The sequence below is a fragment of the Polypterus senegalus genome, chromosome 11 (genome assembly GCF_016835505.1).
Source record: "Polypterus senegalus isolate Bchr_013 chromosome 11, ASM1683550v1, whole genome shotgun sequence".
Taxonomy (NCBI): Eukaryota; Metazoa; Chordata; class Cladistia; order Polypteriformes; family Polypteridae; genus Polypterus; species Polypterus senegalus.
Window position 1 is genome coordinate 54,922,917 of NC_053164.1, and position 72,089 is coordinate 54,995,005.

General features: G+C 40.0%; 1 protein-coding gene across 1 annotated transcript; it reads right to left on the reverse strand.

Moving 5' to 3' along the window:
- Positions 1–280: 280 nt before the first annotated feature.
- LOC120538551 (antigen WC1.1-like) lies at positions 281–41,304 on the reverse strand. Its single transcript, XM_039767945.1, has 13 exons — positions 41,152–41,304; positions 40,556–40,860; positions 35,775–35,834; positions 25,162–25,221; positions 23,975–24,043; positions 23,582–23,890; positions 9,766–9,792; positions 9,531–9,662; positions 9,082–9,180; positions 8,310–8,381; positions 8,144–8,221; positions 1,088–1,160; positions 281–490 (listed from the first exon to the last, which is right to left on the reverse strand). Exons 4-13 carry the CDS (start codon positions 25,211–25,213, stop codon positions 484–486), a joined length of 918 nt encoding a protein of 305 aa, XP_039623879.1. The 5' UTR covers positions 25,214–25,221; positions 35,775–35,834; positions 40,556–40,860; positions 41,152–41,304; the 3' UTR covers positions 281–483.
- Between the last annotated feature and the right edge of the window lie 30,785 nt (positions 41,305–72,089).

The window sequence follows — 72,089 nt, forward strand, 5'->3', positions numbered from 1 at the left end:
AGGTAGAAGGACTGCAAAATGTTAACTAAATGAAGAAACTTCAGGAGATGAGCAGACGTTGGGAAGATTCCTTTATAATGACAAGACACTCATTTTAAGTTTATGTATTCTGATAATGAGAGACTTTACTTTTTCAATTCCTGTACCAAGAATGCACATGCGCAAAGGCTTTTTTTTAACAGAATTTATTGTAAAAAAAGGTAAAAATAGTTATTCTCTTTTGATTGTGATAAATGAATAAGTATTTTATTAAAACCTAGGTCTAAATCTCATGGCCTTATGAGGGAGAAAATACTGTATTCCTAATATCAAAAATATATAGAAAGCCGGGTGACACTTAATTGGAAATAATTATAATAATGATTTAGACATGTTCAGCACACTGTAGAATGTGTTATCACCACAGTCCAGAGCTATTGTTCTCCAAGATGCTCAGCTTCAACATCGTCATAATCAGGAGTCATGGGAAACTTCAGAGAAACATCAGAATCTGTGGAGGTGAAATTCAGAGTTACTCAGCAATATGGAATACATTTGTAAAACATAATGACACATGAAAACACACAGATGAACACATGCACTTGTGTATGTAGGCCTATTCTTTTCGATTTAATATGTCTTTAAACTTTTCCCAATATAAGTGGTTGAGTGTGGTAGGATAATAACCATAGTAGGTGGTACACTGCTGCCGTGGAGTAAGAAGACCAGGGTTCACGTCCCGGGTCCTCCCTGCGTGGAGTTTGCTTCTCCTAACCATGTCTTCTTCACAATTCTTTCCTTTATGAAATACTTTTTCTATTACTGTCAAAACATCACCTAATGTTTAAGTGCCTTTTGAACATCCACAACTTCACACATCACCATGAGATTTTTAAAGCTGTCGTTCATCTCCACTTTTACTGTCCCTATGAAACTTTGGTTACCTTAACTGTCCTTGTGTTGAGGAGTTACTGATCAGTCATCTAGTTATGGCACATTTTGCATGTTACCTAATATTATTAATAATAAAAGACAGATAACTTTCAACAATCTTAAGTACCTTAGTGCTCTGTATATATCTTAATTTGTGTAAATCGCTTTTGCTTACCTATTAGGGAGTCTTCCAAAGGGTTCCTCAACATCATCATAGTTGTAGGGTAGCTCATCAGTGGGGATGTTTTCTGTAGATAGATTATTTTATGAAATCACTATTGTTAACTTGTAAGCTGTTAATGCACAAAATTACTTCTATAAAATATAAAGAGATATCTATCTATACACTGTGATTGAAATGCTCTATAGTGCCCGACCCAACACAGACTCACACTGAGGCACGTGTAAACACACTCAGAACTTTTATTTTTCTTCACCTGTGGGGCATGTCTTCCCCGTGAACCCCACAGGCAATACACAGTCCCAAAAGCACTTAAGCCAACACAAAAACACTTTTTAGGCACCACCACTCCTCTAGCTTCGTCCTCCACCTCCTGACTCTGGCCTCTGAGTGGTGGTTGCTGCCTGCTTTTATAGTTCACCCGGAAGTATTCCAGCTGCTTGATCACCAAGTCCTGGCTGCACGTCCAGGTGTGATGAACATGCTGCCCACACAGGCTCAGGAGTCCCAAACACAGCACCCCCTGGCGATGCCTGCAGGACCCAACAGGGCTGCACCCAACTCCAATTCCCAGGGAGCCCTGTGGGAAACTGAGGCACTGCTCCACCCCAGGGAGACGGCCATCTAGCGCCCATTGGTAGGTATTGCAGTGTCCAGGGCTGCTCCCCTGAATATAGTGTGCAGGGGCATCCCGGCTGGGCATGTACGCCAGCCACTTGCCACAACACATTTTGAAATAGAGATCTAGATGCATTTTTTTCAACTTAAAACTCCTATGAATAACTTACTTGACAGGTGCATTATTCACCATTAGGGAATCCATTCCCGGGAATTCGGGAATCCTGCATGTCATTCCCGGGTATCCCTTTGATAGTCCTAAGTCCTTTGAGTATCTCGCTGTTGTTATCCACGGAGATTCTCAAGTTCTAGTATTATCCGTGTATAGACCTCCAAAATTTAACGCGTCTTTTTTTGAGGAATTCTCTGACTTAATGTCAATTTTTATTACTAACTATGACACACTTTTAATAGTTGGCGACTTTAATTTTCATAGATAATCAGTGTGATCTAAAAGTAAAAGAATTTATGAACCTCCTGGATTCTTTTGATTTAAGGCAGCTCGTAAATCAGCCTACACATAAAGCAGGTCATACATTAGACTTAGTGATTACTAAAGGACTGAAAGTTGATATAAAGCAGATCACTGATATTGGTGTATCAGACCATTTTCTTCTACTTTTTTTTTTTTTTTTTTTTTATTAATTTTATTACAATCAATACATAGCAATCAAGTTTGTACAAAAAAAAAAAAATTATGCTAAGAACAAATCGATCCCCACCCTTGAGAGAGAGAGAGCAAGCCAAACGGTGTAAAATTTAAGGCTTGTAAAAATACCTAAATCAACAAATTCTCTGTGCTTTATAAAATCATTTCAAAATATTACTGATTAGATCCTGCCATGTTTTGAAAAAAGTCTGCACAGATCCTCTAACTGAGTATTTGATTTTTTCCAATTTTAAATAATATAACACATCAGTTTCCCACTGACTTAAAAGAGGAGAGTTTGGGTTCTTCCAGTTTATCAGAATAAGTCTGCGTGCCAACAGTGTAGTGAATGCAATCACAATTTGTTTGTCTTTCTCCACTTTAAGACCCTCTGGAAGAACCCCATCATTTTCTTCTACTTTTTAATATAGAAATAATGATAAAAAACATCCATGAGAAGCATATTGTTAAAAAACACTTCTTTGACTCAGCAGCAGTTTTAAAACTTACAAACATTCTAAGCAATCAGTCCGTTTTTAGTGCCAACTATAATAGCGAGGATAATGTAAATAGTAAGGTGGAAAAATTTAATACTAAAGTGAGAGCTGCTATTGACATAGTTGCACCTGAAAAAATCTTCTAGCATTGTTATACCATGGAAGACCCAAAGAGTGTCGGATTTAAAGAGAACATGCTGCAGAGCTGAGCGTAAATGGAGGAAGACTAAAATAACAGAATACAATAACACTGTCTGTCTTGAGAGGCGCTGCTATTTCTCCAAGATTATAAATAACAATGCTAGTAATCCCAGAGTCTTATTTTCTACAATTGATCGCCTGCTAAACCCAGGTAACTCAAAGGAATGCCTCCTAAGTACTTCCAGTAAAACCTGTGAGGCTATCGCTGTATCAAAAAAATTAATGATATTAGAAATAACATAGTATATCCCTCCAACACTAAGGATCCTCCTAAACCCCAGCATCCTGTTATAAACAAATTAAACTCTTTCACTAGGATAGATTTACCTGATTTACAAAAAATAATATCTCAATTAAAATCCTCCACCTGCGTCCTTGACCCAATACCAACAAGGTTTTTCAAAGAAGTATTTCGTAATTGATAATGTTCTGGACATAGTAAATTCGTCATTAGATACGGGGGTCTTCCCAGACTGTCTTAAGACTGCTGTAGTTAAACCCCTTCTTAAGAAACATAATCTTGACCCTCGCTCTTGAAAATTTTAGACCCATCTCTAACCTGCCTTTCTTAAGTAAAGTTCTGGAGAAGGCAGTCATTATGCAGTTAAATGACCACCTCAATAAACATGCTATTCTTGATAAATTTCAGTCGGGTTTTAGAACAAATCACAGCACAGAAACTGCACTTGTTAAAGTAGTAAATGATTTGCGAGTGAATGCAGACAGAGGCCATTTATCTGTTCTCATCCTCTTAGATCTGAGTGCTGCATTTGACACCATTGATCATAATATTCTTAGAAATCGCCTTAGTCAATGGGTGGGCCTCTCTGGCAGTGTCTTAAATTGGTTTGAATCCTACCTGACAGGGAGAAAATATTTTGTTAGTTGTGGTAATTACAACTCGAAGACACATGATATCCGATATGGTGTTCCACAAGGCTCTATCCTGGGTCCGCTGCTCTTCTCAATCTACATGCTTCCATTAGGTCAGATTATCTCAGGGCACAACGTGAGCTACCACAGCTATGCTGATGACACACAGCTGTACTTATCAATAGCACCTGATGACCCGATTCTCTTGATTCACTAACACAATGTCTGACTGTATCTCAGAATGGATGAATAGTAACTTTCTCAAGTTAAATAAAGAGAAAACTGAAATCTTAGTGATTAGCAATAATGGATACAATGAGGCTATTAGAAATAAACTGGATACATTAGGATTAAAAGTCAAGAGGAGGTAAAAAGTTTAGGGTAATTGTTGACTGTAATCTGAATTTTAAATCGCATATTAATCAGATCACTAGGACAGCATTTTTTCACTTAAGAAACATAGCTAAAGTTAGACCTCTTATATCACTGAAAGATGCTGAGAAATTAGTTCACGTTTGTTTTCAGTCGACTAGATTACTGTAACGCACTCCTCTCAGGAGTACCCAAAAAAAGACATAAATTGTTTGCAACTAGAATGCAGCTGCTAGAATCCTAACTAGGAAAAGAAAATCTGAACACATTTTTCCAGTTTTGATGTCACTACACTGGTTACCTGTGTCATTCAGGATTGACTTTAAAATTCTGCTTATGGTTTATAAAGCCTTAAATAATCTCCCCCCATTTTATATATCGGAATGTCTGACACCTTATATTCCAAATCGTAACCTCAGATCCTCAAATGAGTGTCTCCTTAGAATTCCAAGAACAAAACTTAAAAGAAGTGGCCTTCTGCTGCTATGCACCTAAAATCTGGAATAGCCTGCCAATAGGAATTCCCCAGGCTGATACAGTGGAGCAGTTTAAAACACTGCTGAAAACACATTACTTTAACATGGCCTTTTATAACTTCAATTTAACTTAATTTAACTTAATCCTGATACTCTGTATGTTCAATTTCCTCATAATAACTACTCATGGTGGCTCTAAAATCCGTACTGACCCCTACTCTCTTTTCTGTTTCTTTTCCAGTTTCTTTGTGGTGGTGGCCTGCGCCACCTCCACCTACTCAAAGCTTCATGATGCTCCAACAATGATGGATGGATTAAAAGGCAGAAGTCTACATGACCATCATCATCAAGCCCTTCTGTGAGAACCCTAAATCCAAAGAGGACTGTTTCATTTATGTTAGGTAGAATGCCCAGAGGGGACTGGGTGGTCTCATGGTCTGGAATCCCTACAGATTTTATTTTTTCTCCAGCCGTCTGGAGTTTTTTGTTTTTCTGTCCCCCCTGGCCATTGGACCTTACTCTTATTCGATGTTAATTAATGTTGATTTATTTTGCTTTCTTATTGTGTCTTTTATTTTTATATTTAGTATGTAAAGCACTTTGAGCTACTGTTTGTATGAAAATGTGCTATATAAATAAATGTTGTTGTTGTTGTTGTTGAAATAGTTTTACTGTCAAATAATGCAAAGAGTACGCGACACGTGTTTCGCCCTACTTCTGGGCTCATCAGGCGTACCCATTTACTGCACCCCCTCTCGGGAATCGAACCTTGGACGTCAGCGCTAGAGGCGAATATATGTACTTTTTAATGTAGGTAGATCGTTTCGACCTGGTTATTTTAAAAGTAGCTCACAAGCCGAAAAACTGTGGGCACCCCTGATCTAGTTAGTTGTGGTAATAAGAGCGTAGAAAGGATAACTTGTCCAGCGTGCAGTCGTCCAGGCGAGAGAGTACTTCGTGCAGAGTACGCCAGCTGCTGAGAAAACACGCTTTGCCTCAACTGAAGTAGACAGCACAGTCATCAGATACAGATACACTTGTTCTAAACAACGCCCGCGCTTGCGGTTGCTGTGAAACACTGCCATTTCAGCTGTTACTGATGCATCCAGTTTCTTGTCATCATTCTGTGATGGCAAGTTTCTTGGCACAGATAATGCGGATGAAACAGACTGACGCATTGCAATTCAAAGTTGCTGTTCAAAGCTGTTGTCTGACAGATGTCAATGAAGTCTTCAGTTTTCAACTATAAATCTGTTATTTCTTGATTGATTTTTACACTTTTACACACTATATATGTGAACTTGGCCGTTCCCGGGAATTACAGCAGCAGGGATTGGATTCCCTATTCACCATTTCACCAAAGAGATGAGCTGGACTCCAAAAAGGAACAAAATGTAGAAACAAATGATTATGATTGAACAACATATTTTAAACTCGTCATATAACATAAAGAAATTTGTTGGTTCAGAGTAGTGCTGTAAAAATCCTTATGTGTTACATACTGTTAGAACAAAATGACCTCATCATGATGACTGAAGTGGTACAATATTTTAGAATTACCTGTTGAAGTCCTATTTTTCACCTGGAAAGTTTCCACAATATTAACAAGGCACAGTACAAAAATAAATGTTGTTGGCTGTTATCTTTTAAAGAGACTTTAAGTTCCAGGCCTTTGTCACTTCTCTGAAGGTTTGCTTGTGTCATTCTCATGCTGGTGGGTCATACCATTAAACGGGTACGGTTAAAACTAGGCTAGGTTTTGACCCCAACCATTGCTTTAGTTTGAAAATGACACTTGGCTCTGTGTATCAGTGTCTGTTGCTGTGCAAAATTAATCAGATGACAGTCAGGTGATGGAAATGCAAGGAAAATAAAAGGAGGCCTGGCAGAAGATCTTTGATCTAGCATTTTACATCCTGCCTCAGCACGAGCCTCTTGTCATATTCCATATAATCATTATGGTTTTTATTCTTCATCAGTTATTGAATTATAATGTTTATCTTATGCCTTTGAGTTTTGAGTTTGCCCTACAAGTTCGTTTTTCAATAGCTATTATTAGTGCACAGACTTCTGCTACATATGCCTGACCATTAAAAAGCAAACAGTAATCAATTTCCTAAAACTGTCTGAATGGCTTTGCATAAAAAAGTTTTTTTTTAGTTACGACAGCTTGGTTTTTTAAATTACTTTTCTGGATTATTGACATAATTAATAAATAATAGTAATCTATTGTGAACGCAGTGGGATCCTTTGTGAACGCAGTGGGAAGGTGCATGCCTGACAGAATTTTTACTGAGCTTCAACCAAAACCTTTTGAGTGATGATAGAAGGTTTCAGTCTGCTGTGTAATATCTGTGGGTTCAATGAGTCCTTCCTGGAGTTTTAATCTGTTTATTGTCATTAATTTTGATTCAATGTTTAAAATGCTTCATCAGACTTTAGAAACCTTTGTTTTGTGGCTTGTTAGTTTTTAAACCTTTGAGTCTTATTCTGGCTGATTTTTTTAACTTCTAAAACAGATGAATGGTAAATAGTGATTACTATGTTCGCTTCATCTAAAATTTGCACTGCTCATTTGCTGAACAGCTACATAAAATGTTAAGGCCACTCTTTCTCTCAACTTTGGTCATGCTAGCTCTCAATTAAACTTTATTTTCTATTGAACTTCTTTCTACTCTGTAATACTAGATGGATGTCAGCAGCTCATTTCCCACACATTATGTAAGAAAGAGATGCATTAAAACACAAATGTTTGCATAAGGTTAAAAATTAAACATTGTGAAACTTTATCAGTAATTATTGAGGCTATAGCTAAATCTGCAGCATTCTCAAACAAGTGGAATTCTCCCATGTGTCACACACATGCTAATGGGAGGCAGCTAAAGGGCCTGAATTAGAGTAATCCAATGGCAGACCAGGGGGAAGTGGAATGCAGTGACTCACTTTCACTGTCTTGCAGACCGCTCACAGGAAATTCTGCCTGGCTTGGAGGATATCACTTCCTGCCCCTCTGATAACATCACTTCCGGTTTCATCCCCTCTGATGATGTAATTTCCAGTTCTGGGCCCTCTGATGACGTCACTTCTGGCCCCAAACCTATGGAGGAGGACCCTTCCAATCCCAGCCCTTTTGATGACATTACGTCCGGGCCCAAGCCTATGGAGTAAGATCCTTCCTCCTTTGATATCATATCCTGTATGGGCCTTTAAAACCGCCATCTTACCACCAGTTGAACAGTTCTGTGTTGGACTCTATTTCCTAAAAACACAGTTGCTGCCAGGGATAATACACGGGTGGCTGCCCCAAACCTTTTTATGATTTTTGTATCTACTTCTTGTGACACATGTTTAGGTTGGAACATACCTGACAAGTTTTCTGGTTTTTCAAATGCAGTGTCATCATAGCCTGGTCCCTCAGCGTCTACAGAGTCCAGTGGTTCACCTAAACATGACAGGCATATATCAGCAGTCAAGTTACAAATTGGAACTGACCAATACTGTTCAGGTTGTGCATTGAACAATATCTTTACCTTGAATGCTGTCTTGCTCACTGTCTTCCACATCCTCATAGTCATATGGCAGATTATCAGACAGAAAGCTTCCTGAGAACAGGAGACAAAATGCATGATAGTTTATTAAATGAATATTACAAAGTTTCAAGTGGCACAATCTGTTTCCATTATTCATTGTGCAAAATAGGTAAACATGTTAAAATACAGTATATCACTCATTATTTTAATGTGCTTTATTTAAATTGAGTAAAAAAGTGAGTGTATGTGTGTCTCAGTGGCCTGTGATAGAGTGGTATCCCATTTTTAGTGCTGCTTCATACTTTGTGCTCAAAGCTGCTACAAAAATATCTGCTCCTCAGAAAGTTTATAAGGAAGTGTGATTAGAAACTTTCATCTTTGAGTGCTATAGTTTACATGCTGAGCATAATGATTAAAAAATAATGTTTCCAGGTAAGGAACACAATCCCGGTTCATTAAATTGCTGTATCGGGGCATCACATTATATTTTAATTAGTTTCATAACTGCAATAATGTTCATCATAATGTTCAACACTCCAGATTTTCTTAGGGCACAAGAGATCTACCACCACTTAAATGCCAGAAGCCAATTAAGAAGAGCAACTGAAAATGTTTATTTCTTGTGATATTAACCAGCACTGAGAGAACTTTTACTGATGTGAAATGGCTACCCATAGATGAGCATGAACCATGTCCACCACGTCAACACAGAAGGCACTCAGCTTTCAAATTTAGCAAAATAAGTTGTTTCTTTTCACTTTCTTCTACTCACCTTTCCCTGGTCCAGCATAGGTTCCCTGTCTGGCCAATCTGTAATCAATTTCCTCATACACAGCATTATGAATAGGTAGAAGTTCATCCATGACCATCCCTGCAAGGAGAAATTGCAATATTAACACACACAAAGCCAAACGTATTTCTTGTAAATAATTTAATAAATCCTCAAGTAAAGTAAGCTCAGGGGTCGAAATTTACTTGAATATTTTCAGGGACACACCAGGACATCACACCTATCATAATTAAATTACCAATTTTTCTTCATTGGCCTGATCTTTATTATTGTGGTGGGTGCATTCTACAATCATGATTTATAATTTTCACTAGTGAGGTGCAGTTGTATTGCCTCTGTATAGAGAAGTACTCTTTTTCACAAAGCAGAGGAGAGACGTTAACAGGAATGCAGGTCTCTCGTAAGTAAAGTGTCCTCCATGTCATGTTTACCTCTCTTCAGCCCTCTGTTTCTCTGCAGCTGCCCAAAAAGCAGGACTGATATAAGGAATAGAAGAGCTCCAAGTACAATGCACACAATCACTAGGGTGGGCTGTTCTTTCGAAATCTTGAGGTTAGGAAGTGCTGTACAAAAGAGATAAATAGTAAACAGTCAAATATAAGAATGTCAGCATGCTCATTGAATGTCAAGGAGGTAGACTGAAAAATAAAGAATAAACTAACTAACCTGCAGGTCTGCTCTCAGGTTCAAATCCTAAACGAACAAAAAAACAAAACAAATGTAACTAAAATTTTTGCAAGTAACAAACAATGAACAATAATTTTTTCTCAAGTTTTCAGTTTTTATGCATGGCAGCACGCTACTTAATGAAGCTTTTTCATACCTTAGAACTGAAGTTATGGTGCTTTCTGTGTTTAACACACATGAGAATTTACTTCCAGTGCAATCTAAATAGGTTGACTGGCAACTTTAACTGACATTCATGAGTCGTCACTCATTCACTAAATCAATTAGTAAATACATGCAGAAACAAACAACTCAGACTTGTTATTTCTGATAGGTACTCTTTCATTTCTCTACTATTTTCAACAGGCTTCATTTTGATTTTTCTAAGGAATGTTTGACCATTTCTACTTTAGATTTTATTTTTGACAACTTACCTTAATTAGTTTTTTTTTTACAGAATCCTTTAAGTTTAATTTAAATTTCAGCTTAAAAAGCACTACCATATATGCTCGAGTATAAACCAAACCAAATATAAGCTAAGGTACCTACAAAAACTGGAAAAACTGGAAAAATTTATTGACACGAGTATAAGCCTAGGGTGGGAAATGCAACAGCTACTGGTAAGTTTCAATAATCAAAATAAATACCAATAAAATTACCGGACATTAATTAAGGCATCAGCTCATTAATTGAGCATACAGCCCGGAATGAGTCTCACAGAGACTGCACAGCACCACACAGAGCCCACAGCAGTTCTTCTACCGTTCGCAGACCAAACCAGGTACAGTGGAACCTCGGGTCATGACCGTAATTCGTTCCAAAACTCTGTTCGTAACCCGATTTGGTTGTGACCCGAAGTAATTTCCCCCATAGGATTGTATGTAAATACAATGAATCCATTCCAGACCGTACAAACTATATGTAAATATTTTTTTAAAGATTTTTAAGCACAAATATAGTTAATTATACCATACAATGCACAGCGTAATAGTAAACTAAATGTAAACACATTGAATAACACAGAGAAAACTAACACTGCAAGAGTTTGCGCTATAGCGCTACAAACCGCTCGCTAAAAATACTTTTTTATAACGAGTTTTAAGCACAGGGAAAAACATTAACATTTGAAAAATCCGTAATTTAATAAACCACCAAGAAAAGTAACATTGCAACAATGCACGCTACGAACCAATCACTGTAAACAGAAGTGAAGTGAAGGTCAAAATCCAATAGAAAAAAGTCTTCATTAGGTTAAAACAATTCTCGAATCTGTCTCTTTAAAAACAAGCCCCGTGCATTCTTTAACTGCCTTCTCGACCTTATGCGGCCAGCCCTCTTGCTCTCTCTCTCGCTCTCTCTCTCTCTGTCTCTCGCTCGCTGCACAGGGAATGCACAGGGAGAAACTGAATACATGCGGAAATCATCAGTGCGCACAAACCGAAAGAGAAACTGGCTTGTTCGTATACCGAGTGTGTGGTCGTGAACAGATGCAAAAGTTTGGCAGACTTTTTGGTCATAACCCAATTTGTACGTGTTCAGAGACGTTCGTGAACTCCAGCTTTCTGTCGTGTTGGTGGGGGCAGCGGGACCTGACTCGAATATAAGCCGAGGGTGACGTTTTTCAGCACATTTTGGGTGCTGAAAAACTCTGCTTATATTTGAGTATATACGTATTTTATGTAGACTTGCAAATGCATGTTGCACCTCCACTGCAGAACATTTTGCAGATCATACAACCTGCTAGACATTCCAGGTTATAGATATTCCAGCTGTAGATATGCATTCTTTCTCTTTCTATCTTTCTCTCTTTCTTTTTGTGTTCAATTCAATTTACTGAAGTAATCAGATAATAGCTTGTTATAGAAGTGAAATTCTGGTGACAAAAAAAAGCTTGTTTGCCTTTTTCATAATAATAATATATATATATATATATTTTAAGTAGCACCTTCTCATATATTTTCATGCAACTTAAGGTGCTTTCCACAGATTAAGCAACAAAAACAAAGATATACCAGAATTCCTTGGATTACTATCAATTAATACTACAGTACAATAATTTCTAATAAATGTAAGTATGCTAAATACAAAAACATACAGGTATTGTTAAGCAAAATGTAACCACTAAATTCCAAAACAAATCTTCATTCTTATCAGAAAAAGTTTTCATATTTAAAATATTTATACATTTATACATTAAGGTTAACAATTAACAAACCAGATGTAATTAATATTTATAAAAATGAATATATATACTATGTATCTACTTTTAACCTATGCAGCCCATTTAGTACAAACAGTTTGAAGTTAGAAAGTTTGTTTTTTACATGTCACAGTCCTCAATTTACAATTATTGTTGTTAAAGTAGTTTAAGTGTGTTTTCAAATTTGTTGGGATCTCCCTCTTTAAATGAGCTCCACAAACCTGAATACCTACATAAATGACACATTTACTCTTCTTTCTGTTAGTTAGTGTGTATTTCCTGCCCTACACACAGTACTATTAGGAGTGGCTCTGGCCTCTCGTGATTCGTAAATGGATTAAGTGGGTTTTAGAAGTTTATCATTAATAATTTTCTGGTTTGTTTGATAATAAAGCATATATTTTTTGCATTTGATAACTTTCATACTTTAGTGAGATGATACTTTAAGAATAGAGTAGGGAGGTGAGTTGGGCACTGATGAAAGTACGTACAACCGACCAGGGTCAAGACAGAGAGATGGCATAGAAGACGGTGTTCTGTATGGGACTTTACTGGTGCAAAAGTAAGAAAACCCCATTGTACAGGCCAATGAACATTTAGTGTGAAATTAGGTTTTGTGTTCTCCTAACACTTCATGACATCTCTGAACACAATTTTTTTTTTTTGTCCAAAAGCCTCAAGACTGACTAGCTGGTTGTCTATATATCATTTATATATATATATATATATATATATATATATATATATATATATATATATATATATATATATATATATATATATATACCTGTATATATATATACCTGTATATATATATATATATATTGTAAGATATGGCGGCCATGTACGCCAATACCCCAAGCCGCCAGGTGGAGCCCTCCTTGCAGCATGGAGGTCCCAGAAGACCAGCAGGGCATTATGGACCATGTAGTTTTTGTGCACCGCCCTGCTGGATGCCATGGGGGCCACGAGAGGGAGCTGCAGGTGAGGACCGAAGAATTCTTCATGCCCTATGACCCGGAAGTTCGTCATAGGAAGAGCGACGGGCTTCCGGGGTGAGAAACATTATTTACCCTGACCCGGAAGGAATAAGGACTTGTGGACTGTTGGGAAGGAACACCTCCGGGTCAGGGAATATAAAAGGACTGTGGGAGCTCCCAGACGAGGAGCTGAGCTGGGTGGAAGGGTGGCAACGCGTCTGGGAGCTGGAGGATTGTTTATTATTGTTTGTATTGGTGATTTAATGAGAATTGTGGTGGAGAGTGTGCTTTGTGCACTGTGGCAAGAAAATAAAGTCAATTGGTGGACTTTTACCTGGTGTCTGGAGTCGTGGACAGGGGTTCAAGGGAGCGAGGGCGCCCCCTATCGTTCACAATATATATATAGTCACGCACGAGTGTTTGGGGAACGGCGGACTGACCCGGGTTGCTATGGAAAAGCGTCAGCGAGGGTCAACGACAGGGTACTAACTTGTGTTTCCTTCCTCCTTCAGAAAGCCCGAGGCCTCACAGATATAAACAAACGCCATGACGGCTACAGGAAGCACGCACTTCTGGGTCTATTTATCCCCTCTGACAACCCTTGATGACTTCATTTCCCAGAATTCATCATGAATACCCAGCATCCTTCACATCAATCTCCGGTCCGCCTCCATAAAAAGTCCCTCCTTTCTCCCCTCATTGTCTTTTGCTTTCTAAAGTTTGTAAATGACTGACTGGTCTCAATTTTGGTTACAGTATACGGGGCTGAAACCCCAAATCTTGCAACGTGTTTTTTGTCTTGTGTATTACAGTGGCGTAGCCGGCAGGATTGACGAGGGTCCGAACGATGACAGAAGGACAGGACCTGAACACGGTCCTCAACACTTTGGTCGCAGAGCTCCAGGCCGTTAAGGTGGAACAGGCCACAACCAAGGTGGAGCTCGCAGAGACGAAGAGGTGGCTGGCGGCTGCGGAAACGGTAAGACCGGAGCCTCCTCGGCCGTCGCACCCTCCCATGCAACCACTCTCCGGGGAGGACGACATAGAGTCGTACCTCTCCATATTCGAGAGGACGGCAACCCGCCCAATATGAACTCCTGAAGGCTGAGATTTATCAGCGATACGGGGTAACCTCCGGCCAACAGGCACGCGCTTGGCGTCACTGGCGCTTTGACCCCGCACTACCGGCTCGAGCCCAGGCCTTTGAATACTGGGGCAAGCTACGGCCAGACAGAAACCAGGCTCGCCAGGTGGTGGAGCAAGTGGCGTGCGAGGGTCTGATTTACGCGATGCCGGACTATCTCGCTCAACAGGTCCAGAGGCACCCGTTCGCTGATATGAACGGCCTTTTGGAGGTTCTAGAGAGACAGCTGGCGGTGACCCAACTCGGGAGGTCTGAGAGTCCGGCGCGGGTCGCGGCAGGGATGGGACAGTGCATCGAGCCCACTCGCCGCGCCACGGAGGCTCCGGTCAAGCCGAAGGAACGAAGGCTCGCGCTGCCACGCTGTTTCAAGTGCAGTGAGCCGGGACATCTGCTGCCGTCTTGCCCGCTTAACCAGGAGCTGATGGATTGCAGCTGGGCAAAAGAAGAGAGGTACTGTGCACTGTCACCGCTCCTCTGCCGAGGATAGGTCTGCTCATAAAGGGTCAGGGGCCCCTCCCCGCTGTTCCCACACCGTGCACCTCGGCAACTACTGATGACGTAGACAGGTCGGGGGAGTCCTCTTTGGGGGAGGACCTCGACCCGGAAGACGCCCCGAGCGGAGCTCTGGAGCCGGCAAGCGCTCCGTGGCTCCGTTCTGGACGTATTCGCCGGCCTGGACATCCAATACCGGTCCACGCAGGCCTCCTTTAAGCGTGAACAATGGAACGATGATTCCTTGAAGTTTGCCAGGAATGCCATTGTCTCCGGTGATGACATTTCGTCCATGGCCTCCACACCACACGGGCCCTACTTTGTACTGGAAAACAATCTGCTTTATCGGGTTTCTGAGCACGAAGGCGAGGTGCGGAAGCTGTTGCTAGTGCCGCGAACCTACCGGCGGGAGGTTTGTGAGCTGGCTCACGCCCACCTCCTAGGTGCCCACCTGGGAACCGAAAAGACGCTTGAGATAATAAAGCTCCGGTTTTATTGGCCCGGGGTCAATGAGGAGGTCCGTCGTTTCTGTCAGTCCTGCCCGGTCTGTCAGTTACATCAGATTCCCCGCAGGGACCGTGCTCCACTGATCCCGATCCCCCTGATAGATATCTCTTTTGAGTGGATCGGTGTCGATCTAGTTGGCCCCTTGGAGACTTCCGTGCGTGGTCACAAATATATTTTGGTAATGGTTGACTACGCAACCCGATACCCTGAAGCAGTCCCCCTGCGTTCTGCTAATACAAAAAACATCGCACGGGAATTGGTAGCCCGGTTTTCCTGAGTGGGCATACCCAAAGAAGTCCTCACGGACCAGGGTACGCCCTTTACATCGGATACGTTCAGGGAGGTTGCCAAATTACTCCAGATTAAGCATCTCAAGACATCCGTCTATTATCCCCAGACGGATGGACTAGTTGAGCGCTTTAATCAAACACTGAAGCAGATGCTCCGCAAGGTGGTCAGCGGACGGTAGGAACTGGGACCAACTTTTATCACTCGTGCTTTTCGCCTATAGGGAGGTTCCACAAGCCTCCACAGGGTTTTCCCCCTTTGAGTTGCTATATGGGCAACAACCCCGGGGCGTACTGGATGTACTTAAAGAAGGCTGGGAAGGGGAGACGCTTCCCTCCACTAACCTCCTGGAGTATATCGCGCAGTTACGCGATAGATTGGCTAAAATCCGGCCCCTGCTTAAGGATCACATGTCCAGGGCTCAAGCAGCGCAGGTCCGGAACTATAACAGAAACACCTCGCTACGCGAGTTCCAGCCGGGAGACCGCGTGATGGTACTCGTGCCCACCTCCCACTCAAAACTGTTGGCTCATTGGCTAGGGCCCTACGAAGTGAAAGAGAGAAAAGGGCTCGTGGACTATTTGGTGAGTCAACCAAATCGTCGACCGAGTGAGAGAGTGTACCATGTCAACCTTTTGAAGCCGTGGAGAGACAGGGAGAATGCCCTGCCTCCCGGCCCCGCGCTCTCCCTTTACTCAGAAAAAACCCCACTTCACTTCAGTTCCAATCTGTCTCCTACCCAACGACGGGAGCTCGAAAGAGCCATCCTGTCTGTCCCGGAGGTGGTCAGCGAGGCACCAGGCGGACCCCGCTGATTGAGCTTGACATTGTAACCGACCCGGGGGTGGTTGTCCGGGAACGACCCTACCGCCTCCCAGAGGCGAAACGCGCTGAGGTGGAGCTAGAGGTCCAAAAGATGCTCAACCTAGACATCATTGAGGAAAGCCATAGCCCATGGTCAAGTCCTATCGTCCTCGTATCCAAGCCGGACAGGTCGTGGAGGTTTTGCAACGACTTCAGACGTTTTAATCTGGTCTCGAAGTTTGATGCATACCTCATGCCCCGGGTGGATGAGCTCTTAGAGAGGTTAGGGACGGCCCGCTATTTGACCACACTTGATATGACGAAGGGGTATTGGCAAATTCCCTTAACGGCATCCGTCAGAGAAAAAACTGCTTTTAGCACCCCTAGCGGTCACTGGCACTACAAGGTACTCCCATTCGGGCTGCATGGGGCGCCAGCGACCTTTCAGCATCTGGTGGATAAAGTGCTGTGGCACCACCAGTCCTATTGTGCTGCCTACCTGGATGACGTGGTCATCTATTCCAGCACGTGGGAGGAACATGTCGTGCAGGTCTACACAGTACTCCTGACGCTAGCGAAAGCGGACTTCGCATCAACCCGCGCAAATGCTATTTTGGGATTAGCGAAGCCCGTTATTTAGGCTACCTAGTGGGTGGAGGGCTGGTGAGACTACAGTGCACCAAAGTGAAAGACATCTTGGAATGGCCCCTTCCGATGGTCAAGAAGCAGGTGCAAGCCTTCCTGGGGTTAGCGGGGTACTACCGCCTCGCTTCTCCGAGAGAGCAGCACCCTTGACGAACTTTGCAAAGAAAGGGGCCCCTTTGCATGTGGTGTGGACTGATGACATGGAGCGGGCATTCTGTGACTTGAAACGGGCTCTTACTTCAGCACCTGTGTTAAGGACTTCTAACTTCTCGCTTCCTTTTATCCTCCAGACCGATGCTTCGGACACAGGTCTGGGTGCCATGCTGAGCCAAAGCATCGATGGTGTTGAACACCCTGTGATTTACCTGAGCCGGAAACTGTTGGACCGGGAGACGAGGTATGCAGCGGTGGAGCGGGAGGCTCTGGCCATCAAATGGGCGGTGACGCACCTGCAGTACTACCTGCTGGGCCGGGAATTCACCCTCGTAACAGACCATGCCGCCCTCCAGTGGATGGCTCTGCACCGGGAGTCTAATCCCCGGGTCACCAGGTGGTTTTTGGACCTGCAGCCCTTTAAGTTCACCGTCATTCATCGCCGGGGCAGCCTGCAGGCCAACGCTGATGCTCTCGCGTGCACGACTGTCTGGGCTAACAGGGGGGTCCTGTCACGCACGAGTGTTTGGGGAATGGTGGACTGACCCGGGTTGCTATGGAAAACGTACCGCGAGGGTCAACGACAGGGTACTAACTTCTTTCCTCCTTCAGAAAGGCCGAGGCCTCACAGATATAAACAAATGCCATGACGGCTACAGGAAGCACGCACTTCCGGGTCTATTTATCCCCTTTGACAACCCTTGATGACTTCATTTCTCAGAATCCATCACGAATACCCAGCATCCTTCACATTAATCTCCGGTCCGCCTCCATAAAAAGTCCCTCCTTTCTCCCCTAATTGTCTTTTGCTTTCTAACATTTGTAAATGACTGACTGGTCTCAATTTTGGTTACAGTATACGGGGCTGAAACCCCAAATCTTGCAACGTGTTTTTTGTCTTGTGTATTACAATATATATATATATATATATATATATATATATATATATACATATACAGTACAGGCCAAAAGTTTGGACCGCCTCCTCATTCAATGTGTTTTCTTTATTTTCATGACCATTTACATTGGTAGATTCTCAATAAAGGCATCAAAACTATGAATGAACACATGTGGAGTTATGTACTTAACAAAAAAAGGTGAAATAACTGAAAACATGTTTTATATTCTAGTTTCTTCAAAATAGCCACCCTTTGCTCTGATTACTGCTTTGCACACTCTTGGCATTCTCTCGATGAGCTTCAACAGGTAGTCACCTGAAATAAAATCATTTATATATACAGTGATCCCTCGCTATATCACGCTTCGACTTTCGCGGTTTTACTCTATCGCGATTTTTTTCTCATACACGCTTACGTCACTACGCATGCTTTCTGAGAACTTTTATCTAAGCCCTCACGATGGCTCCTAAACGTGCTGCTTTTTCTAAGCCTTCTGACAATAAAACTAAGCGCCAGAGGAAGATGCTTACTATCCAGGAGAAGGTGAAGCTCTTGGATATGTTTAAAGATGGCAATACCCTACAAAAGCCTCCTCACGCATATGAAAAGACAGCCAACGACTGCCTATCAAGATGTTCTTCAGCCGCGCACCCAGACACCCACTGCCTACTCCTAGTACTTCTTCACTGAAGACAACAACGCACCTCCTGAAGATACTGCACCACCTCTGAAGACTCTCCTACTGAGGTCGTACCTTCATAGGTTAGTGGTTGTGTGCAATTAAATGTACAGTACAATAATCTACTATATAAAAGCGTTCGGGATTGTCCTTCCATCCCGTGAGTGCAAAGCGTAGAGGTATTCCGCTTATTACAGACTTACTACTTGCAACTTGAGGTACGAAGCGACGTGATGTGAGCAGAGTTCTGGTGCTCTCATCTTTCCCTTGCTTTTGTACGCGATGCGCTGGAAAAATAGACAAAATGATGTCTCTGGAAATAATTAATGTTGATGGAGTACAAATGCCTCACCGCGTAGTAAATATCAGGGGAGATTGTTTATTCTTGTCTATAGCTTATTTAGTGCATGAAACTCCATCTTTAGCGGTACAGATTCGGTCTGACATTGAACTACTTTGGACAGGCACTTGAGGGGATAAAAAAAAACGTAGGTTTTCGGGAGATGTTATGAATGGGCACTTTGATGTTCTCATTCCCCACACTTACATGCCTGATGTACACATGGAGCGCACAAAAATTTAGGATAAAAGTCGGTCGCCTCAAAAGGCGAGTACGCCTAGTAATATGATATTTGTAACGTCTAATATGTGTTATTTTCTCTTATTTTGTCTAATATATTGGGTAATACGAGTGTAATGGTGACTAAAGGGTGTTATTTCATGTCTAGAGGGCTCTAATAATGTTACAAAACGTATTTAGAAGGTCGTAAACAGGTTTTCTATACTCTAACTGTGAAAATATTCGATTTATAAATAAAGAATCCTACTTCGCGAAAATTCATTTATCACGGTAGAGTCTGGAACGGATTAACCGTGATAAACGAGGGTTCACTGTATATATATGATTTTATAATTTTATTGAAATCACACAACATTCCTTACAAACAGACCAATTTTACAAGAAAAGGACTGAAAACAAATCAACCCTCAGCCCTGAGAAAGAGAGCATGGGCAGCAGAATAAAACTTAAACCTAGTAAAAATAAGTAAACAGATAAATTAATAAGTTATTATAGATAAATGGAGAAGAAAAAGAAAAAAAAAGAAAATGGGGAGCGAATCTGCTTCCTCAGTGCTTTAAAAGGTTATTCTAAAGTGTTATTGATTAGATCCTGCCAGGTTTTGTAAAATTTCTGCACAGATCCTCTGAGAATTCTATTTTTTCCAGTTTCAAATAATATATAACATAAGTTACCCACTAACTTAAATGAGGAGAGTTAGGATTCTTCCATTTGAGCAAGATAAGTCTGCGTGCCAATAGTGTAGTAAATGCAATTACAGTTTGTTTGTCCTACTCCACTTTAAGCCCATCTGGAAGAACACCAAACACAGCTGTTAATTGATTAGGAGGGCTTGTGACACCAAGGTGTCTGAAAGGCATTTAAAAATGTTGGTCCAGAATGTTAATTTAGTGATCGCTCAAAAGAGCTGACCCAGTGAGGCTGGAACTTGATTGCAGCGTTCACAGGTTAGATCTTGCCCTAGAAACATTTTGACAATTTTAAGCGAGACAGTTGTGCTCGATATATAATTTTGAGTTGAATAATTGGTTGTCTGTATATCATTTGGCTTGATGAGTTAAGACAGTGGTATACATGAACAATATTTCAATGGTAAATAGGAATGAGCTATTTTTACCATTTTTTAGACTTTTGTGTACATTTTTCTTCGGAATAAAATGATGCATATGAGTTTTATTAATTTTCCTGAATGTTCACAGTCAGTGTTAATTAATGTAAAATTTATGCTTTAATTACAGTGCTTCCAGAAAGTATTCACAGTGCATAACTTTTCCCACATTTTGTTATATTACAGCCTTATTCCAAAATTAAATTCATTTTTTTCCTCGGAATTCTACACACAACACCCCATAATGACACAGTGAAAAAAGTTTACTTGAGGTTTTTGCAAATTTATTAAAAATAAAAACACTGAGAAATCACATGTACATAAGTATTCACAGCCTTTGCTCAATACTTTGTCGGTGCACCTTTGGCAGCAATTACAGTCTCAAGTCTTTTTTGAATATGATGCCACAAGCTTGGCACAGCTATCCTTGGCCAGTTTCACCCATTCCTTTTTGCAGCACCTCTCAAGCTCCATCAGGTTGAATGGGAAGCGTCGGTGCACAGCCATTTTAAGATCTCTCCAGAGATATTCAATCGGATTCAAGTCTGGGCTCTGGCTGGGCCACTCAAGGACATTCACAGAGCTGTCCTGAAGTTACTCCTTTGATATCTTGGCTGTGTGCTTAGGGTCGTTGTCCTGCTGAAAGATGAACCGTCGCCCCAGTCTGAGGTCAAGTGCGCCGGAGCAGGTTTTCATCCAGGATGTCTCTGTACATTGCTGCAGTCATCTTTCCCTTTATCCTGACTAGTCTCCCAGTTCCTGCTGCTGAAAAACATCCCCACAGCATGATGCTGCCACCACCATGCTTCACTGTAGGGATGATGTTGGCCTGGTGATGAGTGGTGCCTGGTTTCCTCTAAACATGACAGCTGGCATTCACACCCAAGAATTTAATTTTTGTTTCATCAGACCAGAGAATTTTGTTTCTCATGGTCTGAGAGTCCTTCAGGTGCCTTTTGGCAAACTCCAGGCTCCAAGGCTGCCATGTGCCTTTTACTAAGGAGTGGCTTCCATCTGGCCACTCTACCATACAGGCCTGATTGCTGAATTGCTGCAGAGATGGTTGTCCTTCAGCAAGGTTCTCCTCTCTCCACAGAGGACCTCTGGAGCTCTGCCAGAGTGACCATCGGGTTCTTGGTCACCTCCCTGACTAAGGCCCTTCTCCCCCGAACTTCTTCCACTTACGGATGATGGAGGCCACTGTGCTTATTGGGACCTTCAAAGCAGCAGAAATTTTTCTGTAACCTTCCCCAGATTTGTGCCTCGAGACAATCCTGTCTCGGAGGTCCCTGAACAATTCCTTTGACTTCATGCTTGGTTTGTGCTCTGACATGAACTGTCAACTGTGGGACCTTATATAGACAGGAGTGTGCGCCTTTCCAAATCATGTCTAATCAACTGAATTTACCACAGGTGGACTCCAATTAAGCTGCAGAAACATCTTAAGGATGATCAGGGGAAACAGGATGCACCTGAGCTCAATTTTGAGCTTCATGGCAAAGGCTGTGAATACTTATGTACATGTGCTTTCTCAATTTTTTTATTTTTAATAAATTTGCAAAAATCTCAAGTAAACTTTTTTCATGTTGTCATTTTAGGGTGTTGTGTGTAGAATTCTGAGGAAAAAAATGAATTTAATCCTTTTTGGAATAAGACTGTAAAATAACAAAATGTGGAAAAAGGGATGCACTGTGAATACTTTCCGGATGCACTGTAATTATTGTGTTTTCTTTATACATCTAAGAAATTGTCAATAAATTTTGTGTAAAAAGAGAAAAAAAATAGAATCACTGCTATTTATAATGTTTACATTGAGAGTATCAGTCATACTGTATTATATTTTAGCTTGAAAGTAGAAGAGTCTTGCAGCAGAAGTTCAATGAGCTACACTGTGAAGGCAAAAGCCGTACAAACTCTGCTATGACTAATATGTCTGTCCATTATAGTTTGTGGAGTGTATTTCATTTTAAAAGTACACATAAGATAATGTTTCACATTGAATGTTCATTTCTGTTCAGCCCAGCTACTTCAACTGACAGTACAGAACACTTCACAAGTCAAAAATGCTTAGCTGATTTACGGCTGCAGGGAAAGTTATATAAATCAGAGAACTGAATTTATTACTAGTGTGTTGCACCATGTTAGCCATTATGGATGTAGCAAGAAGGCATGCAAAATGACACTTTTTATTGGCTAACTAAAAAGACTACAATATGCAAGCTTTTGAGGGAACTCAGGGCCCTTCTTCAGGCAAGATGTAACACAGAAACAGGAATTCCTTGTGTTTATATAGACACCAGGACAGATGCAGCATTGCAAAACCTTTAAAGTGAGGCATCTTAAATGTAAAAAATCAATTGACCTCTTCAGGCTAAGATTCATTTAGCAAGAGAGGAGAACAATGTATAGGCAACATCTTTGGATAAGATAACTGTTCAACATAGTCTTTTGAAGTTTCTGATGAGTTTTTCAATACATCTGTAGTCAGGTTGTCTGTGTCATTCTGAGAGATGTAAACAATCCTCATTGGCCATAAAACTCTTGTCTCTATTTAAACCATGTTGTAAGGTGTTACATTTCTGCATGAGTTTAATGAGTTTAATTTAAAATTTAACACCTTACAACATGGTTTAAAAAGGGACAAGTGGCCTTGAAAGCTTGTATATTGTAATCTTTTTAGTTAGCCAATGAAAGGTGTCGCTTTGCTTGACTTCTCACTAGGATTACATTTAGAAACCAATAGATTTATAATAAACCAAATTCTGGATAAGTTTAGATTGCTGAGCTCAATCTGATTTGTGCTCAGGCCCTCCAGACCTCAATACAATAAATGAGGAGCCTAAAATACCAGCAGTACCATTTCAGTCATAGAAAGACATAGGATTTAACTAAAATCTAAAACAGAAAAAAATAGAACTGAAGTATTCAATTCAGACCAGACAAATCTACACTCAGTAGCATGTATATGACTGTAGATTCAGACTTAGATAAATGTGTCAACACCAAAATGCACATACTTCTCCTGTAATCATTGCTCTCAACCATCATAGTCCATTTTACCAAATGGTATTTACCATATAACCTTATAAAATAGTAATGAACACAATCACATTTAAAATAAGTGATGTAATATGAATTTTAAAAAAGAGATTAGAATAAGCAGGTTAGTTATATTTGAGAATACATTTCATCATACTGATCTACAGTATACTGAGGCAGTTTCCAGGGTAGAGTACATTCAAAAATTGTAAGAGTGGTAACACTTCATAACTTTCTTACATATTTAAAGAATTCAACAATTATTATGTTTTATTTTCTTATTGTATTGTATTCCAACCTGTGCAGTTCACTCCTGCATCCTCCTTGTGCTCACAGTCATTTTTTCCCAGAGGCTCATGTCGGCAGTCCCATAGGTGGGCCTCGGAGCCCCTGCACCTCACTTTGTTTAGCCAGATGATGCCACTCCCTCCTCCAAACTCCAGTACTGCAGTCACTGCTTTGCCACACTGAAGCTGTCGACAGACCACCTCCACATCCTTCAGGTCCCAGTCGTCATCACAGACTGTTCCCCATGTGTCTCCATACTGTAGTTCTACTCGTCCTGAGCAGTTATTAGTTCCTCCTACCAGTCTCAATGCATGTGGCTCTGTAACATAAACCAGTGATTTATGAATGTTTTTTACTTTCTGCTTCTTTGTTTGATTCTGAAAACAGTCAGCCATGAGCTCACCTGAGCAGTGCTCTTGAGTGAAGTCCTCCAAACAAGACTTGGGATGGCTGGTGTTCACTTTCTTATTTTCTGACAATCATTAAATAGAATTCCCATATTAGCCAGTGCTTTATTATAGTTCCTGTTCAAATTTTATATTAAAAAGTTTACATGTGTTTTGCTACACATTCCCACATACATAACCTTACATTACTTTTTTTTAGACAATGTAGGAACCCAAAATATATAATAGCGTCCAAAAAAGGAATCCTTTTTCATGATTTGGGAAGTTTTTGAAATTACTCCAGAGGGGTAAACACAGGACATTAGAATTCTAAAATAGGCTTGACATCTTTCAGGTACTCCATACCATATGTGATTATGGTGCTACCAGTTGGGCAGATACTACTTTAATAAAATCCCAGGAGCAATGCCCGCAACCCTCATATGGGTGAATTTAGAAGATAGAATTGTATAGGTGGGAGTTCAGTAACAGATGATAGCAGCATTCTCACGTAAACGATGAACTTATGGCAGCCAGCAGAAAATCAATGAGTCTGTCACTGGCTTTCCATCAAATTATGCTTTGCATACTGGCTAGTGTGTTAATCAAAATGCACAAACTAAATAAAGAATAAGTATCAAAGCCCAAACTTTGGAAATATGAGCGACTCTGGTGTGGGATGATTCTTTCTGAAAAGCACAACTGGTGATGAATGAAACTGGCACTACAATAAAGAATTGCAAAGTATGAAATTCAATAAAAAGAAATTTTTTATGTGTTTCAGAACTTTTTGGGGGTATAAAGCAAGGAATATTGCTCTCAGAAAATGTGAAATTTTATCAGTATTTAATGAGGCTATACCTAAATAAGCCGCATTAGGAAACAAGTGAAATTGCCCCATGTTTTGGTTTGAACACGCTGTCATGAAGTTTACTTTAATGAACTACTCTTAAGGTCAATAAAGGATCCCATTTAAAATCATGTAGAATAGCAGAACTGCAGGAGGACAGCAAGTGAACTGGGCGTTGCTGATTAAGCTGTCCTGAGTAGACAAAGACATTCCTAAGCTTATTTAAGTACAGATAAGAAACACTGCTAAAGACAGAAACCTGAAGAAAAAGGCTTATAAAATGATCAAATTATAGCCATTTAAGTATGTAGCTGTTATATATGAATATATATATACATTTTCTTTTACACATACCTGAGATGTTTTCTGTTTTTCTAACTGCCATGTCAGTTCCTACATAATCCATTGGTTGACCTGTGTAAAACAGGTATAAATCAGGTGTTAAATTACAAATTGCTGCTGACCAATATTGTTCAAACAGTGCACTCTCAATTTTTACCCAGAATGCTTCCTTGCTCACTGTGTTCCATATCCTCACAGACACATGCCAGCTTTTGCTGGAGAACACCATCCATCCATCCATTTTCTAACCCGCTGAATCCGAATACAGGGTCACGGGGGTCTGCTGGAGCCAATCCCAGCCAACACAGGGCACAAGGCAGGAACCAATCCTGGGCAGGGTGCCAACCCACCACAGGACACACACCCACACACCCACACACCAAGCACACACTAGGGCCAATTTAGAATCACCAATCCACCTAACCTGCATGTCTTTGGATTGTGGGAGAAAACCGGAGCGCCCGGAGGAAACCCACGCAGACAAGGGGAGAACATGCAAACTCCACGCAGGGAGGACCCGGGAAGCGAACCCAGGTCTCCTAACTACGAGGCAGCAGCGCTACCACTGCGCCACTGCGCCACCGTGCCGCCCGCTGGAGAACACATTTTTCCAAAGGTTTCATTTCCTGAAAAAGTTTGATGATTATTGTACTGTATATGTTTCAACAACAGTTTCATGTTTTTGTTTGTTTATTTCATGTGTACTGCACAGCCAGTGGATACTGAAGGGTAAACATTGCCATTGTGTAACAAGACAACTTTCAGGCTTAATAGTAGCAGATCAGTAAAAAGATGCCATTTTTGTGGGACATGCTAACAATCAAAAACTGAAAACAAAAGTGATGAGGGAACCCTGCTGCTTTCATTACACCTTGAGTTTGTTCAAAAACTTTGATAAACTTGAAGAAATGCTTTGAAGTGAATAGGAAAGGAGAAACAATATTGAAATATTATAATGGTACAATGGTCTAGGGGAGCATTTGCCAAATATGCTGGACTGATTATTGTGGCCAAAACTGTGAAGTGAGCTGTAAGGCAGCAGTGGTAACCTTGACAACAATTGGCCTTATACAAGAAAAGATGCGGATAAAGGTTCTTGTTCCAGCCCAGCTGGAATGCCAACACACTCTTTGTGTTGTCGGCATCTTCTGCCATCTCCCTGCCAAAGGCATGAATTGTTCTATCTTCTCTTTTTCCGGGTCCCACAGCCAGGTAATGGATGAGTACTCATCCTGGAAGGGATGCTGGCCCATAGGTGCTGTCCATGTCACAATATATATACTAGCTGCATGTGGTCTTTGGGACAAAAAAAAAACTGAAAACTCCTTAGCAGTTTTACTATATTACTGAACTTGTCAAGGTGTAAGCTAAATGGGCAGCAAAAGGTCATATCTTGTCCGAGACGGGCATGTAGTTGAGAGCAGTGGTGGTAAAAATTGAGCAGGACAGGCTGAAACCTGTCTCAGGCAAATGTATGCTAGCTTCTTGTGTGAGCATACAACGTGCATGTACCACAAAGCTGAGTTTGTCTGCTTGGGTTGAATGAGAAGTGAGGTGCATGCAAGCTCCAAAAAAATGTAAACGTGCATGCATGCACCATCTAGTGGCTATGATTGAGCTCCATGCACATACACAGGTCATTAGTTTATATATGTCTAATATATATGTTTGACCAAGCCATGAAGTGGTGGTGTGGGACTGACAGTTTTTGAAGTCGGACTCCATGAAGCTGGCACCTCTTTTTTGTTTCTGGTCTATATGTGCAGTGCTTTTCACTTTTTTTATCTCATCAGAAAGATCATAATAAATGTAGGAGATAAAAAAATGTATAGTAATAGATTTTTCGTTGTTGTTATTATTTCACTTGTGAGACTCTGGGAGGGTGAGGGCTTGTTTAAGGTTTGTTTTGACTTGCATTATATAGAGTCAGCAAACAGGCTGGGGTACTGGCTGCAGGTGAGCAGTTTGAAGATCAGAAGACTCGAAGATCAGTTTGAGCAAGACCTGTGCTGGCACTCTTCTGATTGAGCTTTACAGTACTAACAGTTAATCTATGTACAGCAGGGTGTATCAGCACACTCATAGAAGCTGTGATAAAAGGGAACAGTTTAATGTATTCGAGGGGCTGTACTTGTCACTACCTGATCTGTACTGCATTGTCAGGAATATAACATGCTTAATTCAGCATTGAAGACACAATGTACAATGAACCTATGCAGAACAACTAAATATTTATAATATTCTCAATATGTTCAGCTAATGTACACATCAAGTGAAAATACTGTGAGTTTTATTTATTTACTAGCAGAATACCCGCGCTTCGCAGCGGAGAAGTAGTGTGTTAAAGAAGTTATGAAAAAAAAGGAAAAATTTTTTAAAATAACGTAACATGATTGTTAATGTAATTGTTTTGTCATTGATATGAGTGTTGTTCTCATATCTCTCTCTCTCTATATATATATCTATATATATATATATATATATATATATATCTTATGGATGCTGGCCCGGACACACACAGACGGACATCGTAAGTTCCACCACACACTCTTTATTCACACAATATTTACAGTTTAAACGTGCTCTCAAACCCTCTCTTGCACCGATCCCCCAAAGTCCAGGCCTCACAGTTCTCCGTGCCTCTCTCCTGGCCACCTCCAGTCCTCACTCTAGCTCCGTCCTCTTCCACCCGACATCCACCAATGACTGGAGGGAGGCGGCCCCTTAAGTAGGAACCCGGATGGGCTCCAGCTGCTTTCCGGCACTCCTCCGCAGACACACCCCAGTGTGGCGGAAGTGCCGGCAGCGCACCCGGAAGCCGTCCGGGTGTCCCCTGTCGTCTTCCCCCAGAACTTCCTGGTGTGGTGGAAGTGCTAGGCTCCAGACTTCTACAGTCACCGGGGCACCGCCTGGCAGTGGCCACGGGTCCCTACAGGGCTGGGCTTCCAAGCCCTTTACCCGAGGCCCCCAACATAACCAGGGCGGCCTCGTGGTCTGGAGGAGGCACAAGCTCTCCTCCGGTCCTCCTGCCCCGCCAGGCTCCAGCCACAATCTATATATATATATACATATATATATATATATATATATATATATATATATATATATATATATATATATATATATATATATATAGCAAAATACCCGACTTGGCAGCAGAGAAGTAAAAAGATAAGGAAACATTTTAATAATAACGTAACATGATTGACAATGTAATTGTTTTGTCATATACATATATATATATATATATATATATATATATACACATACATGTGTAGATATATACACACACACTCATATACCATGGGGTGCCAAACAGGCAGATACATAGATTTTATGAATATATAAAGTCGACATCAGAATATATAGTCAAAACTTATATAAAGTATAAAGTATATATAAAGTCATTCCCGAATATATAAAGTCAAAACTTGAATATATAAAGTCACTGTCGAATATATAAAGTCAAAACTTGAATATATAAAGTCATTCCCGAATATATAAAGTCAAAACCTGAATATATAAAGTCAGCGTCGGAATTTATAAAGTCATTCCTGATTATATAAAGTCCATCCATTTTCTAACCCGCTGAATCTGAATACAGGGGTCTGCTGGAGCCAATCCCAGCCAACAAGGCAGGAACCAATCCTGGGCAGGGTGCCAACCCACCACAGGACACACACAAACACACCCACACTAGGGCCAATTTAGAATCGCCAATCCACCTAACCTGCATGTCTTTGGATTGTGGGAGGAAACCGGAGCGCCCAGAGAAAACCCACGCAGACACGTGGAGAACATGCAAACTCCACGCAGGGAGGACCCGGGAAGCGAACCCGGGTCTCCTAACTGCGAGGCAGCAGCGCTACCACTGCGCCACCATGCCGCCCTAAATAAAGTCAACATCGGATTATATAAACCAACTCCTGAATATATAAAGTGAAAGTCAAAATCTATTGAATGAAACAACTCTGAACTGAACTAAGTTAACAAAAACATATTCAGAAAAATAAACTAAAAAAACACTGTTTGGTTAATGTTTTGAAAATGATGCATGTGCCCTGCCCAGGATTGGTTCGTGCCTTGCGCCCAGTGTTGGCTGGGATTGGCTCCAACAGATCCCCGTGACCCTGTGGTCGGATTCAACGGGTTGGGAAATGGATGGATATTCCAGCGCTTACTTTATATATTCCAGCGCTGACTTTATATATTCCGACGCTGACTTTATATATTTAAGTTTTGAGTTTATATATTCCAGCGCTTACTTTATATATTCAGAAATATTCCAACGCCATCTTTATATACTCAGGTTTTGACTTTATATATTTGGGAATGACTTTATATATTCAAGTTTTGACTTTATACACTGCTCACAAAAATTAAAGGAACACTTTAAAGAAACACATTAGATACATCAGATCTCAATATGAAGTTGGATATCTATACAAATAACGACAGGGCAATGTCTTAGGAACAAAAGGATGCCAAGTCTTTTAATGGAAATAAAAATTTTCTGCCTACAGAGGGCTCAATTGTGTAGACACCCTAAAATCAGAGTGAAATGAAGATGTGGCAGGCTAGTCCATTTTTTCAAAAACTTAATTTCTGCTACTCAAAATGCTTTTCAGTTTCTTGTGTGGCCCCCACGAGCTTGTATGCATGCTTGACAACGTCGGGGCATGCTCCTAATGAGACGACGCATGGTGTCTTGTGGCATTTCCTCCCAGATCTGTATGAGGGCATCCCTGAGCTGTTGTACAGTCTGAGGAGCAACCTGGCGGCGCCTAATGGACCGAAACATAATGTCCCACAGATGTTCTATTGGGTTTAAGTCAGGGGATCGTGAAGGCCATTCAATTGTTTCAATTCCTTCATCCTCCAGGTACTGCCTGCATACTCTTGCCACATGAGGTTGTGCATTAGGAGGAAACCAGGACCTACTGCACCAGCGTAGGGTCTGACAATGGGTCCAAGGATTTCATCCTTATACCTAATGGCAGTCAAGATGCCGTTGTCTAGCCTGTAGAGGTCTGTGAGTCGCTCCATGGATATGCCTCCAAGATCATCACTGACACACCACCAAACCAGTCATGCTAAACGATGTTACAGGCAGCATAATATTCTCCACGGCTTCTCCTGACCCTTTCCCGTCTTTCACATATACTCAGGGTGAACCTGCTCTCATCTGTGAAAAGCACAGGACGCCAGTGGTGGACCTGCCAATTCTGGTATTCTATGGCAAATGCCAATTGAGCTCCCGGTGCTGTGCAGTGAGCACAGGGCTTAGTAGACATTTGGGCCCTCAGGCAACCCTCATGAAGTCTGTTTCTGATTGTTTGGTCAGAGACATTCACACCAGTGGCCTGCTGGAGGTCATTTTGTAGGGCTCTGGCAGTGCTCATCCTGTTCCTCCTTGCCCAAAGGAGAAGATACTGGTCCTGCTGATGGGTTATGGACCTTCTATGGCCCTCTCCAGCTCTCCTAGAGTAACTGATTGTCTCCTAGAATCTCCTCCATGCCCTTGAGACTGTGCAGGGAGACACAGCACACCTTCTGGCAATGACACGTATTGATGTGCCATCCTGGAGAAGTTGGACTACCTGTGCAACCTCTGTAGGGTCCAGGTATCACCTTGTGCTACTAGTAGTGACAGAGACCGTAGTCAAATGCAAAACGAGTGAAAAAACAGATGAGGAGGGAAAAATGTCAGTGGCCTCCACCTGTTAAACCATTCCTGTTTTGGGGGTCATCTCATTGTTGCCCCTCTAGTGCATCTGTTGTTAATTTCATTAACACCACAGCAGCTGAAACTGATTAACAACCCCTTCTGCTACTTAAGTGACCAGATTAATATCCCATAAGTTTCATTGACTTTATGCTATACTCTGATTAAAAAGTGTTCCTTTAATTCTTTTGAGCAGTATATATGTCATTCGCTCATTTCTTATTGTTTCGCTGCCTTCTCAATTATATAATGCCTGTTTTCTTCAGCGCTTTTTGGAGCTCTTCCTGGTTTTCTACATACTGCGTTGACAGTCAGTTCACGTGATTATGTGGGAGGTGTGATGATGTCACATGAAACTCCGCCCCACGGCTTTTACGCTCAACTCCATTACAGTAAATGGAGAAAATAGCTTCCAGTTATGACCATTACGCATAGAATTTCGAAATGAAACCTGCTCAACTTTTGTAAGGAAGCTGTAAGGAATGAGCCTGCCAAATTTCAGCCTTCTACCTATACGGGAACTTGGAGAATTAGTGATGAGTCAGTGAGTGAGTGAGTGAGTGAGTGAGTCAGTCAGTCAGTCAGTCAGTCAGTCAGTCAGTCAGTCAGTGAGGTCTTTGCCTTTTATTAGTCCATCCATCCATCCATTCTCTTCCGCTTATCCGAGGTTGGGTCGCGGGGGTAGCAGCTTAAGCAGAGAGGCCCAGACTTCCCTCTCCCTGGCCACTTCTTCCAGCTCTTTCGGGAGAATCCCAAAGGCGTTCCCAGGCCAGCCGGGAGACATAGTCCCTCCAGCGTGTCCTGGGTCTTCCCGGGGCCTCCTCCCGTTGGACGTGCCGGAACTCCTCACCAGGGAGGCGTCCAGGAGGCATCCTGATCAGATGCCCGAGCCACCTCATCTGACTCCTCTCGATGCGGAGGAGCAGCGGCTCTACTCTGAGCCCCTCCCGGATGACTGAGCTTCTCACCCTATCTTTAAGGGAAAGCCCAGACACCCTGCGGAGGAAACTCATTTCAGCCGCTTGTATTCGCGATCTCGTTCTTTCGGTCACTACCCATAGCTCATGACCATAGGTGAGGGTAGGAGCGTAGATCGACTGGTAAATTGAGAGCTTTGCCTTACGGCTCAGCTCCTTTTTCACCACGACAGACCGATGCAGAGCCCGCATCACTGCGGATGCCGCACCGATCCGCCTGTCGATCTCACGCTCCATTCTTCCCTCACTCGTGAACAAGACCCGAGATACTTGAACTCCTCCACTTGGGGCAGGATCTCTCCTCCAACCCTGAGAGGGCACTCCACCCTTTTCCGGCTGAGGACCATGCTCTCGGATTTGGAGGTGCTGATTCTCATCCCAGCCGCTTCACACTCAGCTGCGAACCGATCCAGAGAGAGCTGAAGATCACGGCCTGATGAAGCAAACAGGACAACATCATCTGCAAAAGCAGTGACCCAATCCTGAGTCCACCAAACCGACCCCTTCAACACCCTGGCTGCGCCTAGAAATTCTGTCCATAAAAGTTATGAACAGAATGGTGACAAAGGGCAGCCCTGGCGGAGTCCAACTCTCACTGGAAGCGGGCTCGACTTACTGCGGCAATGCGGACCAAGCTCTGACACGGTTGTACAGAGACCGAACAGCTCTTATCAGGGGTCCGTACCCCATACTCCCGAGCACCCCCACAGGATTCCCGAGGGACACGGTCGAATGCCTTTTCCAAGTCCACAAAACACATGTAGACCGGTCGGGCAAACTCCCATGCACCCTCCAGGACTCTGCTAAGGGTGAAGAGCTGGTCCACTGTTCCGCGACCAGGACGAAAACCACACTGTTCCTCCTGAATCCGAGGTTCACTATCCGACGGACCCTCCTCTCCAGAACCCCGAATAGACTTTTCCAGGGAGGCTGAGGAGTGTGATCCCTCTATAGTTGGAACACACCCTCCGGTCCCCTTTTAAAGAGGGGACCACCACCCCGTCTGCCAATCCAGAGGCACTGTCCCGATGTCCATGCGATGTTGCAGAGGCGTGTCAACCAAGACAGTCCTACAACATCCAGAGCCTTAAGGAACTCGGCGATCTCATCCACCCGGGGCCCTGCCACCAAGGAGTTTTTGACCACCTCGGTGACTTCAGTCCCAGAGATGGGAGAGCCCACCTCAGAGTCCCCAGGCTCTGCTTCCTCATTGGAAGGCATGTTAGTGGGATTGAGGAGGTCTTGAAGTACTCCTCCCACCGACCCTAGCGTCAGTCGAGGTCAGCAGCGCACCATCCCCACCATATACGGTGTTGACACTGCACTGCTTCCCCTCCTGAGACGCGGACGGTGGACCAGAATCTCCTCGAAGCCGTCCAAAGTCGTTCTCCATGGCCTCTCAAACTCCTCCCATGCCCGAGTTTTGCCTCAGCAACAACCGGCCGCGTTCGCTTGGCCTGCGGTACCTATCAGCTGCCTCCAGAGACCCACAGGACAAAAAGTCCTATAGGACTCCTTCTTCAGCTTGACGGCATCCCTCACGCGGTGTCCACCAACGGGTTCGGGATTGCCGCCACGACAGGCACCGACCACCTTGCGGCCACAGCTCCGGTCAGCCGCCTCAACAATAGAGGCACGGAACATGGCCCATTCGACTCAATGTCCCCACCTCCCTCGGGGCGTGGTTGAAGTTCTGCGGAGGTGGGAGTTGAAGCTACTTCTGACAGGGGACTCTGCCAGCCGTTCCCAGCAGACCCTCACAACACGTTTGGGCCTACCAGGTCTGACCGGCATCTTCCCCACCATCGAAGCCAACTCACCACCAGGTGGTGATCAGTTGACAGCTCCGCCCCTCTCTTCACCCGAGTGTCCAAGACATATGGCGCAAGTCCGGCGACACGACCACAAAGTCGATCATCGACCTGAGGCCTAGGGTGTCCTGGTGCCAAGTGCACATATGAACACCCTTATGCTTGAACATGGTGTTCGTTATGGACAATCCATGACGAGCACAGAAGTCCAATAACAAAACACCGCTCGGGTTCAGATCGGGGGGGCCATTCCTCCCAATCACGCCCTTCCAGGTCTCACTGTCATTGCCCACGTGAGCATTGAAGTCTCCCAGCAAAACGAGGGAATCCCAGAAGGTATGCCCTCTAGCAACCCTCCAGAGACTCCAAAAGGGTGGATACTCCAAACTGCTGTTCGGCATACGCACAAACAACAGTCAGGACCCTTCCCCACCCGAAGGAGGGAGGCCACCCTCTCGTCCACGGGTAAACCCCAATGCACAGGCTCCGAGTCGGGGGCAATAAGTATGCCCACACCTGCTCGGCGCCTCACACGGGGCAACTCCAGAGTGGTAGAGAGTCCAGCCCCTCTCAAGAAGATTGGTTCCAGAGTCCAAGCTGTGCGTCGAGGTGAGTCCGACTATATCTAGCCGGAACCTCTCGACCTCGCGCACTAGCTCAGGCTCCTTCCCCTTCAGAGAGGTGACATTCCATGTCCCAAGAGCCAGTTTCTGTAGCCGAGGATCAGACCGCCAAGGTCCCGCCTCGCCACCACCCAACTCACACTGCACCCAACCTCCTTGGCCCCTCCCATAGGTGGTGAGCCCATGGGGAGGAGGACCCACGTTACCTCTTCGGGCTGTGCCCGGCCGAGCCCCATGGGTGCAGGCCCGCCACCAGGCGCTCGCCATCGAGCCCCACCTCCAGGCCTGGCTCCAGAGGGGGGCCCCGGTGACCCGCGTCCGGGCAAGGGAAAACGTCGTCCAAAGGTTTCGCTCATCATTGGAGGTTTGTTGAACCGCTCTTTGTCTCATCCCTCACCTAGGACCAGTTTGCCTTGGGTGGCCTACCAGGGGCATAAAGCCCCGGACAACATAGCTCCTAGGATCATTGGGACACGCAAACCCCTCCACCACGATAAGGTGACGGTTCAAGGAGGAGCCTTTTATTAGTATAGATTTATTTTTTAAATGCATGTAGGGCACAAATTCAGCTGGAGTCCCGATCAGGTAATGGCTTCATGAAGCAGACTGAGCAGTGTTGTAAAGTGTGAAGTGAACTATACTTATAGCACACACGCATGAAAGTTCTGTGTATACCAGTTCAGGGAATGACATCCTCAATTAACATGGCTGCTACAGCTCAGTGATGTTACACTGCCCTCAAAAAGCAAAATTGGATGCTAGAAACAAATGTAAGCCTAAATCAGCTGCATGGTGAATTTTCAGGGAAATATTCAATGAACAAGGTGACCCACAAACCTTGTTAATTTGCTGCAAAAAATGCTTTGGAAAATTTTGTTGATCAATCCTAGTGAACAGGCCATGAATAAGAAATTTGTCACACTGCAGATTTACTTTGGGGGAAAATGACCCACAAAATCATCTTCCACCATTTAAAGAGAGCTCTGGACAAAGTCTGTTTCTTGTGACATTAACTTGCACAGAGAGAGCTTTTACTGATTTGAAATGACTCACTCTTACCACTGCATAATAATGTCCTGCATGTCAATGCAGAAGGCACTTAACAACACAAGCTAAGCATATTGTTTAAAAAAATATAATTTAATGATTAGCTACATTAGTAAAAGTTTCAAACTTTCACTGGTTGTCTGCTGAAATAACTACAATCAAATAATGTAGTGCATACAGGGTAGTATTGTAATGTAAATTCATAGACTTAAAAGTGAGTGAGTAAGAAAGCCAAACCTGTGAAAATTTGACAGGCTCTTGTGCATAGTGATGGGGTGATTTCTTCAGAAAATCACAGCTAGTGCTGAGGGAAACTGAGATTAAAAATTCCAAATTTTTTGGGATGGAAAACAAGAAACATTGTTCCCAAAAATGTGAAATTTTAACTGTATTTAATGAGGCTATAACTAAATACGCAGCGTTCTGAAATAACTGAACATACCCGTTGAGTCTTCATAGAAGTATGATGGTGCCTCATACGTTTCAGAGTCCTGCGGTACACCTACAATATGTAAAACAGACATCAATCAGCTGTCAAATTATATATTGAAAATGAACAATATTGTTGTCAATTTTTAACCAGACTGCTGTGTTGCTCACTTTCTTCCACATCCTCATAGTCATACAGAAGCTTTTCAGGCATAAAGCTCTCTGATAAAAAAGATGTCTGTCAGATTAGTTAAATAAATGATTACTGAATTGACTGAGAGCTGAGCAGAGGCCCTTTTCTCCAAGAAACAAAAATGAGGCAGGAATGAATCCTGGGAGGAAAACCATTTCCCTCACTTTATGGCATGTACATATCAACACACATTCATGTCATGTCAATTTAAAGATGTCAGTTAACTTAAACACACACGTTTGTTTTGTGGGAAGAACACACAGCACTTAAAGAAAATCCCAGTGTAAACCTGTTGAAGAGAAAACTATTTGCTGCTAGACTTAAAATTGAACCCCGGTTAGTAAAGCTATGATGCCATACTCAAGGCATTACTGTGCATCCTACAGGCTGCTAATAATGTTAAAATGCAGCATACCATTCATTATCTCAAGATTCTTAACAGCAATATGACACTGTTGAAATTTAGTAAGAAAATGAGTATGCATATGACAGTGAGTGTGACTGTGATATACTGGTGTCCCATTTAGAGCTGGTTCATGCTTTGAGCTGAATTCTACTTTTATATGATCTGGCTCCTCATAAAGTCTGTAAAGGATGAAAATGTGTTTGGAAAATGGATGTGAAAGCCAAGAATATCGAGACAGTTGGAGATCTGAGTGCCCTGACACCCACCAAGATTAAAACTGTCGATCCACTCCCCTAAATTCTCAAACATAATGAAAGCCCTCAAGTCCTACCAACAGCAGTGGAAGCTAAGGGGTGCTGATGATCTGAAAGGGTTTAATACAAAGGAAAAAAATAACCTCTGAGCCTGGAGATGAAAAGGACTAGCTGGGCAATGAGAAGCTTTAGATAAGTTTGGTGGACGCCCCACCTGCAGAGGTGGTGAATATCAAGCCGGCAGTGGATTTAGCTTCAAACGTGGAAACCCTGGGCACTTGGTTCACCTATGAAGGCCTAGACAAATTGGCAGTTCTTAGTGATGTGATCAGTTGAACAACATGATGAACAGTATTGTTCCATGTGAAGGCCTTGTTGAGCAGAACATAGTGGACTTCAGCGTGTTCATAGCGGCTGGATTTTTTATAATATTAGAAATTCAACAAGAACGCTGCACGCTAAAAATAATAAAACCAAAGACTTGACCAAAAGACAAGGACAGCCCACCGTTGAACCCTGCTCATGCTTTTTTACTGTATGTTTCATTTTATTGTGTATTTTGGAATAAAGGAGCATTCATTCCTATAAAAAAAAGAATATTTTGACTTGAACTGTACCCAAACATCAATTTCTGAATGCTATAGTTTATAAGCTGAGTATGCTGAAAAAAAAAATAGTTGGACTGTCCAACTACATTAATAAAATCCTCAGAGTCAAGTCATCACCATCATGCTGGTTGGTTGAAATACAATTATATTGATGTTTAGTAAACGGTGGGCTTATGGCAGCTTCCAGAAAAAGAGAAAACTATGAATTTAATTTCTTTCATGCTGTTATTGGTTGTCTGACTAAACAATTTCCATCAAATAATTATTATGTTTTACATAAAGTCTAGTATTTTAATCAAAATGTATACACTTAAGTGTAAATAAGTATCAAAGCCCAACCTGTGGACCTATGAACAGGTCTGGTGTCTAGAGCAGAAGTGATTCCCTTTAAAACTTACAACTAATGATAAGTGAAACTGATATAAAAATGTGGAAATACAAACCAAGAAACACACACACACACCGACACACACAATTTAAGATTTCATATTTTTTTTTATGGAAACAAAAGTATTCTGAAATGTATTGCTTGTTATTGCCGTTGTAGGTGGAGTTCTATTTGTGACATAGCAAGCTTCCTGTTTTTATAGGTATCCTGCTACTGGTGATGGAATGCAAGCTCATACAATATTTTATCAAAGTCTTGTTCACATTGTTTATGTTAAGGTCAAAATAGCTTGACAAGATTTATTTGTTTACGTTGCTGATGTATGTTGAATGATGCTATAGAGTTAGCCATTTTCTTATCTTCACCATCATTCGGTATATATTCTTAAAAAAATCTCTTAAGTACTTTAGCAAGTAGGCCCTAGCATTAGGCTATTGAACAGCTTTTGCTTACTGATTCTAATTTTTGTTTTGCCCTTTTATTTAGCTGTTTTAATTATTTTTACGTTCTTGTTATTGTCTGACTGCCTTTTCAACGTTTCTGGTGTATTTTGCATCTCCTGGTTTTAAAATTTTTTTTTTACCTCACAATAACCATAGACTGTTCATCTCCATCCATCCATCCATTATCCAACCCGCTATATCCTAACTACAGGGTCACAGGGGTCTGCTGGAGCCAATCCCAGCCAACACAGGGCGCAAGGCAGGAAACAAATCCCAGACAGGGCACACACACACACACCAAACACAAACTAGGGACAATTTAGAATCACCAACGCACCTGACCTGCATGTCTTTGGACTGTGGGAGGAAACCGGAGTACCAGGAGGAAACCCACGCAGACTTGGGGAGAACATGCAAACTCCATGCAGGGAGGACCCGGGAAGCGAACCCGAGTCTCATAACTGCGAGGCAGACTGTTCATCTCATTGCAGTAATACATAGTACCAAAACACCCACAACATATGGATAACAGCTCAATTAAATGTCTTCATGTGACAAGAAATGAGTCTACTGATTTTTTTTATGTCATTGACATTTATATTTAAATTCTAAATGATAGACGGGTGTGTGCAGAATTAACGATGAGCACACTTCAAGACAGGAACCAAGCACATTTCTCCATCCATCCATTGTCCAACCTTCTATATCCTAACTACAGGGTCACAGGGGTCTGCTGGAGCCAGTCCCAGCCAACACAGGGCACAAGGCAAGAAACAAACCTTGGGCAGGGTGCCAACCCACCGCAGGGCACACACACACCAAGGACAATTTAGGATCGCTGATGAACCTAACCTGCATGTTTTTGGACTGTGGGAGGAAATCAACACAGAAACAGGGAGAATATTCAAACTCCACGCAGGGAGGACCCGGGATGCAAACACAGGTCTCCTTACTGCGAGGCAGCAGTGCTACCACTGCGCCACCGTGGCGCCCTGCACATTTCTTCTTGTGTCAGTTGCACTATTTTTTCTGAAAGACAAAACCTGTTTGTTTCATGGTTTTTTTTTGCAAAGTAAAATGCTGAAGTTCATTACAGATTCAATATTTTAGAAATTGTTTCGATCATCACTACTCATTGTATGAGCCATTTAAAAGAAAATATTCTGCTTGAAAATTGTGTTTAATTCTGCAGAATATTGATAGGTTTGTGTATTTTATAATGTAACAGAATACCTGAATAGACACAGAGCAACTGAACAATCAAAAAGTTGCTGTTTCACACAAAACAAATGTTTAGTATAAATTAAAAACTGTTTTGGGCTCAGAGCCAATATTCATCCTAATTTATCCACTCACCCCAAAAAAATCCTAGAATATTTCGCATTTTAAGTCTTAATAGTTCTGGAGAGGATGATGTTAGCCAGGAGAAATCTACACCAAGCCATCACAAAAATAAAATAAATGTTCAGTCCTACAAGGAAATATGGTGGGGCACTCCAGCAAAAAATACAAAAGAACACATTCGTCTTCTAAGACACATCTCACTATTAATCTGAGATCCCACAACCAGTAGGTAGCTTTGGTTTGTGTTTCCGGCTCAAGGGTGTTGCTGTTCCCTGATTCTCCTCCAGATGTTCCTCTCACTCCATTCCTTTTTGGGTTAAGTTCCCTTTTTGCAACCTGTCCTGTCCACGCAGCGTCTCCTCCTTAAAAGTGCAGGTCCCCTCTCTTTCTTCTACAAGATGAACCCACATCGTCACACAAATTCCCATGCACACATTTAAAGAGAGAACAAACAAAACATGAGGCCAACTAAAGTTCATGTGGCACTCGCTACAAGTATCATACTTGCCTAATCAAGTTTTGATGTTGGGGCACAAATTCAGTATTGGGCACAAAATAGGAAACAGCTCTGCACTGGACACCAGTCTATCTAAGGACCCACACACACCCACACTGAGCTACTTAGTATTATAAGTGAACCTCACCTGCACATCTGCGGCTGTGGAAGGCTAACCAGACTATCCATAGAAAAATCCACAAAACATTTATTATGAATATGATTTGAACCCATAATGACAATTTAGCAAGGTAGAGATAGCCACTGGGCAACCAGTTTGCCCTTTTTTAATCTTATTATCAAAAGTCTTTGAAGTACCCTAATCACTAAAGAAAAAAAAATACAAAGGTGATAACACTGACTGGTCACCATGGACATAACAATGACTTGCTATTATAGAAACAATACTGATCAAGGACACGGTAAAAACAGACTGTTTTAGAAAAAATAATAAGAATTTGACAAAATTAATGTGTGATTTTTTTAAAAGAAAACAAAGTAATTTCTTCATGTTTGCTGGTGACCCTGTATATTGTAAATCAAAGTTAAATTTGCAGAACATGTGCTTCATACCTACTGTCTTAACTCCCTCTGTCATGTTATTTGTATTATAGTTTTATCCTAGTACATGGAATATATAAAAAAATAGTTATTTATTTTACCTGAGCAAGATAATTCTGCTACTTCTTTCTGAGTGCATGTATTTTTACCCCAGGGAGAAGAGGACACTGCCAGATAGAAGCCTCATGTCCTCTGCATCGCACATTGTCCAACCATTTTGGGTCAGGGTCCAATTTTGATAATTCTTCTTTAATACTGGGGCTAAGGCTTTCACAGCCTAATTCTTGACAGATCATGGCAGCAGTGGTCTTATCCATGTCATTAGCACAGACGCTGCCCCAAGAGTTGTTATAGAAAACCTGAAGTTGTCCAGAGCAGCCATCAGTTAACTTCAGCATCTTGAATTCTGTCAAAACACAATTTAACAAACAAAACATTTATTACATTTGTTAATATATTCTATTTATTAGTAAAAACAGAAAATATGTTCTGATGAGTTGCATATACGGTAATTTTAAATATTTAGCCTTTTCCATAAAGAATTACAAAGGAAGATGAAGTAAGAGATTATTATTAAGGATAGTAGTGTCATTCCAAATATTGTTAAATGATAAAAATACCCATAATAGATGTTGTGATTTTTTGGCCTCTAACAAACTTTTCTATGAACATTTAAAATGATTTGAGCTGGCTTTACCTGTACAGTTCACTCCAACATCCTCCTTATGTCTACAGTTATGTTGTCCCCATGTTTCATGTCCACACTCCAACAGAGATGATTCATTCCCCTTACAGTTTACATCATCCAGCCAGATGTGTCCCCTTCCTGGTCCATATGAGACTGGTGCAGTAGTATCTACAGGTAATTTACACTGGAGCTCCCGACAAACCACAAATGCATCAGCCAGATCCCAGGAGTCATCACACACTGTACCCCATGATCCACTGTAGAGAACCTCCAGTCTTCCATCACAGATGCCTTGTCCATCAGTCAGCCTAAGGGAAAAGTGATCTGCACAACAGAAATGAGAGACACTGATGTGTAACCAGTCACTACATACAACTAACAGTGGAATATGACTGAAAAATATGTGATACTTAATATCTTTTTAACCTTTAGTAGCCAGACAACAACAATCAGAGTCATGTCTTTCACTTAAAGAATTTTCTGTAGCCCAAGATTATGAGATACCCTTGTATAGAAACATTAAAAACCTTCTCTACTTCATCTTTCACACACCTAGAACTAGCTGCCCAGATCTATTAAATTGAGCTCTTTCATGTTTCATTTAGGCCTCTTGTGAAATGCACAAAGGACAGCTCAGAGAAACAAATTTTCTCTATGGCTATAATATGCTTGTGTTCTTTCAAAAATATTTAGATTCTTCACCTGATGATAGAATTCAGAAGAATGTGGGAATTAAAATTGAAGTGCCAAAGCTAGTTTGTATATATTTTTTTCTTAGTGTTCCAGTTGTTTGTCACAATATGCAAACAGTTTTAGAAATATTATATAATTTACATAATTCTTAATGTTTCAACTGTTTAATACAATCAATGCATAATTCAACACTTTGTGGCTTCTCTAAAAGCAAATTTCTGTGGACTGGCATGATTTAAAAACAAACATAATGACACTTGAGGTTTATGGGAATCTACAAGTTGAGTTTGTATCTTATAGAAGCAATATCTTTTTTTAGTAAATAACTGTATATATTTTGGAAATCCAAATACCCCCGATCTCTATTGTTTTCCAATTATGTACTGCAAAAACCCCTTATCAAATTTGTGTGAGAATGCCACTCCTTTGTTCCAATAAAGTATAGCTGGAGTTCCAGTTTATGTAAGAGGGAGAATCAAAAGAGCAAAATGGGACAGAATGCCAGAACAGAGCTGGAGTCAATTTACAGAAATGTTAGAATTCAGCAAGAAAAGAAATAACAGGAAAAGACAGTGGCACAGCATAAACATGCAGGACAAAACCACACCAATAAAGGCTGTGGTGACAAATGCATAGAAACAAAAACAGCAGAGACAAATGTGCACTATTAGTACATTCCTCTCGTTAATCAATTCTCCATTACATATACACAGGGTTATGGCTTCATTCTAATGCTCTTTCAGAGACAGGGCTAGGCTTGACATCTTTATTTTTCATTGGCTAACACGTTAATTAAAATACACATACATGTGCCAACTGCAAATTAATTTGGTTAATCTTTGCAGAAGACACAATTTAAGCTATATAGCACAAGATACACATCATCCTCAAGCCCTTAGGCAGAACTGCATTAAAACAGGCCTGATTCTGTCATGGAAATCACTGCATGGGCTCAGGAACACTTCCAGAAATCACTGCCTGTGAACACAGTTTGTCGTGCCATCCACAAATGCAGGTTAAAGTTCTATCATGCAAAGAAGAAGCTATATATGGGCCAAAGCTCATTTAAAATGGACTGAGGCAAAGTGGAAAACTGTTCTGTGGTCAGACAAATCGAAATTTGAAATTCTTTTTGTAAACATGGGTGCCGCTTCCTTCGGACTACAGAGGAGAAAAGTGTTCAAAAGCCTGCATCTCTGATGGTGCATTAGTGACTATTGAATTGGCAGCTTGCTCACCTGGAAAGGCACCATCAATGTTGATGGTATATACAGGTTTTAGAGCAACATATTCTCTCATCCAGATAATGTCTTTTTCAGGGAAAACCTTGAATATTTCAGCAGTCCAGACCTTTCACCAATTGAAAACATTTGTAGCATCATGAAGCGAAAAATATGACAAAGAAGACCAGGGACTGTTCAGCAACTAGAATTCTAAATGAGACAAGAATAGGACGCCAATCCTTTCCCTGAAGTCCAGCAACTGGTCTCCTCCATTCCCAGACGTTTATGGACTGTTGTTAAAAGAAGAGGGGATGCTACAAAGTGGTAAACACGGCCCTGTCTCAGGCTGCCATCAAATTCAAAATGAGCTTATTCTTTTCTTAAAATGCACATTTTCTCAGTTTAAACACTTGATATGTTTTCTGTATTCTATTGTGAACAAAACATGGGTTTATAAGATCTGAAAATTATTGCATTCTGTTTCTATTCATATTTTACACAGCACCTCAACTTTTTGGAATTGGGGTTGTACATTTTGGAGCTGCTGGGAATTAAATAAGAAAAATACAAAATGTAACTGGTTATACTATGTGTGAAATGCACTTAGAAGCATAATTCTTAAAAGGAAAACAAATCTTCTGTCTTCCATTGCTATATCAACGATGTATTGAGCAAGCTGCATATTATGGATTAGGCATTAAGCTTATGGATTAATGCCGTCACATACAAGTTAAACACAATTTGTTCTTTTCTCATTGCTTAATGCTATGAGTGAGCACATCTTGCTTCTTTCTGATACATAATCTGATTATGACAAATGGACATTACACATAGCTCCTTTCCTTCTGACATTCATACCAGTCTCAATTCTCTTTTTTTACTATATGATACTGGTTGGATTTGATTGTGCTTTCCACTTCCGTCTCTTCCAGTTTCTCAATATACTCTAAATATCTGGCACTCGGAAATAACATCATAAATATAATACCATTATGATCAGATTTTTAGCATGTTAACAAGACCTTTCATAACCCAGCATTTTGTTTTTTGTTCATATTCAAAGCACTAGAATTTTATTGCACAGTGTAGACAATTTATCTTTATGCATTTCTCAAAGCTGACCACAATTTCTTATCACTAGATCATGAAAAGGTCCCATAAACACATACATTTAAATTGAGTCTCATGGGATCCCAGGCCTCATGCACATCTCTAATGGACATTTAATTTGCTAGCACTTTCATTTGCTGTATACTATATGACATGGAGATGTGTGTTGTTATTTACATTATTATGACTTATTAATTAATTAATTAAATTAATTATCAAACAATCTAAATAATGATGCCTCTTATAAAAGCCATGCTGTAAAAGATACAAAGAATAATGCAGGAGGAAAACAAAAAATAATGTGAGGACAAACATTAAATGGAGGAAAAACTCAAAATTAAGTAAATAAAAGGATAACTCTATACTCAGCAATTTATAGAACCACATTATTGAGTGTATATATACCTCACAAAAAGTCTAAAAGTGACAATCAGACGTCTACATGTAGGGATTACTTGTTGCAGGCAGCATTTAGACTGTACATTATTAATTTTGATGCCTCTAGTTTGAAAGGAAACACTGCTCTTAAAAAGCAGTGGACATGTCACAAGGTGAAACACTTAAAGCTAGATACATTGTAAGTGCTATGAGACATTTTGTCATTTTTGTAACCATTCGCTAAATTAAATTCCATAGGACGTGTACATTTGTTTTCCATGTGCACATCAATCACTGTGCCCTATTGTCAGAATGCATTTTTTTACACATTGGAAAAGTGTATGAAAGTGAGTTCATTAACTGGCCTCCAATTTATTGATATAAAGATAACCACCATTACTAGAGAGAGAAGGAGATTTGCGCTTTAATAATTTAACGTGAATCATTAAATACAGTTTAGCTCAACGTACATAAGGCAATAGGTAGAAAATGTCTTAAAAATTGATATAGAAAAATAATTATAATACAGCATGTACATCACAAAGGAGAATAAAAGCCAGAGTTATTAAATAAAGGCAAAGCAGGCAAAATGTGTATTACTTATTGAGAACATACACAGAAACCTATAGAGTATAGTGCACAAAAAAAACGAAGATGGTTCATACTAAGAAGAAAGGAGTTAAGAGAAATGGAGAGAGAAATAGAGAGAAGGTTAGAAGAAGTGAGAGGGAATTGTGAAAGCTTGTTGATAGTGTTTTACAATGTTATTGTTCTGATGTTACTACCTGAGGCCCAGACATGGAGGTATCAATTCGACTGTGTAGAAGATGTGTGAAGGAGAAGAACATAAAATTTCCCTTGTGTGGAGAAATCCCATAAGAAGGTGTCTGTGTAATCAAATTATAACATGAACAGAAAAATAATAAACATCTTGGTCTCTGGGCCTGATTATACAGGGTTTGATCCACTGTCTCTCCATTTCAGTAACTCCCACACTTAGCCACCACAGCACCACACAAAAGCAATCCCCTTATTATCATTGGCCACCAGCTCACTAAATTGCAAGATATGAGGCATCTGTAAACCTCAACTGAATCATTTAAATCTACAGATGGCTTTGTATGTCCTTCAGGACCACTAGGCTGGAATGTTAGTCATTACCGATGTGTCTAAATGTCTGGAATTTCTGTCCCCCTCAAATGAATGGGCCTCCAAAGTGCACATGTTCCACAGATGCCAGCTCTATAACGTCACACTCATTCCTTTTATAGACAGACAGACAGACAGACAGACAGATAGACAGATAGACAGATAGATAGATAGATAGATAGATAGATAGATAGATAGATAGATAGATAGATAGATAGATAGTTTTACTTTTCCCAAGTGGAAAATTTAGCTTTTTAAAGAACCTCATGAAATATTATAACAAACAACAACAGCCACCCTCAAATACACACCAGAATTACAAAAAAAGAAAAAAACTTCTGACTGGTCTAAACACAGAAGAGTAATCATAGGTATGAAGAAGCTCCAGCAGCATGTCTTGATACACCTTTGGTGAATAATACATTGGCAAAAAGTACTCAATAATAGTTTATCATTGGAGAAGGTGTGCAGCCTTATTAAGAATGGCCATGGATTTTGTCTATAATAAGAGGTAATGTTTATGGAAAAAGAGACCCTTATATACTATCACTGTCCACACTGAATAGAGAAGCCAAGCCATGCACACTTTAACCTTTAAAGAACATGGGAAAAAGACAAAAATATACTAATATAATTAACAGTTACTCTATAATTAATCCATTTGCTTGCTCAAATGAGATAAGATGACAAAGATGGACATAGAGAATACACAGTTTGTAAAATACCTTTGGAATTAAATGCTGCCAGTGGTTTAGCACTGTATACTTAGAATACAATTCACTTTATACTGATATATGCATTTTTTTAATTGTGTGTTACATTATATCAGTAAATTCAAATGTAGCAATTTGATTTTGTTACTCTTGAAGTAAAGAGATGCATGTTCACTCACCAGCACACAGGACTGCTGCATCAATATTGTCTCCACATTTGAATTCCTGTGGATGGCTGCAGTTCCTCCAGATGTTCTTCACTCCCTGAGCACTGAAGTCCTTTTAGACACACAGTTCTATTTCCCCTTTTTGTATTTTGATGAGTTTGGACTTTGAGTCCTGGAGCCGCAGCCAAGCTGTCTGCACACCACTGTGGCCTCTCTGTCACTCCAGGATTCACTTACAACTCTTGCCCAGGTCTTGTTGTAGTAAACCTCCACCCATCCTTCACAGCGGCTGGAGCCACCTGACAGTCTGACTCCAAAATTCTGAACTGTACAGATTGAGAGAGAGAGAGATAGAGAGATAGACTGAGAACTGAAAATGAGGTATTAAAATGTAAAGAAGTGCAACAGTGTCATAAATGAAGATGGGTGGCGGTGTTTTCATTTCATCTTTCTGCTGTTTCATATTCATTAAAATTAAATTATCACAATTTATGCTTTTACTGTAAGATCATACTGACAAAGAAAGGAGTAGTTGCTTTCACCACAAACATTTAATCTCCCTTGTATTCACACTCTAGAAAATATATTTCCTCTTTTTCTTTTACAGTCTTTTGCAGTTTAAAACGTAGACTCACAAAAAAGTTTGGTATACATGGAGTTGTCAGTTAACCTGCCATGTTTTATTAAAGCTTATAGCTGACTACTATATAATAATTCTGCACATTTCTCACAAATAACTATATATTCTACCAAATATAGAAAATACAGAGGTACTGTATATGTAATAAAATTAAACTGAATACATTTTTAATTTCTTTTCAGCATCTCTGCCTTTGGCTTTATGTGTTTTTGTGCAGTCCTTTATGCACATACATTATCCTTCTTATGAATGTAACTACATTTTAAAGGATATTTTTCCACTTTTTTTCCGTACGCCATGTTTTTGTGTGAATTCTATGCACGGTGTTATACATGAGACCCATGGTTTTGTCTTACGTGGTTGATTTTCATTCTAGCACATGATCTTTTCTGTGTTCATGTCACACGCTCTCTCTCTCTCCTTTGTTTGTTAATAAAGACACTGAACCTGACATCATTTTTTCATGATTGTCGTGTTTGTGTTAAAACTGAAAGTCAAAGTTGTATGGTTAAGTTAGATTATAACACTGCAGTGTTGTTTCTGTCAAGGCACAAATGTAACTCAGAGGGAAAAATAGCTATGGAAATAAAAAAAAATATGAGAGACTTCAACAGACTACATTTGTAAAATAATGAAGAAAATGTCCCACAGTAAAATATTAAAAGAAAAAAGATTTTAATAGATCTATAAATAGATTTATAAACCAATTAACATATACTGTAGATATACTGTAGATTCTCTTATATAGGTAAAAGAGAGAGAAAAAGGTTGTAAAACTTACAGTAATAAACTGGCTTGGCAATGACAAGTTTGAATTTGGGGCTTGTTTTAATGCTATGAATCATATTCTAATCTTGCCCTCTTCTGAAGCTGCATATCACAAGACAGAAATGTTTCTAACTAGAGTTTGTTATTCTGTGTTTCTAATCACTAGGTTATAACTTTTATAATTTTCAGTGTTTTGGAAGTGCACAGATGCAAAAGCTAAACAGTTAAGTTTAACTTTGGTAAGGCAAATTTTGAGCAGATGCAGCAAAGTCTAGGGGGGATAAACTGGGATAAGCTTTTAAGTGTGGAGATATATGAGAAGCAGTGCAACCGGTTAAAAAATGTTCACATATAATTCGGGATAGATACATACTTAAATTTGGAATTAGTAGGAAATTGAGAAATCTCTGCAGTAGAGTAATAAAGAGATGAAAAAGAAGCTGCAAAGGAAAAAACAGCTGTGTGAAGTGTGTATGAAGTGTAGATTAACAACTCCAAAGTGAATCGTAAGGCATATGATAACATGAGGGCAACCATTAAGTAGGATATTAGTGAGACTAAAAGACAGACAGGAATATACAGTAGCAGATAAGGTGAAAGATGACCCAAAAATAGTCTTCCAGTATTTCAGTAGTAAAAGAACAGTCAAAGAGGAGGTGAATTGCATGAGGGATAATAAAGGGAAATTAAAAAGTACAGACAGTGAAATTGCCCTTTTCGATGCTCTAAATTCACATTTTTCTGAGCTCTTAACATGTGAGGAAGCAGATAACCTTCCACTGGTAAAAGGGACTACTAAGGAGGTACTGAGTGATTTGGAAATTGTAGCGGGAGAAGTACTGCTTAGATTAAACAGACTGTAATCAACCCAATCACCAGGATAATATAATATTTATCCTTAAGCTCTTTAGAAGGTTAGTGAATACATATATAAACCCTAGATGCATAGTTTTAGGTGTCACTATACACTGGGGATATTCTGAAGGACCGGAAAATTGCAAATATCCCATTTTATAAAAACTGTGACCTGGGAAGCTCTAAGCAACTGTAAGCCAGTAAGCTTAATGTGCATCATGGGTAAATTAATGGAACAGATTATTAAGGGAAATAGTGAGTAACACATAGCAAGAACAGGAGTTTTACTGAATGGTCAGTATGGATTCAGAAGAGGGAGGACATGTTTTACAAACATTCTGGAATTCTATACAGAAGCAACAAAAGAATATGATCAAAGTGGAACAAATGATATTATTTATCTTGACTTTCAGAAAGCATTTGATAAGATGCCACATGAGATGTTGGGCATCAAACTAAAAGAAGTATGAGTTTAGGGGAATATTTGTAGATGGGTGCAAAATTGGCTCTGACACAGGAAGCAGAGGGTGATGGTGCAAGGAACCTTATCAGAGTTGGCATAAGAGAGGTGTTCCACAGGCGTCGGTGCTAGGGCCGCTGCAATTTTTTTAATATATATATATTATTTGGAGAAGAATATAAGTAACAAGCTAGTTAAGTTTGCAGATGATATCATGCTAGGTGGATTGGAAGATAACTGCCAGACAGTGTTCAGAAGCTATTAAGAAGGTTAACAGAATATTAGGTTATAATAATAATAATAATACATTTAAGACATTTTTCTTTTTTTATACCTGGTCAAGTAGTGTGGGGCTGGCAACCCCAATGCTGGATAATGAATGGCTCAGCTTCCATATACTTTGCATCACGCTCAAGTTTCATCCCCCTGAGTGGTGTTATATTTTGGATTTTCTTAATCATTTAGAGGTTTATTCTTCACGATTTACACATTGTGCTGCAGTCTCCATATTACTGTTAGTTAATTTCCCTGTACTGTACCTATATTTAGTCATTCTGCTGGATGGGGAGTATGAGCAACTACTTTGTTCAAACACAATAAATGTGGGAATTTGGTGTCAATTTTTAAGGATCTCTTGTTTACTGTTTGATAGTCCTTCATTGGTTTCACAGATGCCCAGCTAGCTGGGAATGCAGGGAGTTGCCATGATGCATTTATAACACTCAATTTCTACTTTATTCTTTTTGTTTACATGATATTATGATTAATCCAAAGATAGTGTCTTGGAATATGTGAGGCATTGGATCAAATAGCAAAAGTATGGCTGTCCTTAATTATCTGTTGTATAAAATAGTAGATCTAGCACTACTTCAGGAAGCATCTAGAAGATGACATAAAGCAGTTATGCAATAAATGCATGACCAGCTCAATATCTCCATCTGAATTGTCTTCCATCACAAATTGCAAATTAAAACACTGGATATTCAACCAGATAGTTGCAGACGGCTTTGAGGTAGCTCAAAGAACAAATGTTTTTTTGTGCAGTTTCCTGCTCCACTTCGTACCTGTCTGTGTTCTTCACATTCATATGTATTTAACTTTTGCTCCTGGATTTTTTTCACCTTGTTATTGGCAGAGATACAAATTCAGTCATGAACCCTGTTACTGATGAATCACCAGTTCCACTTCATCAGTGGCACCCACATTCAACCTGAACACTAGGTCATTTTACATCTGACTTCTGTTATACTCACTTCACCTGTTTAATCCATCATCCTTTTCTCACAACTTCCATTCAAGAATTGATTACATTCTGATTTTTCAATCCCTGTCCACCTCACTATCAGATGTTACATTGGAAGTCAAAGGGCAGCAATGCCTTAGCTACATTTGTCACATCTTACACAGTGTTCACCCTGCTGGTGTTTTAATGCATTACTTCTGAAGTACTGCACAAATCTTATCAGCCAAGTTAGAAGAATTATTGCCAATCAACACTCATTCTACTGAGGATCCAATTAACATTAACAAGTAAACCTGCTGGAGAGTGCACACAACCTCAGACTGAGTATATGGTTCACTTTTAAGCATGACAAACACCTGAAGCATACAACCAAGACAATGCTGGAGTGGTTTCAGGACAAGTATCTAACTGTCCATTAATGGGCCAGCCTCTAACAGAGCCTGAGAGGATATGCCTAGAAGAATTAGGTAAACTGCCAAAATCCAGGTGTGCAAAGCCTGTAGAGACACACCCAGAAAGTCTTGAAGTTGTAATCACTGCCAAAGGTGCTTCCACAAAGTACTCAATTAAGTGTCTAAATACTTATATGAATTAGAGATGATCAACTCAATATGTATATTTTTGATTAAAACATAAAATGACTAACTGTCAGTCCCAGTTAGTGAGGCATTATGCAGATCTATTGCTTTTGGTATAAAGGGGCCCCCATAGTGTTTCTTCACACACTTCTGCTGAATAACTTGTTGGCTGATAGTCCTCAGTGTTAGTGTGTCAGGGAGGTTTTCATAATTGCACTCAATTTTGTTTTAATTCTGTCCCTTTGCTACTACCTCCAGGCTGCTCAGAGTGTGTCCCATAACTGAGCTTGCCCTTTTAATTAAGTTGTTGAGTTGGTGGGCCTCTCTTGAAGTTATGTTGCCAGACTAGCACACCACAGCATAGAACATTGCACTGGGCATCACAGAGAAGATGTGAAGGATGTCACTACCCACATTAAGGGAACACATTCACCTAAGAAAAAAGAGTCTCACTGGACCTTTCTTATATAGTTTCTATATGTAATGAGACCAGTCCAAACTGTCAATGATGTGGACCCTAAATACTTATAGGAGTGCACAACCTCTACATCCACTCCCTGAATAGTGACTGAACATAGAGGCTCTCTGGTACAGCAAAAGTCAGTAACTAGTTCATTGGTTTTGTTGATGTTAAGATGCAGACAGTTCTTTTTGCACCAAGAAACAAAGTTCTCCACCTGACTCCTATAAACTGTCTCATCCCCCTTACTAATAAACCCCATAAGTGCAGACTCACCTGAGAATTTCTGCATGTGACATAACCTTGAATTATATTTGTAGTTGGAGGTATACAAAATAAAGATAGGAACTGTTCCTCGTGGTGCTACAGCATTCATCCATCTTCGAGACACAGTCATTGAGTCTCACAAACTGCAGTCTACCAGACAGATAGTGATAGTTTGATCACTAACATTTCATGTAGTGTTTTAGCAAAATCCTTCTGAAAATCAAGATAAATAATATCATATGCACCTCTCTTATTGTATTCTTTTGTTGCTTCCTCACATAATTCCAGTATATTAGTGAAACATGACCTTCCTTGTGTAAACGTGCTGCTGAAGATTTTCTTTAATAAATGCTTCCATTCATTTACTTGTGATGCACGTAAAGCTTACAGAGCTGTAGATACTTGGATCAGCCTGATCCCCCTTTTCATACGATGGGATAGTGTTTGCTATCCTGCAGTCCTTAGAAATATCACCAGTGTGGTGTCAAGGGTTTATATAACAAATACCTTTTCCCCTTTTCTATCATACCGGCTGTAGCCTGCAGCTAGAAATTAACAGATTCTTTGTGTATTAAAACTCGGAAGGCATCTTTCATCAAAATAAGCTTTTAGCAGCAAAGATTAATGGAGCACCCAGGGCCAATATTGTTAAGTGGTAGCATGTAGTAAATGTGGTGCAGTGCCGATTAACTGATTAACTGGTTGTTCTCACTAATGGCTGGTGCAGCATCTCATTGAATGTGGAGCCTTCTTGGCCTGTGGTGTCTGTTCTCTTCTCTTTGTTCATCTTGGACATCTTCGGCCAAATGGACTAGGGCAAGGGTAGGTGGGAGGGAGAACATTAAGGTGGATGGGTTCCTTTTTATGTAATTTCATCATTTAGAATAACTGTCACAGTATATCTGTACTTGGTTGTGTTTAAATAAACATGGTTGTGATTTTACTATATGTCACTTCTAAAAATTGTCAATAAACCTAAAAATTCTGAAAGGAGGTAATGATTCTAGTCTACAAGGAAATAAAGTCACCCTGTCCTTTAAAGAAAACAAGAGTTTTACTCAACTTCTCTAGTTGTTCTTTTTTTCTATATTGCTTATACAGTAAAACACTACTGATCTATGATTTCGATTTAAGTGTAAACAGTTTTCTGATAAAATTCATGTTTGATTTATTTTCACACTAATATCTGTGTAAAATCGAAGCCTCTTTGAAAGTTCAGTAAATGGTTTTATTGAATGGATGAACTGATAGATCTTAGTGTAAATTATACCCATTTTCAGTGCGTTTATCAATTAAAATGTATTGTCAACCTTGAAACAGCACTTGATTTGATAAGCAATTAACTAAAGAAGAGCTGTCTGAATAAAATCATTTAGATGAAAACATCATATAAAAAATACTCACAAGAACAAACAACTCCAGCATCATTCTTATGTGTGCACTCCTCTTGTCCATAATCAAGAGCTGGGCATTTTGTCAGGTCAGCTTCATTTCCCTCACATTGAAGATTATCTCTCCAGATTTTTTCTTGACCTTCTCCAAACTTGGCCTGTCCAGGGGCTTCAATTGCATATCCACACCCTTTTTGATTGCAGAAAACACTGGCATCCTGCAGGTCCCAGTAGCGATCACAGACGGTCCCCCACTGCTGGCCATAATAAAGTTCGACTCGACCAGAGCAAGAGCTGGAGCCATTCACCAGTCTGTAAGCTGTGGAGCAAAGATGAAGGACAGAAGTGTTTGAGAAACCACACTGTATAAATTCAGTTAAACAATTGCATTGGTGTCATCAAATCTAAAAGGAGCAAATCACTTCTAACATCGGTGCACATGACTTGGTGCTGTTACAAAAATATCTTAGTAAAGTAGGGCTGATTATAACCAGTCAAAATAAGTTAAACTTACATTATTTTAGGTTTCAACACTTGCTATAAATTATATGAGGACTAAGCAATTTTTGAGACAAATTAACGTGAAAATTTTCATGAAGTTTTTTTGCCTCATTTCACGAAGAGTAAGTGAGGGAATTCGCACGGGTGTTTGTACAGCGAAGTGATACTAAGAGGATCACAAAAAATGTAGGGATATGCTTTCATGAAGTGCAAAGATAAAGACATGAATAACTGTTAATAATGCAATATTTTGCACCTTTACAGCACACTCATGACAAAGCAAATTCTACAGGATGAAAAATTATGAATTTTATAAATGCACCATTATTGTTTAACATGTACTATATAATGTAAGTAAGCTCTATAACAACTAAACTTGGAGTCTCTGAATGCCTTCTGTTTTATATTTTGAGTCAGGTTAAAGTACAAGGGCGTTGAACCGTTTTAGCCATTATGAGTGTAGTGAAAAGTCTAGCAAAATTACACCTTTTATTGGCTAACTAAAAAGATTACAATATGCAAGCTTTCAAGGCAACTCAGGCCCCTTCTCCAGGACCTCTCTGTATATATATATATATACACTGCTCACAAAAATTAAAGGAACACTTTAAAGAAACACATTAGATACATCAGATCTCAATATGAAGTTGGATATCTATACAAATAACGACAGGGCAATGTCTTAGGAACAAAAGGATGCCAAGTCTTTTAATGGAAATAAAAGTTTTCTGCCTACAGAGGGCTCAATTGTGTAGACACCCTAAAATCAGAGTGAAATGAAGATGTGGCAGGCTAGTCCATTTTTCAAAAACTTAATTTCTGCTACTCAAAATGCTTTTCAGTATCTTGTGTGGCCCCCACGAGCTTGTATCCATGCTTGACAACGTCGGGGCATGCTCCTAATGAGACGACGGATGGTGTCTTGTGGCATTTCCTCCCAGATCTGTATGAGGGCATCCCTGAGCTGTTGTTTAGTCTGAGGAGCAACCTGGCAGCGCCTAATGGACCGAAACATAATGTCCCACAGATGTTCTATTGGGTTTAAGTCAGGGGATCGTGAAGGCCATTCAATTGTTTCAATTCCTTCATCCTCCAGGTACTGCCTGCATACTCTTGCCACATGAGGCCGGGCATTGTCGTGCATTAGGAGGAAACCAGGACCTACTGCACCAGCGTAGGGTCTGACAATGGGTCCAAGGATTTCATCCTGATACCTAATGGCAGTCAAGATGCCGTTGTCTAGCCTGTAGAGGTCTGTGAGTCGCTCCATGGATATGCCTCCAAGATCATCATTGACCCACCACCAAACCAGTCATGCTAAACGATGTTACAGGCAGCATAATATTCTCCACGGCTTCTCCTGACCCTTTCATGTCTTTCACATATACTCAGGGTGAACCTGCTCTCATCTGTGAAAAGCACAGGACGCCAGTGGTGGACCTGCCAATTCTGGTATTCTATGGCAAATGCCAATTGAGCTCCCGGTGCTGTGCAGTGAGCACAGGGCGCAGTAGACATTTGGGCCCTCAGGCAACCCTCATGAAGTCTGTTTCTGATTGTTTGGTCAGAGACATTCACACCAGTGGCCTACTGGAGGTAATTTTGTAGGGCTCTGGCAGTGCTCATCCTGTTCCTCCTTGCCCAAAGGAGCAGATACTGGTCCTGCTGATGGGTTATGGACCTTCTATGGCCCTCTCCAGCTCTCCTAGAGTAACTGCTTGTCTCCTAGAATCTCCTCCATGCCCTTGAGACTGTGCAGGAGACACAGCAAACCTTCTGGCAATGACACGTATTGATGTGCCATCCTGGAGAAGTTGGACTACCTGTGCAACCTCTGTAGGGTCCAGGTATCACCTTGTGCTACCAGTAGTGACACTGACTGTAGCCAAATGCAAAACTAGTGAAGAAACAGTCAGAAAAGATGAGGAGGGAAAAATGTCAGTGGCCTTCCCCATGTTAAACCATTCCTGTTTTGGGGGTCATCTCATTGTTGCCCTTCAAGTGCATCTGTTGTTAGTTTCATTAACACCACAGCAGCTGAAACTGATTAACAACCCCCTCTGATACTTAACTGACCAGATTAATATCCCATAACTTTCATTGACTTTATACTATACTCTGATTAAAAAGTGTTCCTTTAATTCTTTTGAGCAGTATATATATAAACACCATATATATATAAAATCCTAAGACTAAAAGTGCAGTGATTTTATGCCTCGTTTTTATGTCACGTTTTTTGTCACGCTTTAAATCTGGCTTATTTTAAAACCTACATACAGTATATATGTTTGGTATCATTCTTTTCAAAATGTATCGAACTTTAATGTGATATTGTTAGATTTTCAGATTCTTATTCTGTTTTTAAATTCTAAACTAAAAAATCTTCTTCCTCTTTCGGCTGCTCCCGTTAGGGGTTGCCACAGCGGATCATCTACGTTGCCGACATATTGACTGGCAAAATTTTACACTGGATGCCCTTCCTGACGTAACCCTCCCAATTTATCCGGGAAAATAAAAAATAAAAAAAATATATATATTTTTTGACTGGACCTATATTTTGGTTATTATTTTGTCATTTACATGTTTTCTATTTCTGTTTTTCTTTTGGATGCATACAAGTTGGTTTGCACTTTGATACACATTAACTAATATATTTCATTAGTCCCATTCTTGCCATTTTGGAGATATGTACATATACAGTAGATTTATTGTTTTATTATCTTTTTTTTGTATTCTGGAATACTGATTGATTTTTATCTGTATATTTCTCTATTTTAACTTATTGTTGACTACTGTGTTTTTCTATAAATATGCTATTGTTTGCATTTGCATTTTTGTTTATTTCTTTACATATATTACTGTGATTTATACCTCGTAAAGGAGGTTGAGAGAGACAGGGTGGTAAGTGTGAGTCCAGCTTTGTGTTTTCACTGTGGCATTTACAAGGAAAACTAATGTAACAGTGAATGAAGGGCTGAATGAATAAGTGCAATTTCCACTCTCTGCTGAGAAAAATCTGTGTAAGTCTACCTCAATAATCGGTTTAATATTTGTTTCAGGCATACCAAAGCAGGAGTGTAGACTGGACTACCCACGAAACACACAATATGCCTAATCCTTTACTGGTTTAATAATTATTACAAAATAACATTTGATGTTAGCAAATATTAGTGACTATGATCTATTACTTATGCTGCTTACATTTGCTTAACTATACCAAGACATATTAAGCTATGCCATTCTAATTCAACATGTATGCATTGTATTATGAAAATATTGTTGAAGAAAATTTAATCATTATTCTGCAAAAACAAGTGATTTACTCAAGGTGGAATGTTATTTGAAGGGAATGGAATCAAGCAGTCTGGAGGATAAAACAATATGTGCTCCTGACAGCCTTTTTGAAAAAAAGATGCTATTTCTGTACAATGCAATTTTCATTCCAAATTCGGACAGACTCTATATTGAATTAAAGACTGCAGCGCTTCATACTGTTTCACACAACAATATAAATGTGAAAACTGAGTAATATTCAATTGTCAAGATCAATTTGAGTGTTCCATTTTAAAAATATAAAATGCAACCAAAGAAGATTTTTGTGCAATATGGCTACTAAATATTGAAGTCACCTGTAAACATCATTTTATGTAAATTCAGTTTAGAAGACTATACTTTTATATTCAATCTTTCAAAGAAAAAAAAAACTTACGAACACAAACAAGGCCAACATCATTCCTTTTAGTAGTACAATGCCCTGCTGAGGTGTTTGAGGATGAACAATCAAAAAGTTTTTTTTCATTTCCTCTACATTGAATCTTTGTCTCCCAAACTGAACCTCTTCCTTGACCAAACATTCCTGCTTGATATTCTTTTGGAGCTCCACATTTTAGTTCCTGGCAGACAACCTCAGCTGCCTTCTGATCAAAGTTGGCCTCACAGATGCTCTTCCAGCTGTAATCTCGTAACACCTCTAGTCTTCCATTGCAGGAGTTGCTACCACCTACTAAACGTATACCAGTACCTGAAAGAGACAAATCATGAGTTTTAATGTAAAATTATGAGAAATTAGCACACATGGAAGAGCAAAATGGGATGCATCCTCACAACACCTACAACAAGTTATTAATTGCTAGCAAACTCAGTCAAACTAATTAAATAAAACAGCATGAGGGAGTCGTTTTTCCTTTCCAGCTAAACAGATAAAATATTTGACATACTTTGTTTGCTTTTATTATTTATAAGTTTAATTAAATATGTTCAATCTATACTAATAAAAGGCAAAGCCCTCACTGACTCACTCACTCACTGACTCATCACTAATTCTCCAACTTCCCGTGTGGGTGAAAGGCTGAAATTTGGCAGGCTCATTCCTTACAGCTTACTTACAAAAGTTGGGCAGGTTTCATTTCAAAATTCTACGCGTAATGGTCATAACTGGAACCTATTTTTCTCCATATAATGTAATGGAGTTGAGCTCGATGGCCGTGGGGGGCGGAGTTTCGTGTGACATCATCACGCCTCCCACGTAATCACGTGAACTGACTGTCAACGCATACGTAGAAAACAAGGAAGAGCTCCAAAAAGCGCTGAAGAAAAGATGCATTATATAATTGAGAAGGCAGCGAAACAATAAGAAGCGAGCGAGTCACACATAGAACCATATTAATGAGTGCAGCTACTTCGGAAACAAAGCACGGTGTAAACCTAAAGTTTAAATTAAGTTTGTCATGCCCACGGCTAATGTGGGATACAAGTTTAATGAGAAGACACAGGATATAAACGAGAGTTTTGATAACTTTGTAACTAAGTTAAAATTACTGGTGAAGGGCTGTGCTTATGCAAATTCCGAGAGACTGTCTTTGTGGGGGGATTGACATTTAAGGCAGGTGGTAGAGTCACGTCATCATCTCCCCTCCCATTCACCTCATTTCGCTGTGAGCTGAGCTCCGCAGCTACGCAGGCTTGCGGAACCAACTTTGTGACGCTGCCACCAAATACTCACAGAAAAATCCACAAGTTAATACACACGCTGTCTCTACAGTTTCTCCACACTCTGAATACTCCAGGCACTACTTACAAAAGGTTACATTGACAATCGCGTTACGTTATTATTAAAATGTTTCCTTTTCTTTTTCATTACTTCTTTAACACACTACTTCTCCGCTGCGAAGTGCTGGTATTTTGCTAGTATATATATATGAATGACCTCCAAAGAGAGCGGAGACTTTTGATCACGTAAACGTGTCTGCAAAAAGTGGCATCTCCTGCCCTGCAAAAGTCAAGCAGCCGGCGCGCTGACGCTGACTTCGCTTCTGCCTTGAGTCAAAGTGAGCATTTTAAATTTTTTTCATCCTCCCCCTCAGCTATAGCCCAGACAAGTGCAAACACGGGACCCCTTTTTTACACTGCGGCAAACTAATATTAAGGCGCTTCGCACTTTCTTCTGCACGTATACGATTATGAGGTTGTCAGCTCGGATTATGAAGACACGCACAGGAGTGGAGGACCGACAGTGCCATCACAGCCGATTAATGGCAGGGACGTCTCACCAGTCTACACAAGACCCACCGCGACTGTCCCCAAAAGGCGCTCATATCGTCAGCGAAGACATCTCTCTATACTATATAAAAGAAAAAGGCAACTTTCCTTTCTTTACACCTTTTTCCCTTTTATCCCAAACCAAAGCCTTTCTCTCTTAACACTGCAGAGGACACAAAACTAATTTTCTTTAATTGCTGGTAATGCCGGTAAGGCACATTACCAGAGGCAGAAATTTGGAAGTTCACATAGAAAATGTAATTTCTATACCACAGCCGTCATGTAGCGCCTTTCAAAAGGGATCTACTACCGAGAGATGATCCATATACATTTTAGCTGCTGTTAGTACTACTTACTTGTTGTGTTACACAGTCTTTAAAATGTAGTTTACCCGCAACCACCCCAGTAGTGCTCAATGTACCTTTACTTCTTAAAACGTTAATGTTTTACTGTTTAATAACTTATAAACTACATTTTATTATTTTTCCCTTGCACTCAGTGACCAAAGCTATACACACACATATAGACACATACATATATATACCTGTGTGTATGTTTGTATGTATGCGTATATACATATATACACACACACACCTATCTACATTGTACGAGGTGTGGCAGAAAAGTAATGAGACTGGCAACACTGCAAGTGATCTGGCAACGCTGCGCTGTTGTCCTTGATAGAGCACGTGTATCAGTACCCTCCCATAGCTCAGTGCGAGTTTCAACTCCTTCCGTTAACTACGTGATTTTTGTGACTGCTATTAGCGAAGTTGTGTTTTTGGTTGTGCGTCACGCAAAATGGAACAGCGGAATTTGGAGCAACGTTGTGCCATTAAACGGCAAGTGTGACGTTTGAAAAGTTATAACAGGCCTATGGGGAACATTCTTTATCCCAAGCTCAAGTTTTTCACTGGCACAAATCATTTTTGGAAGGCAGAAAACACGTTGAAGATGAACACCGTTCAGGGAGGACTTCAACTTCGAAAACCAATGAAAACATCGAACGTGTGAACACTCTTGTGAGATCAGACCGTCGTTTAACATTAAGAATGTTGAGTGAACAATTAAATTTGAACAGATTTAACGTTCATCAAATTTTGACTGAACATTTGCACATGCGAAAGGTCTGTGCCAAAATGGTGCCGAAAAACTGCCCTCTCCATAACAGAATTTTTGACCTCAAAAGGCATTCCTGTGGTTCCCCAGCCCCCTTATTCACCTGACCTCAGTCCATGTGACTTTTTCCTTTTTCCTAAACTGAAAAATGTCCTCAAAGGACGTCATTTCGGGACTTTAGAAAACATCCAAAAGAGTGTAACGGACATGCTGAAGACCATACCGGTTGAAGACTTCCAGCGCTGCTACCAAAAGTAGGAACAACGTCTCCATCGGTGTGTAGCTGCCCAAGGGAACTACTTTGAAGGGGATAACATTGATGTTGGAAAAAAATTAAAACTTTGGTAAATAAAAAATCAGTCTCATTACTTTTCTGCCACACCTCGTATATATATAAACACACACACACATACATACATACAAACACACACACACACACATATATATAATTTGTGTATGTGTATGTATGTATGTATGTGTGTGTGTATATATGATGTAGATATGTATGTTTATATATATATGTGTATATGTAGATATATATATAGATATGTATATATGTATATAGATATGTATATAGATATGAAGATATGTATGTGTATATATATGTATATATGTATGTGTATATATATATATTGTGGAGGACTGCCGGCTTCTCATGCCGGTCCTCACCCCCAGGCCGCCAGGAGGAGCCCTCCCGACAGCAGGATAGTGCCCCGAGGTCCAGCAGGGCCTCATGGACTTTGTAGTATTTATACACAGCCCTGCTGGATACCTTGGGGGCCACCAGGAGTCGCTGTGGGGGGGGCTTATGGGCTCTTTTGTGCCTTATGACCCGGGGGTACGTCACGGTCATGTGACAGGAAGGAACGACGTGCTCCCGGGTTGAAGTAAAAGACTGATTGCCCTGACCCGGAAGGAATAAGGAACTGTGGACTGCTGGGACAGGAACACCTCCGGGTCAGGGGCTATAAAAGGACAATGCCTCAGTCCAGACACTGAGCTGTACTGGGTGGGAGAGGAGCAAAGTGTCTGGGCGAGGAGGAGAGAATATTGTAGTATTGTAGTTAGTGGTTTGAATGAGTAGTGTGGAGGGTGCTTGGTGCACTGTGTTCAAAGAAAATAAAAAGTATTGGACTTTTACCTGGTGTTTGGAGTCATCCCTGAGGGTTCAAGGGAGCACTAGCGCCCCCTACTGCCACAATATATATATATACAGTATGTAGACTCAAACCGATTATGACAGCAGTAATCCAAGCTGTGAGAAAACAGTAAAAAGGAGGCGTGTCAGACGTTGTGGTACATTTTCTGATGCAGCTAGACGAAAACAACTTCGTGACGCTGCCGCCAAATACACAAAACAATTACTTTGACAATCATGTTACGTTATTTTTAAAATGTTTCCTTTTACAATTGACATATTTTAAATACATTCACAAGGCTTTCATGTTTTAAATAAATGAATCGTCTGGTGTTTTGTCATGTAATCAAATCGTGATTCATCCCAGGCAGGACATTTGCACTGTGGTAATTGCCTGTGGCCAGCCACAAATTCTTGATATCTGGATTAAAAAGGCTCTCAGAAGCAAATTCTTTTTGTTGCATGAGCTAACAGGAGTTCTCCTATGTTTGGGCACAGATGGGCCTCCTGTAACCAGAGCACTTTCTATGGATGTCAACTGAGCTCTCTCTCTCACTTAGCCCCCACATTTTGTGTAGCACTACCACTATAATCCACCCATCTACAGTGGAAATCCCGCTGACTACACCAAGTGTTTTGACATGGAATCACACCATGATTTATGCCGGTATGGACATTTTCACTGCAGTAACTATCTGTGGCCAGCTGCAAAATTATGATGTCTGGATTACAAAGGCCATCAGAAGCAACTGCTTTGTACCATGAGCAAATAGAAGAACTTGATTTAGTCAACAGAATATTTTGGGTAACCATAGCTCATCGTTCTTTTACAGAAAATGACATAATGGTTAAAAAGAAGAAATAACCAATCACAGAAAAACACATTGTCAGCAGTCCTGGGCCAGTAAATGATATCTGGTGGCTTCTGCGTTTTTCAGATTTTCCTATCATATAATACGAGCAGCTTTTGCAGCTGAGCCTTAACCCCAAAAAAACACATTATGGACAGTACAGGGCCTAAAATGAGATCATAAGAGAGGGAATGTGAAGATGGAAGCTTGTCATTTTGTCTAGATGCTGCTCTCTACTATAATTGAATTACCGGAAGAATTAAAAAATGAAAAATACTGTAAAAGTACTATAAAACAGTTGGAATAATGATAGTTAAAAGTCAACAGTTCAGAGAGTCGATGATTGTAAAAAGCTGGTAGTGCAAGTAGTAAAGGCAAAAAGGGATGCTACTCAGTACAAACAGCAAGTGCCCCACTGCTAAAGTAAGTGCCTTCGAAGCAGGGTTGTGGGATCCTAATGTTGAAATGCAGACCCTTTTATTTACCAAGGGAGTTTACCGCTGTCTTCATTCTGTCTGTTTACATTCCTCCATATGTAAACCCCATGGCAGCACTGGGAACATTATATGAGGTTGTAAACTCACAAGAAAACAAACACCCAGATGCAGTATTTGTAGTGGCTGGTGACTTTAACCACTGTAACTTACAGACTGTGATGTCAGCATACCAACAGCATGTTACTTCCTAGACGGGAGAAAAACGTACTGGATCACGCAGATAGTAAAGTGAGGGGGGGATATAAGGCTGTACCTTGTCCACACATTGGACAGCTTGATCATGTCTCTGTATTCCTTAATCCAGCATACAGACTGCTCCTCTAACAAGTTCCCAGTGTAAGGAAAACTGTGTGGACAGACTCATCTGAGCAGGAGCATCAGGACTGCTTTCAGTGTACGCAATAGAATGCTTTTTTTAGACAGCCGCTATGTATGAGGATGTCACTATTAACCTGGAGGAATACAGTTTGGTAGTTTCCTGCTGCATAAACACTTGCACTTGTCTGTGCTGTGTATTCTTGTTTATTCCTCGAGGACTCGCAGAATAAGATTTTAATTTCACTGAGTATGCATGGCAATAAAGGTGAAGTTAAATGGGACGAAAATGTGTAGTTTGATGATGATACCTGGGCTGACAAATGGGAAGGGGAAATGATCAGGCCAGAGGAGAAACACATTACATTTCCCACCATAGTCACTTTGGCTTCCAAAAGTACCAGGCCAGTGATGAAGTATACTGTATGTGAATAAGTAGATGATGGAATAAATTGGCACTGTGCAGACCTTGTGCACTGTTAAAGATTTTTCTCAAGACAAACTGTTAAACATGAGCAGAACAAAGAATATTTTGATGGCTGCTATGGGCATTTACACTGGAGTCATTAAAGATATCCTTAAACTGATCCACATAAAGTAGAATAGTAAAATCCCTTTCTGACTTTATGCAAGCCTATGGCACCCCAGAGAAAATTAATTTGCAATTAACTGGACAGGAAGTTCAGAGGTGCTAGGGAGAGAGGTATTAAATGGGTCTTGCACATGCCTTAATCGTCGACATGGCTAGTGAAAAGCATGGATGGTTTGGTGAAACAACTGCTAAAAACTCTGGCAAAAGCACAACACATTAAGGCATGGCTAAAGCAGTTATAAGCAGTTCTGTTCAATTTATTTGATCCAAAACCAACTTTATTTACAGAATTAGTGTGAGGTAAATAAGAATAGTGTCATCCTAGGAAAAGGACACAATTTTGTATTATAAAAATGACAGTAGTTTTAGGTTTTAGGTCAGTCATTGTTAACTTCACATGGAGAAAGATGTTTAAGTTCAGGGTGCATGCTGCACAGAGAGCTAAGCATCCAGGCTTGAAGGGGCTCATCCTCATTATCATCTGTATCTTTACATAAGTATATTTCAATAAACTCTTTTAAAATATATTTCCTACTGTTTTCTATTACCAATTTTACTATATTTTATTAATTTTGCTTTATTGCATTAGGAAATACATATTGTTTGGTTGAGCTAAAGTATAGAGTTAAGAGCGCCTAGTGTGCGTGACTTCTGTATTACATAGGAGTTAGAGACAGAAAGGACAGCTTCAAATGGGATGCTTTGGTAAGTTGCACAGGTGCTGAGTGATGGTCACGTCTCAAGAGAATCGTTTTGTGTGCTCATGCCAAGTATTCTACTTGAGGCCGCTGTCCACATGGAGGTGAAGTGCAGTGCTATAAAGCAGTGATACTGAAGTCTCATTTTGCTTAAAGCAACTGTCCATGTCTGTGTTAAGCTGTACTTATGAAGTGTGATAAGGCAGTTGTCTACATGCCTCTATAAAGCAGCAATACCAAAAGTATCATTTTGCTTAAGATAGTCGTCAATGTCTGAGTTACGCTGTACTTGTTAGGTTAGGTGCAATAAAGCATATTCATACACACACCCTAGTCAACTATAACAATGTAGTGTCTGTGAACAAAATCAAAAACAAATTAACTTCTATGATAATATATCTTATAAACAAACAGATATAGTGGTGCAGTGGTTAACAAAGTTATGAGATATTTCTGTGTCTGTATCTGGTTTTTTTTTTTATTTTGCTTCTTAAGATTTTGGTCTCACATCCCACATTCCTTGTGTATTATGTGATCATTTCACTGTAAACTTGAACTCAGATGATTGAACTCAGATGTATGCAAAAGTGTCCTCTGCAATGGATATAACACCTGATACTGTAGCCTCAGAGACCATGTACTTTTTTAAGTGGCTTTAATATCGATGAATATATGTAGACAAAAAGAAGAGCCGTACATGATATTGACAAAACTGTATCCACATATATTGTCCTACACCAACAGTAAAAGCTGTACTGAAGCCATGTAATCTGACATCCAAAGAACCCACAGTACATGTTAGTGATAGAATAATCAGAAGTTTAGACATACAATTTGTGTCCCATGTTTTAGGATACTGTAGGCAGCATGTGGAGAGACTGAACAGATGTTTGGAGAGCCAAGATGATGTGCAGAATATATCTCTTTGCCAATGTGAGCCTCACAAATGTTATAAAACCACAAACCTAAGGTGAGAGTCTTTGTTGAACAGCATGTATACTGTACTTGGCAAAAGGGAACTTTAAGAGTAGCTTAACTTTACTCCCCCCTTCTTCTTCGTAGGATTTGGAATATTATGGAATACAGTACATGACTGTTTTGCAACAGTTGTGATCCAACTGAAGAAAAGAATACTTGAGAACAGTGTAGCAGTTCTCAAAATTACAGTCTGCAAACTGCTATCTTTAGGGCTGACCAACTTTCGTTAGGTCTTTTGAGCTCAGGTTTCCACTGCTGTTGCTGTAAAAGAAAATTTACTTTTACTGAACATCTCAATATGTGCTTTATCAGTAAGCAGTGTGCTAGATAAGATATTTAAGAAATGTAATTTTCAGGAGAGTGGCATTCATTTACACCTAAGTGTCTGGCTTTTCCAGTGATACAATATCACTGTTAAAATATTTAGCAATACTTCTACATTATAAAGCTAGAATTCTTTTTGCGCTATACAAAAAATATTGTCTAATGTTAACAAGCTTATTGTCACTAGGTATGCATTTTTCATTCAAGCTGCATGCTACTGCATAGTGCAAATGATCTAAGAATTACGAAGACAACACTTAGGAAAAGTCAAGGTTACCATAAAAAACACCGATTAGAAGCCACTAAATGCAAGCCTTGAAAAAGAAAAAACATGTGACGCGCTTATGTATTGTTAGTAAATGTACATGAAGATTTAAATGTTAGTCTAAAAACACCTAAGTGAGGACTTACATAAAAACATTTTTTATATATCAGACTAAATAATTCATTGGAGATAGTGAATTGTTAGATTTATTTTATGCAATTCCAAAAAATATTAATATTGTATTATTAAAACCAAAACTGTATTTTAATATAATTCCAAATAAAAGAAAACTACTCAGATTAAGTTGAGGTTTTTCTATGTAATAAAGAATGATCAGTATATTACACTTATTTGTGTGGTAAATGGTTATGCAGGTCTTTTTGTAATATTTAGTTACTTACACATTGTTTTCCCTTGCAAATAAATATTTTATCATGTACTAGGAAAACCATATTACTTAATAACATAACGTTCTTAAGTCTCCAGTATGGCAGGTGTTTGAAAGACAGAAAAATCCCATGACAAAGTGACTAGCTCTTTGGAGGTCTTACTAAAGCACACACATCCATAACAGACCAGTTAAATCCTGCTAGTTAACTTAACTTGCACATCTGGGAATGTGAAAAGAAAACTGGACTTTTTAGAGGAAAAGCCATCCACACACATGAAGGGAGGGAAAACAGAAAAATAGGAAAATTTCACAAAAAGAAAAACCACACACAGGACTGAAATCATGGATGCTGGATCTATGAAGTAACAATGTTATCTAATGTGCCACCAAACAATAATTAATGGCAACACCATATTAAGATTTGTTGTGAGCTGTTTGACATCTTTTATGTAAATGTGAACTTGCTAGAATCATCTTGTCACAGAGAGTAGATGCAAGAAAGAACATTTAGGTAATTATAAAGTTTAACAGACTAATCACTATAAGCAATATATGTGTAAGATAATAAACTACAAGATAACACCCCTGCTGATGGTTTAAAATCTGAGTTCTTTTTTTTTTCTTGAAATCCACCAAGCCATCCAGCCTCTGCAGTTTTCTCTGAACAGAGCAATCTGAACACAGCTGAAGAGTTAAAATTATGGCATCAAATGAATGACCTGTCAATGATCCTGTTTTCCTGTTCAGCTAAAGACTGTTGTTCAGATGAAGTGCTGCCTTCCTGGAGCTTAGCAGCTGTTAGTTTACTGAAGTTAAGTAAGCAATAAAAGTTAAGCTAAGTGCTGTTTTTCTCTAAAAGTTGACTGGTTTGTCCTTTGCCATGGTTATGCCTGATGTGAGTATTCGAAGTAGCTTGGTTAGACTGCAGTGCCGATGCTCTCTGCCTGCCTTTTAACTCCAAATAGCCTCTTCAAATAGTTTGTTGAGAAAATGAGAAACAGCAACTGGTAAATGTTATTAGTAAAAAAGAGAAGACACATAAGGTTTTCTGTACAGAAGCTAAAACAATCAGGTTTCTAAATAGACTATGGATTGCTATCAAAAACTAAAGGGCCTAACCGTTACTGTACTCCACCTAGTACAGCCAGGAGTCATGAACAGGAGCACAATAATTAAACCAGAGCCAAAAACAATAAAACCACCACTCAAATGAGATGTGGAAACCAATGAGTCTTTACCAGAAAATCTGAAACAAAAGCACTAAACCAACATTTGTTCACATTTCAAAACTGTACTCCTGGACAAAGGACTGATGGTGCTGCACTGGAATTTATAAGCAAGTCTTTGCGACATCTTTATGTTACCTTCTGCAAGGTCAACCCTTGCAACCATGCCATACTTCTACTGACCCATTAACTATTCGCTGAAACTATATAACAGTTAGACAAACTGTGAGAAAAACAATTAAATCTTTCACAAACTGAACATGAAGCTTTTAACTCAGTATTTGAAATATTAAAGTCCCACAAACAGAAAAAAAATTATTTATGTCCTAAAAAATTGTACAAATAAGAACCTTAGTATGTTCCTGTTTTTAACAGCCATCTTTCTGAGGGGGTTTTGTATGTAATTTTGTGCTACCGGTAAGATACAAAATAAAAGATTCTCTCTCTCAGGGCCTGTGTGCATGTCTCCAGCAAAATGTGGAGGTCTGATCAATTGGCTGACATGATGCAAGCTGAGCAACCTGAACTCTAAAATAAAGACAATTTTGTCCATTGGCTAAGTTCACTTTGCTATTTAATGTTAGTTCAATTCTTATGCTTGGAAACACTATTTTAAAATTTATTAGTGCATGACAGTTGGTGGTCAAGAGGGTTTTCCATATTCAACCCAATGCTGTATTTTTCTTCCAGTAATATTTTAACTTGTCTTAGAATTAATGTCACGGTCAACTGAAATATTACACTTTTTTATAGATAATAATAAAAAAAAAACATGTGGAGAAGCTGAGCACAGAACATTACACTTTTTATTAGCTTGCTGAACTCCACTAAAGGTATTGGCAAGAAATGAATTTGCATTGCAAAAAGAATGGAAATGCTGAACTAACTGCAGGTCAGCCACTGTTAGGGAAATCAAAAAATACTTTACAAATGGGCCCAGGCCCTTCACAGACCCCGTGATCATCAGAGGCGACTGTGTGCAGAGGGTGCAGACCTATAAATACCTGGGAGTGCAGCTGGATGATAAATTGGACTGGACTGCCAATACTGATGCTCTGTGCAAGAAAGGACAGAGCCGACTATACTTCCTTAGAAGACTGCCATCCTTCAACATCTGTGATAAGATGCTGCAGATGTTCTATCAGACGGTTGTGGCGAGCACCCTCTTCTATGCGATGCTGTGCTGGGGAGGCAGCATAAAGAAGAGGGATGCCTCATGCCTGGACAAACTGGTGAGGAAAGCAGGCTCTATTGTAGGCACAGAGCTGGACAGTTTCACATCTGTGGCAGAGTGACGGAAACTGAGCAGGCTCCAGTCAATCATGGCGAATCCACTGCATCCACTGAACAGGATCATCTCCAGACAGAGGAGAAGCTTCAGCGACAGACAGCTGTTACTGTTCTGCTCCACTGACAGACTGAGGAGATCATTCCTTCCCCACACAATGCAACTCTTCAGTTCCACTCAGGGGGGTAAACATTAATATTATACAACATTATTGTCTGTCTGTTATATTATTATTATTATTATATATTATTGTTAGATATCTATCTATCTATCTATCTATCTATCTATCTATCTATCTATCTATCTATCTATCTATCTATCAAAGAAAAGCAATGTCAGCAGTTGAAACAAAACAATTACTGTACTTAGAACTTATTATACTGAATACGATTGTGATTTGCATTTATGACTTTGATATGAAGGATGGGTGACATGTTGGCACAGTGGCTCCCCAATTACCATATAAGAGAAATGCTTTCTCCATGTCTGAGAAGGTTTTCTTGAGAAATTGGAACTGTTGCATTTTTCCTTACAGTCAGAAATGCAGGTTATATTGAATGGTGGCACAAAATGTTCAAAGTGTGTGCATAAGCGAGCATGGGTGTGCCTTAAAATGGGCTTTCACCCACCCAGGTTTGGTTCCTGTCTTGTGCCCAGTGCTGCCTAGAAAGCCTCCTGTCCTCTGTGACCCTGAAATGGAGTAAAAAGGTATGAAAATGGATATACAGTGCTTTAGGCAATGCTACCGTGTCCCAGTGCTTTGGTCTGAATTTCATTCTTAGTCGGTGTAGTCTCTTTAAATATTTTGGTTGCTTTCTTCACATATGTGAATATTCTTTGTGAACTCTGACTTCTGCCTACAGTCGTAACCCCAAGCTGTGCTCAAACGGACCCTCAGTAGACTGACAGCCCATTGAGATATTGGTTCTGCTTGACATTTTTTTACATCAGTAATGACTCTGGTTCCTTACAGCCAGAATTGTAATGACTTTTCTTTTTAATTCATTAATTCATGGTTTAATGTTTGAAGTTTTTAGCAACTGTTTTTAAATATTTATATATTCCAAATTCTAAAATGCTCCCAATCACTTATGTGTCTATCAAATTGGAAAAATAAGTTATCAGTGACAGAGGAAGATGTAGACATTTATTTGTACGCTTTATTATATAAACATAAGGTAGAGAACATATTAATTCAGACAGATATTGGATTTTATACGTTTAAAGTTTTCACTTTTTATTTTCTCCAGCCTCTTTATTTTAAAGTGTTAAAAAATAAAATATCCTAAATATATATTTGATAATTACATTTTTCCTAAGCTGGCCGAATTACACCTATGGGATTCCTGTGGTCACAAATATCTAATATAAACAATAATATTTGTTTAAAAATTCTGTTAAAAATTATTTTAGCAAATCTTTCATTTTATTGCTTTTTGTTACCATTTCTTCAAAAGATAAACCAAATAAATATCGTGGAATTCTGAAGTTGGAGAATATTTGTTTATTGAAATGTATAAGATTTCAGATTATTAATACACAAGCAGGATTGTGAAAGAACTTAGGAGTAAATCAGAGAGAAGTTTTAGTTCCTACCTGAGCACCTCACACCCCGTCGTAAGCATGAGTGCAGCTACCAAGATTCCAGTTATACACTGTACAGTTTTTCAGCGCGGACTCCTGTCCTTCACAGTTAACATTACTCATCAAGATTGGCCCAGTTCCCTCTCCAAAGTAAGCATTGTATGTTGGTGACAGAGCCTCCCCACAGTCCATCTGTCTGCACACCACGGCAGCGTCCTTCTCGTCCCAGTCATAATGACACACGGTGCCCCACTCTCCACTATGAAGCACCTCCACTCTCCCCTCACATGGCTGTCTTCCGTTCACCAGCCTCAGGTCTTCGGCGTCTGAAACGTAAAGAAGACATTTTTAATCTCAATTGTACAAACTGCATTTTTAGATGAAAAACTGAATCAGTTAGACGTGTTTAAAACCTCCAAAGATCTGTTTTTATTTCTGACATGTAGTTTAAAAGAAGAGATGTGTGCATTTCGGAAAACATTGTTTTTACCATAAAAATAATTGTTTTTACTATTCACATTTCCAAAATCTAAACAACTGTCAAATTCTGATTTGTCACAAATGTGGCAAAAACACATGTATGTTATATAGTGCCTTTCTGTTACAAAGGCCAGCTGAAATGACTTCACAATCTGACAGTTTTCTTGCCTTTGTAACAGTCTTAGCAGAAGCAAGTCAAGTGACTTGTTTAGGGTGACAGTGACTGGTCGGTGAGCACTGAATCAGGACCCTTATGCTTCAGAGTCAGCTGCTTATCCACTTGAAGTTATTAACTTGTCCTGTGCCTTTTTATTTGCTGCTCTTGAACTCTATGTGATGAAGAAATATAGAAATCAACTGACAGTTTTCTTTTTCATGGCACTTATTTAAAATATCAGCTCTTTGCTAATTTTGCATATGTGTTCATATATCTATCCTTTCTGAAACTGATTATTTTCCTACAGCTATTTATTTGTTAGACCCTCCACATTATTAAATGGTCCTGAGCACAGAACATTAAATAAAGAAAAACATTCATTAAAATGGCTAAATACAAAATATTGAGTAAATGCCAAATTTGGAGTAGAATCAGAGAAGGGAAAATATAAGCAGCAGTGAGACCAGGAGTCTTACATAAAATAAAAGTTAATAGACACAAACTAGTTGGAATCCCAATGAAAGTACTAAAAATGTTTTGGGTAACAGGGAGCACAGTCCAGTTCACACAGCAATTAACATTAAATAGAATCTCATCTTTATCTTCAAACAGAAAGCATCATCATCATTATGCTCTTCCACCTATTCATCCACCACTTAACTTAGTGATTTATAGATGAGTATCTTGATGAGCCAAAAAATGAACTCCACATGGGGTACCAGTCTCCACGAGGATGCACAAACCCATGACACTTTGAATCCATTTAAACTGTCTAGGATATCTTTGGAATATGTAATTTAAAAAAAAACAGAGAGACTCATGAAAAACCCCCAGTGACACTGGGAAAATGTGTAAACTGCACAGGTAGTCAATAACTGAGTAAAGACTGAAACTCAGCCTCCTTGAAATG

Coding starts and splice junctions, on each gene's coding strand:
- LOC120538551 (XM_039767945.1), bottom strand. CDS start 25,213: ATGGATTATGTAGGAACTGACATGGCAGTTAGAAAAACAGAAAACATC. Junction 8,222..8,309: donor TGAGCAAGACAGCATTCAAG/GTAAAGATATTG, acceptor TGTCATGTTTAG/GTGAACCACTGGACTCTGTA. Junction 1,161..8,143: donor AAAACCAGAAAACTTGTCAG/GTATGTTCCAAC, acceptor ATCTATCTACAG/AAAACATCCCCACTGATGAG.